This window comes from Sturnus vulgaris, chromosome 4, assembly GCF_052056855.1.
Source record: "Sturnus vulgaris isolate bStuVul1 chromosome 4, bStuVul1.hap1, whole genome shotgun sequence".
Classification (NCBI taxonomy): domain Eukaryota; kingdom Metazoa; phylum Chordata; class Aves; order Passeriformes; family Sturnidae; genus Sturnus; species Sturnus vulgaris.
The window spans coordinates 29,220,440-29,292,528 of NC_142246.1; the positions used below are offsets into that span (position 1 = coordinate 29,220,440).

The window sequence follows — 72,089 nt, forward strand, 5'->3', positions numbered from 1 at the left end:
GGCTGCTCCTCCTGGCTTTTTGTCATCTGTGAACTTGCTGAGAAGGCATTATGCCAGCCACCACTGCATATGAGACTATGATAAAGTCAGTTCTAAGCAGTATGTACTATAATTCTGTTGTTTGCTCTTTACATACTCTGGCAGCTTTGCCTCTTAGGACTTGGACCAAATGTCGAAGTTAGAAATCTCAGAGTTTTATACATGTCCAAATTCCAACTACTCCCTTCAAATACTAGAATAAATTTTTATAAAATAGACATTTAAGAGACTTTCAGGTAAAACTCAGTTAAAACTCAGACAACAAAGTCAAGTATCACAGCCTTAATTACTCTGAACATTAAATATTGTAATGTGTTAAATTTACAAATAAAGGCTTTAGGATTTTAATATATCTTGTAGTCGTCTAACTTCCAGATACAGTTGGGCATTGCAAGACTTTTTGAGTGGATACAGAATTGTGTTGGAAGTGGATGCAGTACAGTACTCGAGGACAAACGTTTTATCTTCACTTGCAGTGGTCTGAGCTTTTCCTGTTCAGCTATTTCAACAGCAGCAGTTCTTGGAGCTATCTTCACTAAAATGGGCTTTGAAAACCTGCATTGCATATCTGGCTTTTGAGAATGCCTTGTTTTGGTCAGATACCTGTTGACATCATGTTTCTATGCAGTAATAAGCTATCAAGAGAGCCTATATTTCAATAATAAGGGAATACCTCAACATAAAGAACTGTGGTCTTTAGTCTTCAGAAAGGAAATAAATTAATCTGAATAACCTTAGCAACCCATTTAGTCCTTGCCTGAATTCGATTGTATTTGTGGTGGACCTATAAGGTTTCATTAGCTTTTTTACACGTTGATTTATATTAGAAGACTAATACATTTTATTTTAACATTTAACATTATTTGATTTGGTGGTTTCAGGTGCTTTACTGGCAATTTAAATAATATAAGTAAATTTGAATGTTTATTTTATCTTCTTATCACCACACTGTCACCTCTCTGAATTCAGAGTTTGCAGTACACTTGGCTCTAGATCTTTGGCACATGTCTTAGTACTATTGTAAGTTGACCTACTTCAAACTCATCCAGCACATGTTCTTCCCTTCCCAAATGAATTGTCAGCGACTTACCTGTCCTTGGGGGATTTTTCAGTCACTGTCTCTTGCACTGGAGTGTAAGGGTGACCAGCCAGCCTAAAAGCTGCACTCAGCATTCAGCCTGCACCCAGAGGCAGCCCCCAGCCTTGGCTGTGTTTGTGATCTACTTGAGAGCTCTTGTGTGCAGGCCAGGGTAGTGTCCACATAAAAGCATTAAGTTAAGCTGGTCAATAGTGATGGCATTCTTACCTTCATTGCAAAGGCTATCTCCACTTCATTGCTGAAGTTTAATTGTTGGTTTGTGTCATTAAACATCTTTCATGCTGTGAACCTGTTCCCTGGCTTACCTCTGTCTTCAAAGAACGTGGCTCCCTGCCTTACTTGCTGATTTTACAAAGAGCTTTCCTTCCCTGTCTTCCTCCTTTTACTTTCTGTTTCTCCTTTTTTATTTTTAATGATACTGTGTTGTTGTGCCCTCCAACTGATTAATTTTATTTCTCAGCCTTTTAGAATTCATTAACAGTTTACCACATTTGTTTCTTGTATAGTTACCAATAAAAGCAACTGGCAAACAGTTTTCCTTCTGTGCTTCAGATGGTAATCTTCTGTAAAGAAGGCTTCAGCTGTTTGCTAATGCCTTCAGTGTCCCTTTGAGGCACATTTTGATACTAAACAGCAACCTGAACCTAGTGAGGCCTTTCAGCAGTTCACTTACATTCATCTGTGTCCTATTTCAAATTGCAGTGGGGTTATTGCAGAGGGCCAAATTTGCAAAAAGGCTACAAGAAAACAGTTTAAGAAGTTAATAGAGAAGTCTTCTCATTCTTTTTTTTTTTTGCATTTCTTAAAAGAAAAGAAATAAAGGGGTGTGACATGCTCCCGTATATTTGTTGGTGACAGTCTCAGTTTTTTTAGTTACCAGTTGTGGATTCCTTCACAACTGCAACTACTGGATTCAAGTATAGCAGTAGGGAAGATATAAGAATCCCTTGATCTCAGTGACAAAGTGACTCTTGAGTAAATGAAGAACTCTATTACAAAAATCAGGAAAGCAATCCTTTGTTTCATTCACTGGTGTGAAATAACATTTCATAGCACTTGAGTGTTTATTTGAAGGTGTTTCTCATTGGCCTGATAATGCCACAAATACATAGAGAACAATGAAAGCAGTAGTAATTAATGCAAAATTTCAAGGACTAAAAGACACATCACAGAAGGCTGCTAAGTGAAGGCTTAATAAAGAAAATGTTAGTATGTTCTTGCTCTTCATTTATTTCTAGACCTGTCTAGTTGAACACAATATCATCATATACAATTTTACATTTTAAAGATTTACAATAACAATGCCCATTTTAAACTGATTTATTTGTGTGTTTTGTTTTCATTGCTGCATGTTTCTTTAGTTTGAGAAAACCCATTCAAAGTTTTCTTTAATGCCATAAATGTTACAGGCTATGTTCAAAATACGGAACACTTTTAAAAGTGCAGTTAAAATCAGGGCTTTAGTTTATTAAAAATTCATAAAGATTAAAAACCAGAAGGCTAGATTCTCAACAGAATATAATTTATAGTTGCTTTTATTTGAATTTGAGCTATATCAATTTATCAAATTGAGATTCTGGCCTTTCCAATATAACATTAAGATAAGCCTTGCTGTTAAGAATTATTTGTTCAAAGACAGCAGCTCCCTTCAGAGGATAGTAATAATACTGAAGTTTACCTAGTCACTTTTAATAACATGTTCACAGAACAGAATGAAAAGCCATTCCAGAAAAAGCAGAAAATCTAATGATGCTAAATTGAGGTATATTTATATAATACAGTTCTTTCTGTAGGTCTGTACTTGATGTAGTGTGAAATGCAATCAAAGTAAACTTACATTACTACCACTTTGCTCTACTAGAGTTCAATTCTGCACTGTCTCCAAGCAGGTAAAAGCAGCCATATTAATTATATTTTTAACTGCTGGCTTTAAATAAAATTTAGAAAAAACCAAACAAAAAAAAACAACTTGAAAAAGTTGCTGCCTAATGTGGCCGGGCACTTTTTAGTAAGTTTCAAGACATTCCAAATTTTAAACATTTTTTAGTTGTTTACTTCTGAACTGCTGATTATGAAAACTATGATTCCTATTCTTAAAAATATCAGAATTCTTAAATGAGAATAAACTTTCTGGTGAATGGTGAATCAGTCCTTTTCTTAAATTAGTATTGCCATGCTCTGTTCAGGTTGGCAAATACTAAGAGGGAATTTTTTTGTGAGGATAAAAACCAGCATTTGGTTATGGTTAGTTTATTTTGAAGAACAAAATTTAGAAGAAATATTCTCTCTAACAGTAGCTTTATGGGCATAGCTTTCATTTACTTACTAATTCAGAGTGATATTTTTGTAAGCAATTTCTGTAAGTGATTTGATATTCTCTATTCTCTCCACTGTGTATATACCTCACTCCCACTCAAATAAAACATTTTCAAGTAGGAAAATAGATAGAAGCATTGGGGATTTTATCACTTTTCAAATTTTACCTTTATATCTTATGTAGGTGGTCTGGAACAAGGGTAAACAAAGGGTAAACAAACTTGTTAACAAAACATAAAGAGGCAAGAGTAAACTGCCTCGTACATTTTGTTACAAAGGGGTATTTTATCACAAAAGATGTGTGAGCACTGTTATATTCCTTGAAGTTTTGGTCACAGAAACTTCTGAACTTTCAACAGTGGTTGAGAATTGAGTACAAATGGGATGCATTCAGATGCAGCAGCAGCAACTGCTTATTAACGGATTTTTTTTCAATATCGAAGCTTCATTTTTCCCCTAAGCCACGGTGTCTATTTGTTAGTTTTACTTTGCTGTAAAGGATTTTAGTAGGAGAATATGCAAAATAATGGTTTGAACCTCTTGTGAAGAAAAGAGTGAAGAGTACATATAATATGTCTGAAAGCTAATGAGCTCTATAAAAATAAGTTTTGTCTGCTTCACCAGTGCGGCTAACAGTAACACATCTTCAACCTTGTGTAAGAGAATACATTGGAATTTTGCATCTTAGGAAAAGAACTATTATCCTGTCCAATAAATAATTATGGGAATGTACAGAGCAAGGAATAATTATGTACAGCATTGGTAAAACAACCACCATATTGGCTTAATGAAATGTAACAGCAGATATTACCTTTCTCTAATGTTATGTCTTAAAATTAGTAATAACTTGTTCTGCTTAGATCTTTACTTACACAATTGCACAGTTCCCTTTCTTTGGATTATTTCTTTAGGCCACAGACCACTTCCATTCTTCATCTGGTGAAAAGATGTCATTCCAGACTGTAAAACTTTACATCATCTGGATCCTTGCTGCCATTAAGGTATTTCAGCCTGCCAGAAATACAGCCTCATCAGAGTCTTTGCCACTGTCTTCACTAGGCAAGCAGCCACCCCCACTTGGGGACCTACAGCTTAAGTCCTCCACACCAGACTCCTGATCACTGTTGGCTGAGAGGTCAGGATCAGAGCTTTTCAGGTTGTCCTGTGTCAAAATCAGGGCAGAATCTTCATCCCCTTGAGAAGGGCTCCGGGATGGGAATGATTTCAGATCATTGCTGTACTCCTGGGGAGTGTTAGCTAAGCTGTTGTTGGAAGTATACAGTCCAAACTGTTTGCTTCGGTCTTGTTGCTTACTCTTGACTTTATTATTACCTGATTGTGATTTCTGAAGATTTGCCAATCTCTGAAATAAAGGAAACAGGGACATATTTAGGGCCCAGAAATCTTCTTACACTCCTTGCTCTTTTTCTTTAAAAAAAACCTTTCAGAGCCCAACTCACCCTTTAAAACTATTTGCATTTATGGAGTATGAGAAATACACAATTTGTCACAACCCAATGCTGAATTAGAGCATTCTTCTGAGCTACTATTCCCTCTGAGTTACAGAAGGATTAAACTTACTTTCAGTAATACTTGTGCACCAACACAGGTAAAATTTGATCCTTAAAGCAAAAGAGTCCACTTTTGTGTCTTAAATGCAAAATATTCACAATAATTTATCTGAGAACAAAGATGATGGCTGAGCAGCCTCCTTCCAGAAAAGGATGTCATATGTAGGGGACTCTGCAGCATGTGGAGCTGGGTTTCATTTATCATCAGTTACCAAGTCTGGGGTATCAGGCTCAGCTGATTATTACCTCTTGTAAGGCTTCCAGCTCTTCTTCCAGCTGTTGAGTTTCTTCCTTCACTGCCATCAGATAATCAGTAACTGACTGTCGAGGATGCAGCCCCTTTTCAAAGCGGTTGTACATACCACTCCAGAACCTGGAATTGATGGAAAGGTCATGAATTTTCCCATTTGGTGAAGCAGCCTCATGAGACTTAAATGAACACACCTTTTTTTCCCCCCACCAAGACAACATATTGTCCTAAATGATCTATCCATGCTTATTCATCATTCGAGTGCATACACATAAGTTCATAGACTATTTAGCAAGGTTCAGGGTTTATTTGCATTTTCTCCATCCTGAAGGTGCAACTCACAGGCATCTGGACATAGGCATCTCAAACTAATTCTGATACACAATAGAAAGAAAGGTGAATGTAGTTTAGATCACAACTGAGAAAAGTTCACTGAATGCAAAATTTCACAGGCTTTTTTTTGGTATTATTTTCTTGTTCTACACTATGGACTTTAGAGCAATGGTACCTATAAAATAGACAATGGTAAAGACAGTTTTTCCATATTTGTAGTTCTCAATTGTTGTTCAACTTCCCATGAACTCAACTTTGAAATTCTGTAGTAGTCTGGTGCTCCTCCTGCCTTGCTGACAGTAAGGCCACAGGCAGGCCCTGAGTGTGTAACCAGTTCACCAGACAGGTTAAGTAGCCGAGCCCTGCTGTCAGCTGCAGCTGTCTGGACAAGTAGCTGACAGATATTTTTGGAGCACGTGCATGCTGCTTAGTGGCTTATTATTCCTATCCCAATGCTATTTAAATCACATTCTGCCTTAAGTTTATCGTCTGATAGCTCATGCTTGGAAATCTTTACACACCCAAGTAATTCAATTAAAATCAACAGGATTACTTATCCATTGGAGGATCTGCTGTATCAGTACTTCATTTATAAATCCCACTATCCCAAAGAATACACTTAATGACTATTTTTAAATCGTTTTAAAGTGGATGTGTCCTTGTATAGTAGACATGAAAGAATTAAGTTTCATTTAGGATTTTTATTGATTTTTTAACAGGTGCTATTACTTGCAACTGGAAAACAAACTGATCAGTTTTACTTAAATGACAGTTTTAATGAATTTCTATTGAAGTTCTCCCAAAGATTTTTAAGACTAATGGCACAATTAATTACCTCAGAATGTCAATAGTAATATTTCTAATGTGATGGCATTTTGTTATATTTTGAAAAATATCAGTAAAAACTTAACTTCATTTTACCTGATATAACAACATAGGAAAAGTCTGGGGCTTTTTTTACAAAATACTTATTTTAGCAATGAAATAATATGATTTCTTGAAAAAATCCTTTTTACTTTTGACAACAATTGGTCCAAACTAGCATCACAAAATCTTGGAGTGGAAGAAGTTAAAGCAACTGTAAATTTAGAAACAACAGACAGGAACAGGACTGAAAGAGGCATTTCTCAGTGGAAGAAGTGAGTAACCATGAAATTAGGACACACAGCTATCAATATAGCTTTAATCTTAAGCTTCTTTTCTGACTAATACTCTTGTGGAATGGTGCAGAGGTGTTGGCCGACTATGAGCACACTAGGAACAAACATACTGCATCTCTCTATAAACGGCCTTATAGAACAAGAAATACTTATATACAATACAAAAGCATTCTGTTTTGTACTAACCCATGCTACAGTTCCCAGCAGCAAGTGATTCTACCTACTTGTACAAGAAGTTGCATGGAGATATCTGTGGGTGCAGGGTCCCTTGGGTTTGGCTGTGGTCTGACCTGTATAAGGGATTCAGGTAATCGGCACGATTTTTCCACAAGTGAGCCCACAATGAATATGTTCGTTCTTTGATTCTGAAAAGCAATGCATTAAATAAAAATACATTTAAGCCTTTATTACAATTCAGAGATAGCTAAAACTTAGATGCAGCATTCTTGTCCTCCATACTTCCAGTTTACAATCAGCTTCCTTAACAGAATTAGACTTTAGTTACAAGCATAGAGAAAGAGAGACTCATATTCTCTTGTTGGTCACTAAAAGCAAAATCTGATCCATTTCCCATAAAGAAAAACAACTAGAGAGAGTAGGTGGAGAGACTGGTTCCTTTATGAGATGGAGAGGATCATTTCCATAAAGTTAGCTTTCGGATTGATCTCTGCACCACCGGGATCCCCACATTCAAAAACTCTCCTGTCCCACTGAGCTGCAATTTCTTACACAGTTAGGTCTTGGAATGTGGTGATCTGTGAAGGTTTTGATTTTAAAGGGACTGTGGCTGCTCTGCATTTGAGCAGTGAAAGGGACCAAATGGCAGCAGCCAGCAGTAATCAGCACCTTCCTCTCATTGCTACTGCTGACATGATCAGGCTGCTTGAGAAAAGCAATGGATATCATCATGTATCGAGGGCCCAGGGCCCTGGGAAGCAGATAAAACATGAGCACTGCTAGAAGTGAAGATGCTGTCTTTGTTTGGGCCTCAGGGCAGGTAGATTAATTTATAATTGCTTTGGGGTTGGACAGCAGAAGGACAGTCTGCTGACTGGGTCCTAGGGAGGGCTACCAGATAAAAAGGCCGTTCATAAGGAGGTACCTAAGAGAGCAGGACTAAAATTTCCTGACATGAGATCCAAAGACAGGTTAAAACACAGAGGAGCAGTAACTCTTAAACTGAGAACTAAACTAGAGTTACTATCATTTTATACTGGAGTTATAGAGCCAGCTTGGCTTGTATTTTGTCAGGGCTGCAGTAAAGGCAGGCCCACAAGGCTGACGGCATAATGCTCTTGTCAGTTTTCACTAATCCCTGTCACACACCATGGATTATACTCCCAGTAGAGCTACATTGCAGAGGATCAACTTTTTTTTGTATTAATCTGTGTTGCCAGAAGACAACAGGTACCCTGTGCCTTATGAAACACATACATGCAAACTGGAGAATGTCTGACTGCTCAATACACCACTACTACTAAATATGCTACTAAAGAAAACATTTTTCATACTTCAGCTCTCTTCTCTCCTTCTGGCTGTTACACAGGAAATTCCCAAACTGACAAGAATAGACGTGATGCTGTATGTGGATGAGGAATCTTTCATTGAATTCAAAGGCACAAGGAAACTGTTCCATTAACTGCCAAACACATTCAATGAACTGGTCAATAACAGGCGATATCTCCTTTGGATCTCCATCTAAATTGCCATACCTGAAACAAGACAAGATACATCCAATTATATCCTGTAAGAAAACTGAATTAACTCTAAGGAAAACAAACCCCTCACTTTTAGTGTGCAAGTTACGTCATAAGCATTCACTTCTAAAACCTCAACTGCTACTATATTCTTACTTACAAAAATGATGCAAGAATAATGAGGTAGAAGGGAGGCAGAATTACAAATGAAAAAGCCTCTTTTATTGGTTGTCTTGTTACATTACAGCTACAAAAAGCTGGCTGCTGCATAGCCATGTTTTAATACTATTGGTATAAATTGTACCCCAGTAACATATGTTATCAGAATGGCTGCAATGACTTAATGACAAAAGTGTGTCTTAAGACATTCTCTTAATAGTAGATTATTCCCCAAACCAGAAAACTGAGCAGGAGAGCTACATTATAACCTCAGCAGAAAATAGGTTAAAGCTGCCCTCTCTTGGTGAAATTTCTAGGAAGGGGGATATGTTTACATGCTACTATGATTGTCAAGTGAATATGAAAGTTTCTGTGTATAAAAATGCCTCTTGGAACCACTTGCAATGAAGAAAAGGAGCCTGAAAATAAAAAACACGTAGAAGTAAAACGTATTTTGTAAGTCTACAAAATAGGAAGAGGCATTTTCAATCAATTATTCTGCTTGGGGGTGGGGGGAGTTGGGGGATGTATGTGCATTCATATGTACACATGCTGACAGAGTAGAATTTCATAATATCTAAAATTGAAACTTCTGTTACCATCAAAGAAAATACAGCAATATTGCACAGCAAACCAAAGCTATCAGTAGTTATTGCATTTCATAATACCTTTTACCACTGATAATCATAAAAAACTGACACTATCATATTAAATGTAGTAATTCCTAACGGAATTTCAAAGGTTCTGTGAAGATGCACAGATTTTCTGAGTTTTGTTGGTTTTTTTAAACTATAACTAATTTATATTCAAATAAAACAATATAAAGTAATTAACCCCCAATATAAAAATTGCATTTTTAATTTTTACAGAAAATAAAAATAAAGTAATGAAAGAAAGAAAATGTGAAAATGTATCCATGTTTAAATACATTGAGTCTTCAAACATTTTCATTACATTATAGCATTTATTGGATAGCATTGTATCAATGTTCAAAATAACTTGTCTAACTAATAAATGACTTTCCATTTTGCCTGACATTTCTGAGCAGATCTTGCTGGTTTTTTTAGAACAGAGTGTAACAGGAAGAGTATATTTTATGTAATAGATAACTCACAGACATGGCTAAGATTAAGTATCACTTTGGAAGATGCAGAAGTCTCTTTGATGAACAGGGACTTATGTAGGGGGCCTTGGCATTACTAGAAGATCTGTTGGAGTCCAAAGGGATTTTGCAAGCCAAATACACACTACTCACATGGACCTCTCAATGCTCACAGCAACTGCAAGATCAGCAGGCAGGATTCCCCTTAGTAGTCTTGGACTGCATCTATAGAAATATTTCAATCTAACTTTTCCAGGCAGCTAAATTGTATAGTTGGAGAAAAGGGTATGGCAGTTTCCTGGGGCATTGTGTTGCTATGTTTTGTAAGGCAGCAAAGAAGTAGAACTGGAATGACAACAGATACAGATTACATAAACATATGCATATATAGAGAGACGAAAACCTTTGCACTGCCTTACCTGTGGTTAAATTTGTGACCAAAGGAAACCCAGTCTTTTTCAATTAACACCTAAAATGAGAATATTGCATTCAATGTTGTGGAATGGAGCTGACATGTTGAAGCAGGCAGAAGGGCAGTGTAAACAAGCAGTGTTGAAATCCCTGTTAATTCTTAGAATAAGCACAAAGGTGTCAAGCAAGAACGATGTGAGCAAGGAATATTACAATCCTAAATAATTTTCAGAATTAACAGAAAAATAATGAGTGATGAGCACTGCTTGCCATCTCAGGGAAGCAGCACTTCACAGATGCAGAGAGGGTGCCAGTATTTCAGCACAACTTCAAATATCTTGTTTCATTGCTTTCTAAAATAGAACTTATAAATGTCTCAAACATCTTTTGAACATGTGACCAGTAACTTGATAACCACTTCTAGATGCTTTACTACTGCTGATTGACCTAGTTTTTTCCAGGTCATTTCCATCTAGATTTTCCAATATAGTTGCTCATTGCAATCGAACGTCTAGAAAAGACACACTTCTGACACTCAAAATTAAAATGTTCACTGCAAATGAATACAAATTCTTGCTTGCACAAAAGCTCTTTGGGCTGTGAGGAAGTTTCTTGATCAAGGTTAGGGGGAAAAAAGAAAATCAAACATAGGTGGCCAACTGACCCCCACCTTGAATAATGTTTCATAGAAAAATTGGGAGACTTTTACATGAACATATAGAAACCTTCCTTCCTACTTAAAAAACAAAACAAAACAAAACCAGGGTATATTTAACGACAGTTTATTTCCTAATAAAAGCAAAGGTTTTCATCTTAGGTGATGCCATAGGTCATTTGCTCTGTGAAAAAACCCGCTTACCATGAATCCCTTCATAGTTCTGTAATATGGATCCAATAGAAGGCTTGCTACAGAGCAAACCTGTGCTGTCCTATCCCAGCCATCAGAGCAGTGAACAAGCACACTCACACCTTCCTCAGCCACAGCCTAAGGATACAGAAAAAGTCAGAAAGTTCACAAGCAGGGAGGAAGACAATGGTAAGAGAGAAACAGTGAAACAAGAGCCATAGAGAGAGTTCCCATAATTTGGGAACTGGGAAAGCTCATTCATTTGTTACTCTACCACAGAGAGTAAATAAAGTTGAGTGTTATTCGTCTCATTTGAAAATCGGCATTATTCCTCTAATTTGAAAAGTTTTAATTCACCCCAGGCCATGCAATATGGTCGTTGAGAATTACCTGTTTATGGCCCACTACAGGAAGATGTGGGATTCCTTCCAGTTAAAATAAATCTGTCAGAGCAGACAACCACCTACAGCAGATTCAGATGCTCCAACACATCTCATGCCACTTACATGCCTCTAAAAGAATAGCCATACTTGCAATATAGTTCTTAATTTTTCATCTTGATGGTAATGTCATTAAGGGCAATGTCTGCTCCCAATGCCATCACTATCCTGGACATTACTGCAGCACACTGCATTGCACTGATGACATGCTGTAAAGGCTTGTGGGGAAGCCTGTGGTAGTGGGAAACTTCCACATCTAATAAGTAAATTTTTATCAGTATCTTTAATGTAATAACGGGGGAGAGAGGAATCCATTTTATACATAAACACATAAAGAAGAAATTGTACTGAGTTATCCAGAGTGTGGTGTTGTATTATTTATAGAACTTGAGGGCTGGCAGTTGTTTTTTTTTATCCTAAGGGTTTTGGCCTTTGTCATTTCTAAAGAGAATTAAATTTAGGAAGTAGAAAATAAAGTAGGTTAGGAAATATACTGTTAGAAAAAAAACAAACCAAAAACATTTAAGTTAAATTTGGGCTTAATAAGGAATGAAGAATAATAATAAATTATCTATGTTTATCTCAAGAGACAAGTAAATTCTACCAGAATAGAACCCTGTGGGCAGAGGACCAAGAACTGAGAACTGAGAATTGTACAAGTACAAATGGGTCAAAATGCATGTCTGAGAAGGCACTAGGATAGCAAGCATATCACAAAGGATAATAAGACTAGCCACTGGGGAAAAAGTGGCAACACAAATGTAAATAACCATATTTCTATGAGCTAATGAAAAGTAGTAGGGCTGGGAGTAATAATACGTGTATTCATAACAGCACAGTTGCTGTTCAGGTAAGAAAATACATTTGCCTACTGAGAAAAAGGAAGCAAAGCAAGAGAAACAAGCAGTTAGTGAAGGAGTTAGTGGGAGGGAAATCCATGAAATTTTATCTGTACAGTTGTGTGCAGTAGGTCACATGAATAAAATATTGTAATCTCAGAAATAAGAATTGAAGCAGAGCACAAGGCAGGGGGTAACAAAATTAAAGCTACTGCTGGCAGATGACAAATGTCTACATTACTTTGGGAGGGAGTAGGGGAAATAATTTCTTATTAAAACCAAAACTGGTTTTGGAAAGTTCTGAAGTATATAAAAGTAGAAGCTGCCAGACAGGTTGGCCATGGCTCAAGAGGTGAATTTGGTTGGTTGCCTGATAACTCAGGGGGGATAACACAGTAGCTGTATATTAAGTATAATATAATGTCATATATATTATATATAGTTATATGTATATATTACCACTACCACTTCCACAAAGAAAATGTCCAGAAACCAGTGAAGGAGGCAGCACAAACAGGGAAAGAAACAGTAACAATCACTGTTGGGGAGTAAAGTAAGGACATTCAAATCTCTGACATAACAAGACACAGGCTAGTGGAGGTTACAGTACAAAAGAACACAAGATTATTTTTACTATTTTAGAAAAACATCGACACAACAGCACCTAAGAATCATCTCTCCTCATACACAAAGCATTGCAAGATGGGCTTTTTTCAGGTATAACATCACTGAAGACATAACAGAAGTTACCCACAAGCAGAGAATTTGGTCTTCATTTTCTATATCTAGTTACTCCAAGTTTTGTTCTCATTTTACACACTTTACCTTTGCAATAAAAATGCCAGCATCCATAATGGCTTTGATGTGCTTCAGCCAGCCAGAATTTTCTAGGCCCCACAGAAAGTCACTCATTGAAGGCGATTTCAGATCACAAACTGCAAAATAAGATAGATTTTAAAGGTATAGTAATTAGAGTTCCTTAGGCTTCCTTGATTGTTCAGCCTTGGAGTTCTCTCTTCTTCAGATATTTGCTATGTAAAACATGCATCTTTTGAAAAAGGACATAACTGTCAAACTTAAGCTCTGAGACACACATATATTTAAGAAATGGGACTGGGTCAAATTTCACCAATGTGTTGCTTTAATTTAAAAAGAGAAGCTGTCCTAAAGCCCATTGCAAACAAATCAAAATCCATCCTTCTGTAAAGCATGAATTTTCCAAGATTGTGTTGACAGTGAAGTTTTCAAACCCCTAGGAGGAGTTAATTAAATTAATGATGAGGGCTTGGAAACAGAAGGCATTTGATTTCTGCTGTTGGACACCTAAATGGTGCCACTGCCTACTGCTCCCAGCATCACCACAGATGACAGTGCTTGAGTTCAAATGGTTCCCTCTGCAGTTTTCCATCCCTGCATTAAACCTTATTAAAGCTTCATTTGGAGTCAAAAAGTATTCTGATGGTGAGGACAAGACATAATCCATCAAGGAAAATATTATCCTGAAAATCTTCCAAATCCTATGCCACATTTGAAGAAAAAAAAATCACTCAGTTTTTACTCCTAGTTTCTATTCTGCTGTATCCAAGTATCTATTTTTTTAATAATAAAGAGTTTCTGGCATCAAAAGAAAGAAAGCAATCAGAATCTACATAAGGTGCCTCAATCTAGCAGAACAAAAACTCAATGAAATTTGGTGCAATCTATTTTCAACAGTCTGATGCTAAATTCACCCCATAAATAGGCTACATATTTATTTTGATCCATATAGAATTATACTGTCTTTTAAGGAAAAAATATATTGGCCAGTGAAATTAATTTTCAGAGTACAGTGAAAAACATCATGGCTTTTACTGAGTTAATGTATGATCTGTCAATTACTAATGTCTTAGTAATTAGTAAGTCTCTTGTGGTCTGGAAATCTTAAAAGACTCAGTTATTTATGGCCATTATGGCCCCTGGCATAGCTTTATTTTCCTTCAGTGTAATTTAAATTTAATTTTACGAGCCAAAGAGAGAGTTTATGCCATATCTGAACTATCTGACTGTCCTAACTCCATTTAGTTCAGAAGCAAAATGGCCTAATGTGTCCATACAAAGTCATGCAGTGTTTATGTGTAAGGCCTCTTCCAGATGGTTATTTTAAAAGTAATTTTTGGAGGATATTTATAAAGATGCAGAGATAGCAGCACTGAAAGCAAACAGCTTTTCACATGATTAATGTTCCTGTGCAGATGGAAGCATGACCAATTAGTGGCTGAATTCTGGCTGAAGCTGCTGTTTCTGTTTACAAAAGCCCAAGGTAAGGCTGAAACAGTGCTTTGCTCATTCCCACTCCCAAATTGGAGTCAATATTTACCGACCACTTCACTGAGCAAAGTTCACACTGTCCTAAATGCATACACTGTATATTTCACATGACTTTGGCAACTGATCTGGACCTTAATAATGAGTTCAATTATGAATTCAATTATGAAGCTTATCCTAAAGGGATAAGCTCCATCTGAGCAGAAAAAGTACCAAAATCTTTGAGAAATATGGCCTGCTTCATGCAGAGTGTATGCACAGGAAAATCAAGAGCCAACGGGCAGAGCTCTGAGAATTCCAGCAATGCACCCATGTCCAGGATGGGAGGAAGAAACAGGGCACATGTTGGAAACTGCCTCTTCACCAGCAAAGGCACCAGAGGGGTGTGCTGGGCTAGTCCCCCCATTTCTGGCAGGACAGCCATAAGCAGAGGAAGGAACAGTTGCTGTGGGCCAAAGCCACAGGTTTTCTTACTGGCTGATCTGTCACAGAAGTCCAAGGATCAGAGGGCTGCTCCTACATCAGCAAGTGCTGCTCCTGGAATGAGGGGAGGAGAAGCTCATATTTGCTGTTTAAATACAGACAGGGAGCATGTGGGGCCATCACCTCAGTGCACAACACACGGGAGTCAGGTCTCAGCTGGCCCCTGGATGTGCAGCACAGCCCACCCCATCCCAAATGCCAAACAGCAGCCTCAGGCAGACCTTGGATCTTTATCAAGAAAAGTCCCTGTGTAATGTCCTCCTAACATTAAGAGTTATTTCAAGAAGGTTTATGCACAGGATCAAAATTATCTCAAGGTTTTTCATCTAGGCCCATCTATAAATGGAGTAAAATTAAAATCCATACTATATGAAAGACAGTAGAGGAATTTTTTTTTCTCTAAAAGGAAATTCCATCATGTTGAAATGCATTTTATTTCCACAGTACAGGTAAAACATTTTTACGTATTCTGAAAAAAATCTTATTCTAAAAATTTTATCATTTTATAATGCTGGTATAATTAGCCAAAAATTAACATTATACCAGGGTAAATATATGTTAAAGTAAGATAAATTGGCTTGAATGAAAGTCAGTAAAATCACAAAGCTGAAACCAATTTTTTACCTACTCAAATAAGAAATTTATATTTTTGTAAGTATAAATTAATTTCCTCAGCTTTTTCTCCCAAAAAATCATTGAAATGAATACATTCTTAGCATAATGCATTTTCTAAAGGAAAACTGAATAATAATTTTTTTTCAAATTTTCTCAGCATTGGAAGTTATTTAAAATTGTATCTTGAAAATAATCTGCAGTCTGGCATGTAAAGATCCTTTGCTCTTCACTTTTGCTTAGCACGAGTAAATTGAATGAACCTGGCCTTGCATTTCAGCAATACATCTGGCCAATATCCATTTTCATGCTATACACTTCCAAGCAACAATACAGTTCACATTAAACTAAAATCAGTTTTAATCAGCCTCATTTGTCTTTTCAAAGATTTTTATGCACCTCATAAAATCTTATAACAGATCATGAGCAGCAGACTCATTCTATAAAGTTTATAGAGTAGTGTGATGTTTTACTTATTCACATAGATTCAGTGATATTGCTGTTTTTTATGTGCTCTTTTAATTATTTCTATTTTTATATTGATATCGATAATACATTAGTAATTAATAATTATTGGTATATTATCGAGGTATTAATTGATAAAAATGTAAAGCCATATTAAATGTGTCTTATCATCATCCCTGGCAGCATTTTTGGTTCTAGGTCTCTTTGTATGCTCAAGTCAGGTAAAAGGTCACCAGAAAAACAGATTAAGGGACACATACAAATGGAAAAAGATAAAAACTACATAGCAGCTTACATAAGGAAAGCCCTAGTACACTGAAAGTCATAGGATTTATTTTTTAAAAGTCCTTAACTTCTCTGATTTCTAATCTTATCAGGCAAGTTGCTACATGAGAGATTTCAACACAGCAAATATAAAACCCAGTAAAAAAGCAGATGTTTTAACATATGGCTTATTTGAAAATAAGCCATATAAGATGCTAAGAATTTGTGCCCTGGATCCAAGCAGCCTGAAGTGTTAAATACATCAGAAATTACCTTGTTACATGCAAGTTTGGACCATGGGCCAGTCTCATGAACTTTTGGCTCAAAAATTATACACAGCACTGCCCATGCAGCCAGACTGGTTGTTTGCTATTTTAACTTTGATAGTCTTGAGTTGAACAAACAAAGGGACCTGTTTACTCACCCAGCCTCTCTCCTAAGCTGAACATAAAATTTTTTTTCCCACCTGAGACCCCTAGACCAAGAAAATTTTCATGAAGAGAGGGGATGTTTCACCTGCATCACGCTTTAATGCTGGTTTCCATAAAATGCTCTCATTTGAAAATAGAGCATGGCTTCCCTGTCATGGAAAATTTAAGCCCTTAGATTTCAAATTTACATTTGCATGCACTCAATGGGAGACAGAGGAGGAGTAAAAAGGCATGGCCAGAGCATCAAGTCAAGAATAAGATAGATGGAGCTGATCCAGGAGGTGATGGAAGTTGTTGTTGATGTCAAGGTAGTAAATACAGAGACATGGTGGAGTGAACACTATTTCCTATTTGCTTGTTAAAAATCAACAAGCCATTGAGGGTCAAGGACGGCTAATTTATCATTGTTTTTTTTCCCAGATGACCTCTAAACAGTTATGTTCTGCAAATGTGAAAGAACAGCTTTGCTGGTTTATATACTACTAAGTATTTATAAGTCATTTGTTATTAATTTCCATAGGATATTGAAGGTGATGAGTTGTTACACTCATTGACTGTGAATTTCATTAATAGATCTGATATTATATGTTCTATACCTGGCATTAATAAGTTTCTATTAAAATTCACAGTCTAAAATGTATGACTACCTTATACAAAAATCAAACCACAGTTTGATCTGAGCTCAGTTCTGATCACAGTTTTTCTGAACTTTAAAAAAAAAAAATCAATCTGTATTTTCCACTAGCCTCAAAGTCAGCTATAAGGGATTTTTTTTCATTTTGCCACCAAAATGTAAATTTAAAACGAAGACACAGTAGCAGTAAGGTGCACTGAATTAAAATTAATTTTATCATTAAAGTAAAAGATATCTGGATTTCAGCCAGGAAACAAGGTGTTTTCACAGTTAAGAAATCACCAATCAGTATTTTCCATGATCCTCCATTGCACAAGTCCCATTATCCAGCAGGCAGCTGCATGCAGCTGCAACAGGTAAAGATACTGCTGCTGATTTCAGAGCACTTAACCTGATTTCTTTGACAGAAGGATCAATTCTTTCCTCTAGTTTCCAATGAAGAGGAATATTACCTTCAAGCATTTTCTGCAGACTATTTCTCATAACATGGATGTTCTCAATGCCTATGAATTGAAACTTGATGTTGGAGTAGTTGTCTTCATTTTCATATCCCTTCCCCGCTGCTCTGTTTGCCATCGCGTTGAGCTGGAAAATATAGGGAAAATTGGATGAAAACCAGTAAAACCAGTAGCAGAATCTTTTCAAAACAAAACTTGTGGTCTACAGCAATAAATCAGAGGGGTTTAAGCCAGGCATAAATAAATAGGAAGCATCTGTTCCAGTGTCAACACAGGGGCTATGAATGGGGGATCTGTTTACAGCCTATTGCAGGGTGCTGGGTTGCTGAGTCTCTGATAACCCTATTTCACACCCTTTGAGCGAAACTTCATTACTGAGGTTAAACACAAAACCCCACATCTTAGGCAGGATTCCTCTGCAAGAGTATAACAGTTTTAATTTTTAAGGGCTGTTTTGATTTTATGTTGGGTCAGCATTATGATTACCAGGAGGTGGCAGTGTCTCATCTGCGATGCCACTGGTTCATAGCATGTGCACACTAGTGTTGCCCACGTTTATTTTACTGTTCAAATCATCCAAAAGCTGATGCAGCTTACTTCTTTTAGGCTTGCAATAATGAAGAGGGAGCTGGAGAGTTTTTTCTTAATTTTATAGTAATTTGGCTCTTGTTATGTAAGACTACAAAATATTTGAATTCACAACATTACCACAAATACTTTCATCTGCAATACACTGCTATCAAAGGAGTTGCTGTACTTCAGCAAAAATACTTTCAGCTGGGAGTTGAATTTTTTTCTTCAAATCTGTTACTTGCTTCCTGGCCTAGGAAAGTTACTAAATACTTCTTTAGTTCCGTTTTCTCAAGCATAAAATTAAGGGTGGGGTTAAGGTTTATTTTCCCCCATTTTGGAACCCTTGCATGGGAAGGAAATCTATCTGCCAAGCTCCTTATCCCCAGTTTTAAATTTTGAGCAAAACTAGAGCTGATAAAAATTAATTAAGTACTCTTACTTTTTCTTTTATAAGTCTTTTAAGGTCTTTTAAATTATTCTTTTACTAAGTACCTATCTACATTTTTTCCTAAATTTCCTGTAGCAAAATTTCACTGTGCAATGGAAAGAAATCATCATTTTGCGTGAAGTCCGTGCTTTTATGTGAAATTCATGCTGTAGGGCTGAGGGACCTTCAAACTTCTGAAGAAATATGAAGGCTCTGAGAGTGACAAAGCAGCTCAAGTGGCAGGATCTCCATGCCTCCAAGCACAACTAACAGCTTTTGCACAGGAGAGATTTAAGAAATAAATAATAAAGGATGTAGACGTCATAAGGTACCAACTGGATAAAAAGTGACTCATCTTCATTTCAGTGAGAGCCAATGCTCATGAAAAAATAAAAAAAAGTCTCTCTTAGGCATTGCCTAGGGGACAAGAGGCTATGCAGATTACTCTGTCTCCAGTTTATTTCCCAATAGTGCAGCAGTACTATTGATTCACTGCTTCTGTGGTCACATCTGAAACTCACAATAATAGATTTTAGTTCTTAGCTAATGGCATCATGGGATATCCAAGAATGTCTTCTTTTCTGACCTCTTCCACCCCAAACAGACATACTCCCAATATTCAATTTTAATTTGGAGCCAATACACACAATTGGAGACTGATTGTCTGATGCCATCTTCCCTCCAATCAAGATGAACAAGCCTAGTTTTTTAATGTTATATATCAAAATAGGTTTCCAAGGACCAAACCTGATGTCTTAACTTTCAAAGGAAAGAGCTAAAAAGTTACATTTGTGGACAGCCATTAGGAATTGAAACATTGCATGAATTTCATGACAACAGAAGGAACCACATTCTGGATAGGAACCCGGGCAAAACACCAACATTTTTGATTTATACAAATCTTGGGCAAAATTTCTTTTAACTTGTAGTATGCAATTCAGGAAAAAAACTCCATTCTTGTCTATCAACCAGCAGTCTGCTGATGTTTTAACTATGGACAATAAAAAAAAGCTACAGCCTGTGAACGGCATGTCAGTTAAGGACAGAGTCCTCTGTGTGACTTGCTACAAAGATATAAATTATCTGCTGAATCCTAATCTTTCTCTTTTGAAGTTGACATCAGTGTTCTTATATAAACAAGATGAGGCAGCCTCTCTCTGCAGCAGCCTATAGCTTCAGGAAGAAAGATCTGTACACATGAGTCTCAGCCACCACAAACCCCTGAAACCCTAAATGAACAACATCTATCTTCTAACTAACACATAACATAAATGTGTTACTCAGCACATAAATACCATTAACTGTTCCTGCAGCAGAGCAATTTTATCACAAATACCCTTTCTTAAAGGACAATCTGAAATAGCACTCTTTGAAAGTAAATAAATATAAGGTTGAATTTGCAAGGCTTTCTGACGCTCATTTATTTTAAATACTGTCAGTTGCCAAACTTTGCAGCTGCCACAATATTTACTAACAAGTTTTCCACATCATCTACCAAAATTCCATCTGTTGCTCCTAAAGTAGTTGTTGCAAAGCCATCTAAATTGTGCATGTCCCTGATTGATCTCAATAAATAGAGGATACAGCTTGAAAAGCTAAAAGACCCCACTTGCAAGATTTCCTGGCATTTGCTTTAATCTGGAGGATAACCAAGTAAAGTCTTGCTATAAAGGTTATAGAACTAATGTGTTTTACTCATAAACAGTAAGTCTACATTAGCTTCTTCTGTGATCACATAGAGGAATGACAGTGGCTTAAATAAAGCTGCATTTGGTCATCCTGATATATCAAAATGAAGTGGAAACAAAGCTTTCTTCCACAAACAAATCTTTTGTTTTGAAAATTATGAAGTGCAATGAGGGAAGAGCCCTTGGGAATGTTGAATTGAAGGATCCATCAACATTCATGATCTTTGCAAGAAACTGGTTCTTATGAGAAATGAGCCAAAAAGTTTTTTAGCTGCCTATGTGAATGGGAAGCCTTCAACCAGACTTGATATCTTATCTTTGCATTTGTTAAAGGTTCCCTGAGGAATGCCAGGAACTGCTTCCACCAATACCTAGCCATTGCTATATGGTGTACATTTATAAATGCATTTTCAAGTACAAAATTGTAACAAGGCTGCATTTGGCATCTGGGATCACAGGAGCTCTGTAGATCTGTCCATTTTTGCTGCACAGAGAGAAGTAGGAATCTGGTATACAAATTCCTTTACATCAAAACCTTTTTTTTATGGAATAGCTAAATGAAAACAGTCTTCATCTCCTGACTGGCTTCTGAAGAAGCCAGCATTGCTGGAAGCATAGCATTCATGGCTAAGTGAGACTAATTCAGTTTCTTCACACCTTCCACAAAGTATGGGCTTTTTCACTGCACACAGGTGTCTCAAAGTAATTTACCAGAAAAAATTAAAGGGCGGCTCCCTCCTGTTACTGCCTGGTAAAACATTATTAATAGCCAAGCCAGTAAGCCATTAGACATAATTCCTATTTTAGGCAGTCAAAGATTGCCTTAAATAGGGAAGGGTACCAACACCATCAGTGAGGAAACAAGCTATAACAATTACTACACATAGAAAACTGTTAAAGCATTATTTAGGCAGCCAGGCCTGTGCTTCAAGTCTAATGCTCTTTCTGAACAAGATCCTTTACTAGTGCTCATCACAATTCGCTTTCTTCAGGACCACAAGTAAGCTGATCCTATATCTACAAGGGATTTTCTGGAGATTTGCCTCTTTAGTTTCTTTTCTTCAGAGGCTTTGGTGACTTCAAGAGGAAAGGTGCTGATAGTATAAGAAAGAAGATATCCCTACTCTCACCTCCAGATACTGAAGTCTGTCTAGTCTTTTTCACCTTGAGCTCTTTGCTAGCATGACAAGTTGGATACAACAGTTTTTTAGCTTCCAACCTCTTCTGGATCATTATTGAGTTTCTCTATTTCTCCATAGCAATTTTTTTTCTAAAGCTTTTATCGTGGCCAGAGGTTTTTAATCAGTTATAGATATGGCATCTGATGTCACTACTTATCATATTTCAGATTTTTTCTCAAAACCACCAAAGTGCTGGAGGTATTTAAAGCTCTCTTCCATTCCTGTGATCTCAGTAACTTATCTTTCCTTAGCCTTGTGCAGAGGTCATTTTTCTCACTTCCAGGAGAAGCCATGCATGGAAAATTACGGTATAAGCGGCAGAGGTTTGCAACATTACAACCAACTGTAAATACATCTTATGATGGGAATTATTTTTTGCCAGTCTCATCAGAAATATGCTTACTTGATAGCTGCTTTGTGTGTGTAAACAGTTACAATTACATATTATTTATTTTTCTGTGTCTTGACATTTTACTAAGAACAAGAAAACTGAAAGGTTCAGTGTAAAGGAGAAAATTCTCCCAGAGAGAAAAATATGGTCAAGTTCCTAGTTAAGATTCCCCTGATAAATCCTCATGCACCTGTGGAGTTACATAGGTGCAACTTAGATCAGAAATGACTTGGTCAGTCACTTGGGTTGTGTGTCTTCCCTAATGTATTCAGCCCACACTCAGTCTTGCTGTGTGTAAGAAATTTAATGTACTTACTTTGGGCCGAGTGTCAACAACATATATGAAATCACTTCCTGGATTGGCTTTTCTAATGGCCTGGAGCATCTGTTCATCCTCAAGGCACCGAGCACTAAAGCCAGATAAAGGCTGGCTGCTTCTACATATGGAGGCCTGCAGAAAAGCAGACGAACAAACAAAAAACCTAATATCATTATAAAGTAGAAATTATTTAACATCCAGAAGCATTTACAAAACCAGATCATTAGATGTTTGTATAGAAGTACAATTACCTGAGAGAGTTAGAATGGTAAAATTAATCACATGTTAATAAATGAATTATTTTTAATTACATGTTAATAAATACGTTATTTTTTAAAAAGCAGGGAAGCATTAAAACAATACAACCCCATTGGACAAGTCTAGTCTTGAATCCAAATTTTAGAGCTATTTTAAGTATTGTATTTCCCTAATGTAGAATAACTCCTGAAAGGTAATATCTTGAGGATGAGTACAGCCTTGAAATCATGAGAACATTGATTTAACATAAAGAATATGTCCTTTTGCACTCACACCAGGTACAAGACTGATTACACCCAACCTACACCAGTGCCTGCTTTACTAAGCAGCCTGGCAGCATGAGTCCAGGAAACAAAAATGTAGAACATGCAATCAGATCACCAATGATCTTATATTTTTAGCACTACCTTTGGAAAAAGACCTCACTGCATAAGAAGTGGGTCAGGCAGCCTGACTCCTCTCAGGGTTATATGAAGCAGGGCTATTGAAGGAGGCAGAAGAATTTCTCCAGAGACCCATCATGATCACCTTCTTTCCAGGTGAAACCAGGAAAAAATAAACAAAATGTAAAATAGGTGGGCAGGGAGATATTTATTTTTGCTAGAGGACTGCTAGATTTATAGAAGGCAAGTGGATAATATATGCACTCTCTAAGCACTGAACAAAAGCATGAAGAGAATCTGCCTACTGAAGGTCACAACCTGTGCAGCCTGTCCTACAGATTATTTATTACTGTGAGAAGGGACATGCTTTTTTCAGTCACAACTTTGAACTATCATTAGTTAATCAGTAAAGTATGGGTCTTCAAGAGAGAAACTCATAATTGTGTGAGACCTTGTTCATACTTTATTAATGGGTTTGCAAACAGGTTCTTGTTATTTAGAGTTTAGTCCTCTGATCAGCACATATTCCAGTGATTTATTACATGCTATTGCATAAGCTGAACAGACAGTTCCAGACTTTGATCTTATCATATTCACACAGACTGTGTAAGACACAGAGGTGTCACATCACCACTGAATTTGTCAGGACAGAGGAGCTATGCGAAAGTTCTGTCTTATGAAAGACTGGATGAGTGGTACCTGTCTCCTCTGCAAGCAGCAGGCTCTTCCCAAACTGCTGTTAAATCTTACCCTTTTCCTGCCCGTTACTCTATTTACTGACAACTCATGGCAACCTCCAAACTCACTGGAGGTATTTCCTCCACGAGTAACACAACACTTCAGATCTGGTATTTTGAACATTAATCTGAACTTCGCACAGCAGGGAAAACAATCAGGCTGAAACATGAAACTCATCCAAGCTGAATTATTATATATTGTAATCTACCTGATCCTGAAACCTTTTCTTTTGCTGAGATTTGGAAATGTCTGAGTGTTTTGAATCCTAGGTATCTATATTTGGACATAGTTGATCACGCAAAGCGATTAACTCTGAAAAATTTGACTCTAAAAAAGTGTTAACATGTAATTTATGCAGAGATTGTATTTGCTATTTAAATGTTCCTATTCTCCACTTCATTGCAAAATTCATAGATCTTTATGGAAGCAATGCTCTGATGAAATGCAGGGTAAAGGATTAAAAATAATGTATGATTCCTTCCTTCTGAAGCTTAAATCTATGGTAAGGGCTGCTGTAAAGGCAAGATTTCCATAGAGATTGTACCTTGTGGTTCATGCTTGTGGCATTCTGCAGAAATATGTCCCATCCTGTGTGGCAAATGCTACAGATGCCCTGTAACCCCAGACTAGCTCTGTCTCCTAGAAGGTCCTGACCATCTCCCAACGCTAGGGAAGACTCTTAATTCCACTCTGGACTGAAGCAGGAGTCACACAGGTCCTTTGGGAATACAAAGGGGACACATTCTCCTAACTGGTAATGACAGCTGAGCTAACCCAGCCCCTAAGGAGCTGGATCACAAATGTAAAAAGACCCAGTTTGGGGATCCTTCAGTCCAAGGGTCTCCTTGCTCGCCTCAGCTGCCAGAAACAGAAATGCAAATAGTCTAGGCACAGGGTTTTGTTCCAAATGGTTACAGAAAAGTGAAGGAGTTCCTTGCTCAGCCCTGAGAATGTTTGCTATGGAGGGGAAGGTGGAACTATTCACTCTTGCAGACAAGGAGAAGCTCTTCAGCAAAACCATAACATACTGCTCAGCCAAATTTTAGTAGCTCTTTGTATCCGTCCTTTCTATGTCCCTTCACAGATCTTTTCTATCAAATCTGCTCCTGATTCTCTAACTGATGCAAGTATAGTTTTACACCTCCTCAACTTGCTCTCAAGCTACCAGATCCAAAATTGCTCTGTTCTCCTCCCAGTCAGCTACTAACTGCCTGCTACTGGCCTTCACTCCTCTGCCACCCGTGTCTCAGGGCCTCTTGTACTACTCCACTTCTTTGTGATACAGAGATCACTTTTTTTTTGTGTTAGCTGGATGATGAAACTGGGTTTAAATGTCTGCATTAAATCTCTATTAATGAACTAACCACACTAACCAGCCTACACTAATAATTTTTTTAATTAAATAAACACTGATTTTGTCTTGAAAAACCTTACTAGAAGAATTATGAGATCAAAGCCAAAATAAGCAAGGACTTTGAGGTTACTATTCACACTTACATTGTTACCCTTGCAGTAGTAGGAGAGAGCTGGAAAACGCCTTCGGCTGCGAAATTTAGAACTCCCAACTATGATGTGTGCAGTTGCAGACTTTGGTACATAGACTTCTGTAGGATAGGAGTCACAGACCTGTGAAAGGAAACTCTGTTTGTTTGGTCTACAAAGTACAAGTAGCATTAGCCATTTCCACAGTAAAAACAAAACACCAAAGAACTCAAACCTCTGGGAATAGTCTGTTATTATTGTATACATATCACTGACATTGCTCAAAACATTATTTTGAAGCTGCAAAGTATTAATCCTAACTTGCAGATGGCAAAACTGAAGCAAAGGGGTTGAAGGGCTGTATTTCCAAGTGTTAATTTATGTCTTGTTGAGAACAGACAGGTTTAACACATTAATCCCAGAAAAGATTTATTATTACATATAGCAAGATTGTATTTAAAACTGCAGTATCCTCTGGAGCAGAATTTGGGAGTAAGGGTGGGAGTGAGAGAAGTTCTCAAACATTCTGCTGGAAGGAGACAATAATTGGAGGGGACAATAGAGCCAAATGTTTCAGAAAATTTGAAAATAAATAAAAAGGACAAAAATAGGGACATGGAGACAAGAAATTAAGCCACATGAAATGAGGTTACCAGGCAATCAGCCCTGACAATGCCTACCACTTCTGAGAGGAACCCAATGAGCTTGCAAAAAGTGAGGCTACAGATGGAATCCTGTTTTTACCCCCTTGTCCTGATATTGTCTGTAGAATTCTGACTGGGGTCGAAAGGATATTCAGTAATTCCCTTTGACTTTCTGAGATGACTAAAGCACTAAGGATGCCCAGGAAGAAACTATTTTCTGAGTCAAGAGATATGTACTGAAGGAGAAAGGAAAGCAAGGGCTTGTGGTTACAGTTGCTGCTGTGGTGAGCTGCATTTTATTCATTATGACATTTTTCCTACACTTTATCTTAAAAGAGGTCATACTTTTTTTTCCACTCCTTTTAACAAAAATAAAACAAACCCTGACAGCACATTCAGTCTTCTCTGAGAATGTCACAGTGCTTCCTTAACATGGATATGTTCCAGCAACAGAACCAATGAAGTGCATGGACAAACTTTCTTCAAAATATCTTGGTTATTATTTCTCACAATTAATTAACATTCTAAGTTCTTCAATCATACAAGACAGAATGAGGCAGGACAGCAGGCAGCTAGGAAATTTTATGACCTATGACTGTGAAAAAAACTGACAGTCAATCACAGATCCTTCAAAAGGAGTGTGGGAACAGCCAGTGTGGAAAAAATATTGCCAGGCTCACTATCTGGAGCAACTTTTTTTTTCTTAAAATGAGTATGTAGTAATTATACATAGCCCTACATGTTAGGGAAACTCTTATTCACACACATGACCTTAGGTATGACTTAAACTACTTCCCAGGCAGCTGAACTCTAACATTTAAAAAACAGTGGACATATTTTCTGCTCTTCATTTCCACGTCTGTTAAATGAAGACGTATCCTTTCTCTCTTTCTGTGCGCCATTTTATGTGAAGTAGTAGAGGAGCTGCACCTTATTACGTGTGTGTACAGTGCTGAGCACAGAGATGCTGCCACTAAGCACTATGGTAGTCCTCAGTCAGGCTGCTGATTTATTGTACAGACAGCCTCTGTAGCAGAAAAATCACAACAACTCACTCCATAGTCTCTGTTTACATCACTAATCTGCCAATAGTTGTTTGGAACACCCATCCGATTATATTCTTCATTGAGGTCCACAAGCTTCCAGCCTTGTTCTCGTTCTTCTTTATCTAATTTTGGGTTGAAGGAGAAGCAGTACAGTTCTTCATATTTCACTGGGAAAAAATAAGAAAAGAAACAGAAAGAGTAAGTGACTTCAGATTTCTTGTCCTGAAATCACACTTCAAAACCAGAGCTTGGCATTGACCTTGATGCAGCTTCCTTTCAAAGAGTACACTTTGCTTTACAAAAGCACAAATCCTGGTTTATATCTACTGTCAAGAAAACTTTGGAAGTACATGCTGTTTTATTATTTGTATATTTTGCAATGTATGTACCTTAATAGAAGTGCTACTTAAAATATACTGTTCTGCTAGTCTTCAGTGGATTTATAAAAACCTTCCCAATCACAAAGGCAAAATGTCAGCAATATGCTTTCATCCAAAGAAAGCTATAGTCAGTGCCAGAGTAAGCACTTGTTCTTCAAAAGAATTTTCTATCTAGAGGCAGTTTAGAAGTCCCTTTATTAATGTAACATCTATCCTGTGGCAAAGAAAAAAGATATGAACAGTGGACTGTGCAGTACATTCTTCCAAAAATTAAAAAATCTCAGTAGTCTTTGTCCCTAATTAGGAAGGTTTCCAATAGACCCAATGAAACAATAGTTTTGTGGACTGCAAAATTCTGTCCTTGAATTATTAGCAAATGCATTCGAGATACACATGATGTAATAGCATTAAAAAAGCATATGCTAATCAATCATTTTATCATGACCAGGAAGTTGTTTAAGTAGCTATGCCACCTGTCCCCCTCGACCATGTACCACGTATGAAAGTTCAGTGGTGCTGGAGTTTTAAACTTTTTTTAAGAGTACATCTGCATTCAATGAGTGCTTTAATCTTGGTGACAGTGGCAGCCAGACATCACTGCCATTGAATCCCAGCTGTTACTGACATGAGTGCCTATCCAGCATACAACTTGAAATCAATGTTCTTCTTGATACTTTAGATATTGCTATGTTACAAGGGTGTATTTAATTCTGTTGCTCAAAATTCCTTAAAGCTTTCCAATCAATAGATCTTTAACTTTAGGACTGAAGTAAATCACAAGCTGAGTCCTCTCTGATTTCATAGTTGTCCACTGATATACTTTCTCTACAATCAGCAAATTTAAATACTACACTCCTTTTCTAATAACATTCTGCTAACAAGCAGAATCTTACTACGCTGCTGTATTCTGCACTGAACAGAACTTACAGCTATAAAAATAATAAATACAACCCCCCAATAACAATAACAAGACTCCTATCTATTTCTATAGAAAGTCTTTTATTTTAATTATGTCTTCTAAAAGTCTATTGTATGTTAAGATTTTAAATGTCATTAAATTGATTGTATATATACACACAGAAAAGTAGGAACAGAAAGAAAGAAAACTTCATGTTAAGTCTGAAAAGAATGTACTGAAAATCAACGAAGTCTTAAGTTGGGAGAAAAAAAGAGAATTTCCACATTTTGCAGCAGTTTAAACTCCTTCTGTATTCTCTAATTTCAAACTTTTGGCATGGCATAGATTAGGAAGACAGTCTGGTTCATTTCTCATCTGTTAACCTAAAGTTTTAGCACAACCTGTAAATCCAAGCTAAGCTTTCGGTAGCAATCTGAGCTCCTGTTTTCACTGCTGGGTTGTCATAAGAATCTGGATTTTCTTTCCAATGGACCTGCTATTCACAGGCACAAGAAATACCTTTAAAGATCTACCTATGTATCTGGGTTATGACTGAAGTCTGCCTCAAGATTATAAGTGTTATCACATGATGATATCTGTATGTAGTAGCAAAAATGTTGAAGTATTAGTAGTCAGTGCCTTAAAGGTCAGTTACCACATCTTTGCCAGTACTTATAGGACCTTTCCCAATCTTTCAGTAATTTTGCCACAAACATCTGGAATCCTGCTATTAAACATGCAGTATCTTATGGTTAGCTTGTTTTACAAAATGGGTTAATTAGGCAAAAAGACCAAATTCAGCTGACATCTTGACCTGATTAAAATTTTAGCAAAAATAAAATTAAGCATAACCTTCACCTTTACTGTAACTAGGACATCAGATAGCATAGAATATGTTAAGCCAGTATACAACATGAGCTTCTCTCAGGAATGAATGGAAAGTAGAGCCTGAATAGGTCAAATCATTTGTTTATGGAGTAAAGCATACCTTCTAATGCTGAGTAACCGTATTATCTAAAGAAAGTACAGCTTCATGCCCTGACAAAATGACACTGAAGAGCACTGTCAGGTACAAATGACTCAGCTTGAATCAGAGCCTTATAATTTTGAGTAGGTAGGCAAGATTTCTTTCCTGCCTCAAATCAAGATCAGATAGTTTGCTGGAGAAGGAAAACTACTGTGCAGCTAAATTATGCAAAGAGCTATTTATACAGTGCTGTTACTGCTCAGACCTTCTTGTCCACTGCAGTCAGTCACTAAACTTGCCTTCGGGGTCCTCAGCTACTCTTCCCTCCATCATTCTGGTGCATAGCAGCACACAAACCTCCTCCTGCCTCCAAGAAAAAGGATTACAGAATCACATGCCTTCCAGCATACATGAACATGTACTTGCAGCTGAGGTGCATGGAATGAATCCAGATTTTCATCAGCAGAACCACTGATTGAATTTTTCTAATTGTTTTAAATTTCTCTGATTACTTTCATCCTTCATCACCTAGCTTACCACGTTACTGCTACTACAGTTATACAGTACTACTGCTACTACTAGAACTTTATAAAATTCAGTAGCTGTGCTGGTGGACTGTGCAATTTTTTTACCCCTATACACAGTAGATAAAACTGGTACTCTCCTAAAAAGAAAAAAATTAAAGCCAGTTGTTGTCAGCTTTGTAAAGACTACAGTAGACCATTTCTTTGCATACTGTTAAAATAATAATAAAAAACAAAACTTGGTGCTATATTTCAAAAGTCATAGCTTAAAATAAGCAATCCAGAAGCTTTGTCAGTTGGGTCTTAGGAGAGCACAGTGCAGAGAAACGCTATAATGTAAGCAATCAAATGATGGGCTTTGGCGCAACATTTGGTTTTTCATTGGAAAGGGAAAAGGTTTCAAAAGGATCTTGAACTGAATTCAGAAACACACAGGGAATATTCAAAATGTAGATAATAACAGGCCAATACACAGGCAGCCCAGTGAAATAAAACAACTATTTGTTGCAAAACCTTTCACTGATTTTAAGGAATTTCTGCACAGTACAAAAAGTCAAAACGGAAATCTTGACAGGACCACTAAATATATTGTAAAATTTTTGTTACAACAGGGACGTAAAAGTTACCTGGATTAAAAGTATTCTCCTAAATTTACATTTACACAAGTCATCCAGCAAATGAGTTGCACATAAAATAGCATTATAATATATTTTATGGTCCATGATGCCCTAGAGTATTATTTTAAATAGAAGTTCATGTCATACTTTATGGAGTAAATTACTTGTTATAATGAGCTTTCTTCATTGCTCCACAAATGATTACATCAATATTTCTCTCATAACACATCTCTATTGAACCTTTTTTTCTTAACCTGCAAAGGACAAAGATGCAGAGACACATTTCTTCTATAAATTCTCCCTCTTCAGGATGAAGACTGATTTTTGTGCTGTTTTCTTCCCATACCTGGTCGAGCCAGACGTATCAGAGATATGTAAACGTCATGGCAGTCTCGTTCCTGAGGGATCACCAGCTGGATGACCTGGAAGTTTTTGCAGCGGATCAGTAATGGGCAACCAGTGGCAGTGGTGGCTTGCTTCTCAATAGAGGAAATTTGGCTGTGGAGAACCTGAGGGGAATTGAAAAGAGTTATGCTAGTCAAATCTTTAAGTAATTATTTATAATGATGTGCCAGAGCAGGCACAGTAGTGTCCACTACTGTTTCAGAAAACCCTCATGTTCCTCCTCTTGTAGTTGGCCTCCTATCTCCAGCTTCAGCACCAAGCAGATTGATACATCACCTGCAGACAAAGAGGCATTTCTGAAGTGTTTCAGCTGTTGAAACATCAGCCTGCTCACATTATCCAAAGCTTTTTGTTTGTTTGCTTTAGTGTAAGCTAGTGGTTGCCAAAGCTCTTTTCATCTATTTGCACAGTGAAAAGATGAACCAGCATCAGTTACATAAGGCTAAAATATTGTGCCTCTTCATGGGTAGAAAGGTAATGCTGACATAATTTTGAGTACTGCATCAAATAAGATGAAACATGACAATGAAAATCTAGTCAGGAATAGTGGTATCAAAGGAAGTTGGAGTTAGTGCAAAAATGGACAAGTGATGCATAATTAAGCTACATAAAAGACACCCAAATGTATGGCACTGAGCAATAGCTGCACCTATATGTGTACATGTGTGCTGGTTTGGGCTGGGGTAGAGTTAATTTCTTTCACAGTGGCTGACATGGGGCTGTGTTTGGGATTTGCACTGAACACAGCTTTGATAATAAAGAGATGACTTTGTTATTGCTTACATAGAACCAAGGCCTATTGCAATGCTGGGAGGGAAACTGAGAGTGCATGGGGGGCTGGAGGAGACACAGCCAGGACAGGTGACCCCAGCTGACCAAAGGGAAATTCCAGACCATAGGACATCATATGACATCATGCTCAGTATGTAAAGCAGGGGACGTTTGGAGTGATGGCTTTGTCCTCCCAAGTCACCATTACATGTGACGGGGCCCTGCTCTCCTGGGGATGGCTGAACACCTGCCTGCCCATGGGAAGCAGTGAATTAATTCCTTGTTTTGCTTTGCCTGTGTATGTGGCTTTTGCCTTCACTGTCTTTATCTCAACCCATGAGTCTTCTACCTTTTACCCTTTAGCTTCTCTCCCTTATTCTGCTGGTTAGGGGAGTGAGCATGTGGCTGCATGGGGCTTTATCAATGGCTGGGGTTAAACCACAAGAAAATGCAATGTATATCGTCAATCAATCAAAACAGTTAATTCCAAATACTACTTTATTAAAAAAATAAAGTATTAAACCAACAGGATCACTGATTCAGCACTAGCAGTAAGGGAAAAGGCCAAGAGCTGACAGAGCCAAGGAAGTAGTTCATACTCAAGGCATTTCTCCTTAGGTCTTTTTGAATGATAGGAGCAACAGGTGCAGTTTTCAGCAGCTGTTCCTCAGTCAATCACAGCTGGTATTCATACAGTGAAGGCCCTTCTACTCCTCTTACTATACTGTAATATCTAGAATCCACTGAACATTTTTGAAAATTACTAGGCTGGAACTTCACATGGCCTCACAAAAGCATCCATATGAACTATTTTTAAAGTGTTTTGGAAGCAATTTTCAAATTACCATCAGTAAAGTGCCATGCATTTACAGATAACTGAAATAATAAAAAATTCATACCCAGGTTTCTTTGCGAGTTTCAGAACCATTCTCCACAAATATGACATGGGTAGCTGTTAAATATAAGGTTCCCACCACAGCTCTTCTTGAAGATAAACGATCAAGTAACCTAACGTTTTCCACCTATACAAAAAAGTGACAGAGGAAAAAAAAAAAGAAATAATTAGGCTATGACAGAAGGCTCAATAGTGAGAGCTCAATGTTCACATTTCACCTATTACAAAGTTCTTTTCAGCACAACATTAAATATCAAAGAAGTATAACTATATGAGAAAATGTGATTATATTATGTGATCTATTTCCAGATTTTCCTTAATGTTCCTTTTCCCCCTCTCTTGTGATAGCTCTGTATCCAAAAACCTCTTACTTAACACTTCCAAAGACAAATTTCTTACTTGAGCTCTTGTGATCTCATCTTACCAAAGCCCTGTGACAGCGAGGCAGGGCCTGTCTTTCAGCTAAACTCTAGCTCCATTCAAGCCATTCCAGCTAAATTAAAATAACAAGGAGTGTCTTTCCTTAATGGGTCTCAATCAGGCAAATTTTCTCACCTGCAAATCTCTGTTAAGATTTAAAACAACGTTAAAAGAGTTCAAAAGAAACATTTTCATGCTGGTCCCTACATTCCTGTTAGGGCTGACAGCAGAGGTCACACTGGAAGTTTTTGCCTTCAGTAACTTTTCAATAGGACTCAAGAACTCCACTTCCAGTGCGCTCCCACCTTGGGCACAAAATGGCCATTCTCCCTTTGCTGCACTCCTGACAACAGGAGAGTCCAAAACACGATATTAACTCTCAGATCACCAGCTTGTGACTCATACATCATTAGCATTTTGTATAAGGCATGTACTATAGGCACCTATTAGAGGTAGGAAACAGATGATCTTTAAGGTCCCTTTGAAAACAAACCATTCTATCCTTCTGTGATTTCTGACTGAGAAACCAGAATAATAAAACAATCAAGAAGTTGTATATTCAGTGGGATAAAACTTGCCCAAAACAGTAACCAATTTGCTACCATGGGTTTGATGGATCCCCTACTACAACAATTTTAAAACTAATATAAGTTGATTTTCCTGAAAAACATAATGCCAGCATCAGAGAATTACATGTTTGGAATGTGTATTACAACTACATTACACTATTTTAAAAATAGGAATAAACAAAACCTTAAAATTAAAATAAGCCAGTTTAGTAGCAAAACACTTAAAATCAAACAATTATTAAAGCAGAGTAATCTCCCTCAAGGCCAGCTATAATCTGTTTTAAACAAAAATAAAACTATTTATTTAAACAAAAAAATCCTGCTAGAAAGCATGGATAAAATCTTTTCCCAGGGCCATCTACTTCAGAGGTCATGTATTAGCTTGAGAAGGAATGGAAGAAATACAATATTAACCCAGCAAGCATTCAGCGGCAAGCAAAAGAGGAGGGATGATACAAAAGGAAAACGTAGGCAGTGCCCTTCTAAAAGGAAGCCACAAAACCAATAAAAATCAGCATTGTCTGGATGAAGAAAGGTCCCTACACTGCAGTCCAGCCAACAGGGACCCTGCTGTACAGGCACTGATCTTGCACAAGGCACTCATCACCCACCCCAGCCTACAAAGTGAGCAGGCATGGGCCATGAAACACAGGCAAAGCATCCACACAGCAGGCAGGGCTGAGGGATGCATTTCCAGACCTCCTGGGCCACATCCTGCCCCACTCATTAATCACAGCCCCATGACTGAGAAATGCTAACCAACAAAGCTCCTCTTTGGTTGTGGTTTGTTCTTCTTTTTTAAATAGAGCTACAAATAAATTAAAGGTTGGATGTGAATGAATAGGAACAGTTGCAGTAAGAGCTGTGTGGTGAGTCTGATTTCATCAAAGCAAATGCAGTGGCTGCAGCGGGGGAGATGAGAACTCACCTCTCCCTGCAGTTTGTCTCTCAAGGACAGACAGCTGCAGCAGCTGAGGGAAGAGTGTGAGAGGCAGGCATGCAGTCATGCTCCTTCAGGATCTCAGCCCAGCTCTGGGGCCTTCCTAAGATGAGGTCACACATTTTGAATAGCCATAACTGTGTTTACATTCCATTAATTTTATTAAATAACATTTTGTATATCCGTAGATTATTGGCAGGGATAACACCCTGTGAGATTGAAGTTCACATTTCAGCTATACATTGTCCAATAAAATCCCTTTCTCCTGCTCTATTTTTTTAAATCTGTCACCAGTAATGTGCCACACGTGCTGTTATGGATCCTTCCCTCCATCCTCCTGTTCCAAGAGTGAAGAGCCCATCTTTACATAGCTGTGACCTTTATGGAAGCAATTCCAGACAAGCTCTTCCACACTTCTGATTACTCTGTGTGAGGTCTACTTCCTGAGAAAAGCCCAAAAATGCAAACAGAATTTAAAAGTTGGATGTACAACAGGTTTTTGTGGTTTGTGTAGTGGAATAGTGGTGTTTACTGGTTTTCTTTTGATTTAAAGTTCTCAAACATTGATTGCTTTTTTGTCCTCTGCTGAGCACAGTGGGGTTTGAGTTAGTTTTGGGGATTTTTTTGCTTTGTTTTTTTTAGAATTAGTAATTGTTACTCTTAGTCATGCCCGTATACATAAGTTAAGATCTACTCCCTCATGTGCATTATCTTATATTTAATAATGACAAATTTAGTCCATCAGTATAAATGAGGCATTGTTCAGTCTTAGATTTCATTCTGTTGGTCAAAGGATTCAGAGAATGAGCCTTCTTTCTTCTTCTGCACTCTCACAGTCAGGAAAAGAAAGCCATGTCCAGTAGTGTCTTTAAACCTAGAGAGTTTGGGAATAGAGAGGATGGGAATATGTTCATTTCCACAAGAGGAGAACACACATTGCAATAGTGCTTTGGAAGAAGAGTAGTTTTTCTATCTAAAAATTATTACTTTTCTTTTTTTTTCCTATAAAACAGTGCTCCACTTTTTCACCAAAACAACCGTAGACTTTATTGGAGAATGTAGGAAATTTTGTATGTACTGACATATGTCAGGAAAAAAGCATAGAGACCATGCACATCTGCCTCACCCAAATTGAACAGCTGGTGTGAGGGACCAGATCAGAAAACACAAGTCTGTAAAACTGAGAGCTGGAAGACCACAAAGAGTTAAAAGGAGAGCAATAGCCAAGGCATCAGGTATCTAAGTAAAACTTCAATAATTTAAATAATTAATTTGAAGCTCTTGCCTATCTCTTTTTTTTCTTCTTCTTCTTTTTTCTCTTTTCTGATGACTGTGGTTGTCTAGGCCTAAAGAAAAGACCACCAGGGGATTTATTTCAAGAACTACAACCGCTTACATGGAGATAAAAAAAGTTGCCCAGAAAACTCTATTTCCAATGCAACACAGATGACAGAAGGAGGCAAAAATAAAAGTTAAAGGCAACACAGATTAAGAACAGATGGAAGGCACTTTTTACTCAGAGAATAAACATGACAAATTACTTACGAACAAGGTTGCCAGGAGGTCATTCAAGAAAAAAATGTCATATTAAGGAAAATCATGGGCCAAAGTTTTATTTAGGCACAACTCCCACCAGTTTCGATGGGACTCCCACCTAAGGAAGAACAGCAAGTATGACCCTGAAAGCATTTGGAAAAGTTTGCATGCCAAAATGTTATTCCTAAAAATATTCATGTACCCTAATTTGTTTTCATTTTTAGTTTAGATAACTTTTTAAATAAGCTTTGACTGCATGACCTATTTTTGAACAGGCAACCTTCATTCTCACTTTTTTAAGCTGTTTCAGTGCCTCCAAACAGGTCAGTGCAGAAGTTACTGCTACTATTTCAGGCTGTTCTCAGTTCCACGTGGGAAAGCTTTTTCAGATGAAGGCAGGATCAGTTCAGACTGTAGGCTCAGACTGCCCATTATCACTGAGCATCTTGAAGGAGCTGAAAAGTCTATTTGTCAGCCAAGAACAAAAGAGATCAGCTCCCATACCACTGAGTGTTGTCCATTCCTTTAGGAGGAACCCTGACCGAATGTCTCCTCTAATTCCTTATCCCAAGAAGAGAAAGGCTAGAAAACCCTCCCAGCCAGGAGAAAGATGCCAATTAAAGCTAAGCAGGGAATGTCCTCACTCAGGCCACATCCTTAGGAGCTTCTCTCTTATTCAGACAGTTGAAATTCATTGCTCTACAACAACCTGTGAAAGCAAGTTTCATGTAAAAGCTGATAAAGTACCTTGAAATTTGGCTGTACAAATGAGTTTCATTGATTCTTCAAGGATAAAGAAAGGCCACTTTCACAAAAAAAGTTGACCCAAAGCCAAGGCTGGTCCCTAAGGGCACACACTTTGCCCCACAAAGGTTTCCTCTTGTCCATCCCCTTGGACTCCTTCACTGACCAGGGATTTCTGCTTCCTTCCCTACTCTCCTTATGAGGTTACACACACGAGTAAAACAAGAGGAAACTGCATCCTGGGAATTCATGACAGGACTCTCACTGACCTCAGCACTGCAGGCACACAAAAGCTAAGGGAAGAGCTTGTGAAAGCCAAAAGCCTGAGCCTAATGAGAAAAAAGGAGCACAGCTGGTATGGTTTGAGGCCAAGTGGAATATTTGAGCTTTCTTCACCCTGGTTGACCCTCAGCTATCCATGTGTTTAGCGTAATTCCTGAGAGTGAAAAAAGACAACATGTAAAAGACCAAATACTATTACTACTTTTTCCAGCACAAAGATAATAGTGTCGTACTTGTTAAACAAGATGTACAATAAGTGATCTTTTTTACAAGATCTTGGAGCAAGAATAGAAGAAAACTGAATTGTCTTTTAATGTGGTTTCTATTCTATTTCGTAAGAATCATAAAAACTCTACTTGATGTGTGTTACTTTTTTATATTTCCCTCTCTGAAAAGATCTCCCAAGTGCAGTAAAATAATGCACAGTCTATGAATTTAGATGGTTGCATATGTCAAAAGACTCAAACAAAGCCAAAAGTAAATCATTAAATTTAAGTAAAGACACCTTAAAATATGCATTGTTCAAAGTTTCCTCAGGGCAAATTTGGCAGGATGGGGGAAAATATTCAAGAAAAATCGAAACAAGTTTAATTTTCTAAAGGGCAAATGTGAAATGGAAGAAAAGAGCTGAAAAAAGAATAAGGAATGATTCATAATAGCAAGACAGAGAACAAAGTACCTAATAATGTGGCTTTAAAAGAAGAAACTATTGTCTGCTAAGATCTATAAAAAGAGTGAGGTCAGCACCACATTATCAGGCACACCTGAGTAGCAGCTGCATAATGACAGCAGTTAACAAAAACATTATCAGAGCATAGAGCATTACAATATGGTGTCTACATCATAACACAAGGCTCATAAATAAAGTTTTCTCTTTCTGTCTGTATTAGATCTTCCTTATCTAGTAAAGGAGGAGAGAGGAACTAAGTGTATTCTATTAAAAATCCTATCTAAGACCTTCAATTTAGGGAAAATAGGGCTTCCTCAAGGCAGTAAATCTTAATACATTTGCCAAATTTGTTTAGATTTGGTTCTGAAAAGATATATAGGGAGAAATAATTCTGCGTGCAGCCAAGGGATACTGAAGTGTATCTTTAAACTCCTGTGTTCGATACAGGCTCTTCTGTTACATGTTTAAAACCATGCCCTGTTCAGCAGCCTATTTCAGAGCAGCAGTACCAAGCCATTTCGGCTCTGTGCACGAGAGATTTGCATTAAAAATTGATTTGTAGGACTCCTTTTTCTGGTGGTAGAGACCTGTCTTTCTCAATAGAGTACACCTGCACAGCAGGAAATGTCAGTGTCATTTTCTATTGCAAATAGATCACTCCTTTAGTTTACAGACAGCAATAGCTCAAATACCACCCACTTGGGCCCATTAACAGCAGGCCTAGACATTCCAGCCTTGACCACCCCAAAGCCTAACTTCTTAAATCCTTTATTCCAACTTCAGCCTCCTCCTATGAAAAAAAAAATTTAAAAAAAGAAAAAAAGTCAAAGAGGACAAAGAGGACCCGGCAGACATGCTGTCTTAATGATTTTCAGTACTATGCTTCAAGTGCAATAAGGTTTAGAGTTAGTGGTTTAGACATAAATACCAAGACAACTAATTAAAATACATGACTGCCCATGATTTTTAGAGCTTGTTTTGTGACTTTATCCAGTTACCTCTTCATTGAGTGTCACATTATTGAAAATATGAAAGTCTGTGTGATCTTCTGACCATTTTTGACTAAATATTTTGGGAATAATGGCTGTTATAAGATTTTGTTTAAATCAAAACTCACACTAATAAGAAAGTAGCTTGATGACTCTAATTCAAAACAAATATTTTATAACACAATTCCAAACAGATATTTTAAGTCCAATCTCACAATATTTGAATTTTTTTTGCAGCTCCTATTTTCATTTTATCCACCTCCAGTCTGATGTTACCACAGAACATTCTCTGGCATAGTATACTACAAAGCTCACTTGTATTAAATTTATCCTTTGGGCTCAAAGTTTCATAACACAAAGATGGAATAAATAGAAACCAAAGAAAACGAAATTGCATTCTAAATAAGGAAGATTTATTAATAAGAAAAAATCTGTAACTCACAAAATCAGAGTTAAATGTGATTACTACCAGGATTAGTGTAGATGTTTTAATGCATCATTTGACTAAAGCAGTGAAGTAAAATGACATATTTGAATCCATTAAACATTACTGGACTCAGAAAAGGCCAAACAATTTTTAACCACGATGTAAAGAGTTATGAAACCAGAAAACACCAGCTGAATTGTAAGACACACTGCTCTAAGTTGTATACTTAGAAGAAAGTACAGAAACCACCTTCACACAATACTTGGAAATCAGAAAATCAGCTTGGCACTTAAAAGACATTGCAGTTGTGTTTGCTGCAACCTGATGACCAAAACACCAATAAAAGGCAAAGGCCATGCCAGCCTCACCTCCTCTACCTTTTCTAAGTAGCAAACCAAACAAAAGTTTAGCCATACTCTAGTACTATAGTGAAGGGCCTGTAGCACTCCATTCCTCATTCCCAGTGGGGGAAACGACCAGTCCATATCCCCAGGTGTTTCCTGATATCACCTCAGGGCTGCTGCCACCTTTCTACATAACTGAAATAAACCAAACTTTTCCAGAAGGAATTGTAGCTTGAATACAGAGACCATAACTATAATATCACATCTTATCTCAGTAGAAGGCACACAGAGAGCAGTGGCAGAGTATGTCAATTTACCTTAAAATAAAGGTGGAGATCCAGCAACTCAGAACATGCAGTTGGAAGAGTAAAGACTGGGCATGCTGGGTTCAGTTTTGCTATTGATCTAGATAGACACCTGGACAAATATTTTGCCATTTACATTGTCATATATAATGTGGATATAAATTATATGGGTTTCCTGATGGACAACTTGTGAAAAAGGACATGTTACAAAACCTTATAGAAAAGCAAGAATTATGGAAAGTAGATTGAAAACAAAGCAAACACACAGCTCATTTAAATGCTGGAAATTTATTCTCTGAAGTGATACACCTGGTAGAGATATTTGTCATTAACGTGGGAGCAGATCTTAATTGTGCCTGAGAGAGGCATCATTGAATGGAAATACCTCACTGTAGCATCACAAAAATGAAAGCACTTGAGCAACTCAAATCATCCCAAGTATTCTGTTAACACTGAGCCAAAAGAATTTCTGGGTGAAGTGCACTGAAGACAGCTAGTACACCAGGGATAAACTGATGTGTTCTTTATTATAAGGCCATTAAGTAGGCCTGCTGCCAATATACAAACACAAATGATATGAAGAATTACAAATAAAATAAAGTAACTGATTAGCTACAGTGCATGAAGTTGTCCTATGAGCATATCTACAGAGCTCTGTATCTATCACCCTGTCCATGGCCACACATATCTCTATACATGCCCATAAGACATGCTTCTCATCTTCTCAGTACTGCAGATTTCTTTTTTTCTGAATGTTATGAGCTGTTTGTCGTATTTTGGGTTTGGAGAGCTATCCTAAACTATCTTGCTGTTCAATCCAAACTCATGTCAGTCACTGGTTTTACTAATTTTTAATTTTTAAATGAGCATGGGAGTCATATATAATTCTATTCAACAATGAGGGATGGTTTCCAATAGCTAAACTTAAATTACAGCCTTCATACACAGGATGGTACTTACCTTGTGAAAATACAGTGCCTATATATGTTCATACAGGCATACATCAGGTGTGCACACTGTTTTCTACCAAGACTACAATGATAGAACAACAGTCGTGAGTACACCAAATAGTTACAGGTGTTAGCAGGTGGATACACACAGCCTGTTGGGAAAGCACCAGAATGGCTTTTGCACTGGGAAATCCTACTCCAGAAGAGTCTTGGAAAACAACGTGTGGGTAAAAGAGACACAAAGGAGCTTCAACACAGACAAACATAGAGACCTCCAGGGAAAACAACGTAAAACATATCTACAGAACAATGGACTGGATATAGGAAAGAGGTCTTGGCATCATTGATGAAATTTCTCTGAAAATATCAGAATCTGGTGGGGTGTGATCAAGATTTACTGTGAAGGCATGGATAAGGTGAACATGCAATTTTTATTGAACAAATTCTTGAAGCTAGAAGGAAGTAATATTGAAGGAAGCTACTCAGGACTTTTCAATGGACAGAAGAAGGTGATTTTTGTAAAGCCATGATATCTTCTGGAACTTGCTTCCATGCAGGCGGCAGAGCCAGAGAGTGTAATCCAGTCTATAAGGAGCTCTGGCTAATTCACACAAAGAGGTCCACAAATGGACACTAATGGAATGAGGAAGAGCTGGACCCTAATAAAATTGTAGATGCTGAGAAGCTGCAGAATATGGCCAGGTCTAAATGATCTCTCTCCTCTGTCACTCTGGCACAGAGTAGTTATCTTAATGAACAACTGGTATGGAATTACCTTCTGCTTTTTTAATGTCCGTTATGTTTTATCAGATTAATTTTAATATTTATGAACCATAAATCACTACAGCCATGTTTCACTTAAAATTAAAACAATTGCTGAGACCTAGTGGGCGTCATGTAATATAAACCTCCCTCTGAAGGAAAAGCTTTTACGTAGGCCAAGAATTTTGTTTTCAGATATTATTATGTTTATTAACTTGCTAAGTGTGGGATTTATCTTGATTTTCCATTTGGCAGGGTTTGTGAATCAAGGAAAGTGTCATTATTCTGAGATTAATACCTTTGCAGAGCAAGGCAGTCACTTCTCAAATTTCTCTCAGTGCAAGATTGTATGGAGTCAGGAAATGTGACACCAGAAGCTAATATGATACTGTGAGTTTTCCCTTACCTATTTTTACCTTACAGGCCTTGGAAATCATTTAATGTTCAGTTCCAAATTATCAAAACAGTAAAAACAGGAAAAAAATACCCCTACAAGTTCTGGTGACTGATTTTAAGCTGAGGCGTTTAAAAAAATATCAAAGGCAGCAATTTTGTTAGGTAGCTGTAGGTACAGTGATTTTTCAGTGTATTTAGGAGTAACTGGAGAGATTAAGTATTTCAGTAGTGACTCATGTTGATTTTCTACATTTATGTTGGAAATTTTAAAGGGTTTTTGTATCCCCGGTACCTTTAAATCTTGCCTTCTAAATTGCTCTCTTATATCAGATACCTTTTAGCATAGCCATAATGTAAGAGACTGGCAGGATCCAGGACTGCAGAATCACTTCACATCGAGTTAAGGTATTCAGTGACCCGAGGCATTGGTACAGTGCCTTCCTACAGTACCAGATACAGAAATGGGTTTTACATATGCAGAGTAATATTTGCAGGACCTGGTTGTAGAAAAGAAAACAGATAAGCTTCCATTGCCTGCAACAGAGACTTGGCTAAGTCTTCCATTCACAGCAAATACGACCATTTATCTTTTTGGATATTTTTCTACCGTTATTAATTTGTTTTCAACATTTTTCTCATTCACATTTCCAGTATTCTTCAGTGAATGGTCAGGAGCATCGATACAGACAGCTTCCACTGATTGTATCCTACCTGCAGGAGGATACAGTCATACTATTCTGAAATTCTTCCTTCCCAAAAAGGCAGATACCAGATCATGAAATGACATGAGAAGAAAGGCAATTATTATAAATGACTATCTTCTTAATAGATTTACAGCTGAACATCTAAAGGCCAAAAAAGATAGACAAATAACAAGGCCTTAATCTCAAATTCATGCTGTCATAATATGACAAATGAAAATAAATGCAAATGAATTCTTAATTTTAGGGGTTTGGTTATTAAATAAATAAACAAACAAATAAATAAATAAATAAATATATCCCACTCCATTTCGAATTAACATATGGCTCTGGTTCACTTTTTTGCTATTACCTTTAATTTAACCCTTTTACGTGTTAAAACGGTATCTTTTTTCAAGAGTAAAGTGGCAATTTTGTTAGCAAATACAGGCCTAGTGCTCAGAAAGCTGTAGAAAAGGACAGATTACGTCGGCTAAAGATCGCACATATGCGTAGAGAGACCACATCAATTCATCACCGAGCCTGAGATCTCGGTGCGAGCACAAGCCGTGTGAAGAGCAGGTGACGCCGCTCCCGTTTGGGATCCCTACAGCTCCGGACGGTGCCTGCGTTAAGAGCAGAGCCCGAACAGGAGCCCGACCAGCGCAGAGCAGCGCGCCCGCCTCTCGGCGTTCCGGCCAGGTATCACGGCCCGGACACCACGGACACCAGCCCGCAGCACGGGCGGGAAGGCCGTGGGGGCCGGCAGGGCTGCGGTGCGAGGCTGCTCCGGGCAGGGGCAGGGGCGGGGGCCGTGGGGATGCTGCCGCGGCCGGCGGGACCCACCTTGGGCATCCGGATGTGTTCCATGGCGGCAGCGCCCGGCCGAGCTCCTCCGGCACCGCCCGCCGGGGCCAGCCTGCGCACCTGGCCTCTCCCCGCCTTCCTCCGGCCCTGCTCCCAAGAACAATCGATTTATTTTTAATAATCTGTTTTCATTTTATGTTTTCCTCGCGTTTTCCGGCGCAGATGGGAAGGAAGAAGGGAGGATTTATTGCCGGCAGATGATGTGCCCGCGCTGCGATGCCGGCAGGTCAGCGGCTGGCTCCACCTCCCCGGCAGCTGCCATGCGGCCCCGGCGGCGGGGATGCTCCGTGCCCAGCCCGACCCGGCCCGGCTCGGCTCGGCCCGGCCCGGCCCGGCCCCGCCGCCCCCGGCACCGCCGCCGAGCCCGCAGCCTCCGCCCCGCGGGCACCGGGGACAACCCGCCCGCTCTGCTGTCCTGTCGAGCATCACATCGCTCTGCCCTTTCTTCCAGGAGAGATAAGCTCGGAAGCATAAAGCGAGCTCTGTCTGAGATCGCCTCCCCCCATTTTGTTCGTTCCCTGGCCCAGCATGTACAGTAGCTCAAAGACAAAAGCTGCATTTACTGAAACTGAAGCACTGAATTTTGTTTATCTCAAGCTCTGTGTGTCTGTAATTCACGACTTTGCTGCATCCTCAGATTTGCACAAGGGAGTATTTTCTGTGACGCACAGTTTTCAGCCTTATGCCAGAAATTCCTTTTCCCATCCTTTGCCTTACCTATCGTCAGAGATGTGTTTCCTCTTGGAGTAAAAAAAAATGACACTGAGATTGTTTTCCCAGTTTACCAGTGTGAAGATAAAGAATAGGTATCTCTAACCATCTTCGAATTGCTATCATATTCAAAGCAAAAAAAGAAAATTCTCAGTGTTTATACCAATGTGTAAATGACTAGAGGTCCTAATATAATATTTCAGACACAACATAAATATAAAATGCCCAGGTGTTCTGTACTGATCACGGTATTCCAGCAATTCCTCACAAGTAGGAACTAGCCTCATGGAGGCATAGAAATAAATGTGGGAACCTGCCAAACAAACCCCACGAAGTCTGCAGCAAGAGGACTCTGCTCCAGAGCAGCAGAAGCTCTCCACATTATCCTCTTCTTGCCTGCAGAGAAGACAGCAAGCTTAATTTGTTTCATGAAAGATAAAAAAAATAGTTGAAAATAACACAGAGTTACCAAAAACAGAAATGCATTTTACCCCAAAGGAAAGGGAACAATAGGTACGGCGGCATTGATTCCAAAGTTTCTCCAATCCTGGCACTTTTTTGAATGAATGGTTAAATGAGGGGTTTTTTTCTCCATTTCTTATCCACAAAATCCAGGGCATCAAGAGGGTTTTTGTTTTATATCAACTCTTAAGTTAGAGGAGACAGAAGCTGTACTATCATGAGTGGAAAATAAGTCACCCCTGGATTTGACCATTCTTACCACTCCCATTTTTGGCCCATTTCTGCTCACCTCTCTCTCATAGTTTAGCTGCTGTTTGGATAGTATCCGTACATGTGCATAAAGTGTGGACTTCACCAGACTCCTGATCAGTGGTATATTTTTATTCTCTATTTTAGGCCAGAGCATCAGAATCAATTAAGAATTAACCAACCATGGAATATGTTTCCTTTGTAGTTATGACTGATGTAATTCACTGCATGTATTATCTTTTGGCATTACCACCAATGAGTAAAGTTGGAAGAAAGTCCATTTATCCTTTCAGTTCCCAGAGATGCTTTTACTCTGGTACATTTTGTGATTTATCACAGCCAAGTTCAAGTCCTACAGCTGATGTCAGGAAAACTTTCAGATGTAAGTGCCAATGTACTTTAAGTCTCCCTCACATTCATCAGTAGCTGCAAAACTAAAGCATTGCTGTTCATGTGGCAATCAGTTGCTCAACATCCTGACAGAGATTTTGGCCTGTCTTGGGCTGATAAAATAATTGATGGGTGAATGAAGCTGTAATCAGAACTTGGGTTTAGATAAAAGGTACATCTAATGTAATTGTCATGGAAAGCTTCAGTAAGCACAGCCTTCTAAAAATTCTCTTATATTGTTCATTTGCATTTCAGGCTCATGAAGACTGCTGCCTCAACAGTCGGGAAATTAAATCCTCTGTAAAGGTATAATCAAAAATATTTCTGCAGATTACTGCTCTGACATCGACTAAGATGTAGGGGCAGGAAAATTAAATTGCCATGCCTACATAGGGTTTGACCTACCTACTGAAACTGCCAATAAAGTTCTTAATTTATTTCCCATGAAGAAGACTGGTCACTGAGGACTAGAATCACACCAGTGTAATTATCTTCTACATCCATAAGTAACAGAGTCAGCTTTCAGCCTCATCCATTAAAACCTGAAAGTAGATTTCACTTTTAATATGTAAACATTTCTGTTATATTCAGTGGAGTCACCCAAATACTCTGACATTTTGCACACTACCTACTTGGCCTGGATTTGAACCATCATGTTAGATGGGGAAGATTTTGTGGATTTATTCGTGTTTACCGATTATATCTTGCTTTTTAAAGTAATTTCCTGTGAGCTGCATTTTAATATAATACAAAATCAAAGAATACACTTAGGTACTTCTAATACTTATTTTAAAATTTAGTCTACAGATGTAGGGAAGATAATAACTGAAAATTGGTGGTATAACAGCTTTGTTGCTGGAACAGCTATAGCCAAGGTGATGGAATCCTCCAACTGAAGAGTCTGGTATATGGGATGAAGATGTGGAGATTGGGCTCAGCCCATTACTGTGGGATAAAGTTTGAGTGCAGCCCTGGATTGGTGGATGAGAAATGGAGCTAAGAAAACACAGTTTCTTCACCAAAGAAATGCATTTGCACCCACTGATGGCAGAAAGTGGGTTTTGGGCATCAAGTCTTTCTCATGCAATTCATCATGCAGGTCTTTGTACATTATTTGTTGAAAATTACACACAAACCAGATAGGACTATAACAAAGCCAACTGACTTTCTTGTCAGTTTTCTTCAAATTAAAATATCCAGTAAGATGCGTGGCAATATAGACTTTTTGTAGTAGAAAAAGGGAAACAGTACCATTTTTTACCATAAAATACAGTATATGAATAAATTTTCAAACATACCTACACCAGTAATACACAAGAGCGTCATGTAACTTGTAACTACTTTATAGTTTCAAAATTCTTTTCTTCCACAATTTCATAGTAATTCCTTCACAATATAAAAACCAGCCCTATAATTTCTTGGAATCTTTAAGTTTGTAAAAGACCTCTAGAATAACTGAGTCCAGCCGTTAACCTGAACATGTTACCATTAAACATAATACACAACCTAAACCTTCTCTAGCCCAGCTTGAGATCATTTCCTCTCATCCTGTCACTGCCTGGGAGAAGAGACCAACCCTCACCTGGCTACAGCTTCCTTCCAGGTAGTTGTACAGTGATAAGATCTCCCCTGAGCCTCCTTTTCTCCAGGATAAAAAAACCCAGCTCCCTCAGCTGCTCTGCTCCTCATAAGATTTGTTCTTGCTATTTCCTTCCATCAAGGTTTTTCATGCTACTTGTCAAATGATAAAGATTAATTCAATTGGAACATGTTTACACCAGAGATAATAAGTACCACAGATTCAGAAACAATGTGTCTGTTTATATTTGTTTCATAACATTTGAACTTTTCTAGGGAACATGCAACCTTCTCCTGGCAAATGAACTTGGACACAGAGACTTCACCCCCAGTTAACACAGCAGGAACTGCATGTGACAAGGTAAAGGATGCGAGGAGCAGCTGCCCCTTTATTGTTTAACTTGACTGTTACTAGGTTTGACCTTTTAACTCTTCCTTCAAGAATTGCTCAAAGTCTTTGATTAGGCCCTGCTATAAAACATTGTTACATTGTTATAAAAGCAAAACTTTTGGCAGGAAAAAATACCAGCCAGCCTCTGGAAACTAGAATGGTTTTGATGCTATTCTGCACATAAACAAACTGATATTTATATCATACAACCCATACCATATAATATTTTAATACATGATATATGATGCATTACACATGATATCTGGCCAGGTTTGTGATAACTAGAAAGAAATGTATAGTAGAGAAATAAAATACACAAAAGTCTAAAATTACTCAGGATATATGTCCAGTTAGTTACATGTGGATTTCACAAATTGAAGAAACAGGTATGGTTATGGCAAAGTGATAACTCTTGATGAAATAAGAGCATTTCAACAAGATTGGAATACTCAATCTTATTGCTCTGAAGTGTTGCATTTTTCATAACAAAGCATGTCGACACAACCAGCTGGAGATACAGTGGGAGAAGATCAGTCATGATGTCCTGGAGCTGGTATTTGTCACACCACACACAACAGTGAAAGAAAACCTTAGCACTTACAGGTAGGGGTCGGTCAGTCATTACAATACGGATTGTAGGGGCAAGAAGGAGAGAAGTGCTTCTCAGTATAGCTAGTGGAGAAACAGACTCTTCCATAAGATGATTTAAAGCTCCTAAACTCTTGCTTAGAGATTTGCCTCCAAACTGTGGCATCTGTCATATACTGACTACCTTTACGTTAGCTTGTCCTGAATCTTAGACACGAAATACTCCCTTAAATGATTTTAAAGAATAAAAATAACTTTTTAAACAAGATATATATTGTTAAAAATACATTTATCTTAGACCATTTCCATTGAAACATTCAGTCAGAGACTCATCAACAACTCAGAAGAAAATAAAGGTATGAAGTTGAAAGCAGACTGCAGTTGTGTGTAGTCTGAAGCAGTATTGCTCAATGAAAAATAACATCATGATATCAAGGCAGCTTCCAACACTTTCAGAAAGAAAATTTTCTTAGCTTATGAGACCATATTAATGGTTTGCCTATAGCATTTTTCCCAACATGAAGAAAAAGGTATGAATGTGTTACATTTGGGTTTAGGGAAAAAAGACTAGAGAAGAAAGAAAAAGTGGATAACAAAAGAAATGTATTACCCGGCCTTCATATGAGAATTAGCTAAAGTTATGTTTAAGATACTGAAGAGTTTACCTTGAAGCTCTCCACTGATCTATGATGATCAGAATTCAGTGAAGCAATTGCCACTTTTATATTCATGATTATGCATGGATGTGTGATAGTTGTAAATTAATTTTGATTACTCTCCAAACTTTACAGAAACTACAATGCTGTATGAAGTGAAATTTTAAAAAAGCACAGTTGTTTTCCAAAAATATATAATAAAACCCTCACTGGAATGCTGTTTCATACTTCAAATTCACACCACATGATAGTATATTTTTGAGATAATTTGTTTCTCTCTGCCTCTAAAAAGAAACCTTAAGATTAGTCTTGCTTGCTTTTTTTTTTTTTTTTTTCATACAGTGCTGAAGCCAGACACAGTTCTTCAAATGTCTCTGCAGAATAGCTGAAACTGATGTGATTCCTACCACCTGACTGACAAGCAGCCATCACAATAAGTGGCCAGAATCAGTTTTGGCTGCCTTGTGCTTCTTGAAATCCTTCTGAATTTCAGGTGATTGCCTTGGCCCCTTACCTATCATAGGATTATGGAAATAAACTGTCACTGTGTAAGCTGTCAGTGAAGTATCACTAAACCTCTGTGGTAAAGGGGTTCAGAACACACAGTAATCTTTAAGCTACCGACAAGCAATTTAGTTTTCAAGAAAAAGCTGATTAAGCAAGGGTCACAGGAACTTCAATGTTCAGAGTGAAAGCGTGTTATGAATAAATTCATGAGTGTTTTTACAAAACTTGCCCATTGTTATTGTTGAATTCACTTTGTTTCACCTGGTCGGTATCTTTCAGGTTCCATTACTGCTGCTCAGGTTTAGGGAAAAAGTTTTATTTGGGATGGGTTCTGAAGAAAGTTCAAACTGCTTCTGGCACTCCAGGGCTCTGAAGTTCAGGAAATTTCCTTTCTCTAACTCCTGAAATTTTCTCACCCTGTGTAGTATTAAATTTTATTCTTTATCTCTGTCGATTATTTTCATGAGAAGACAGTGTTTGATATGATCTGTTCCCAGACTGGAATGTCCAGAGTATTGCTAAAAAATAGTTCTGCTCATTGGTCACAGGGTTCATGAATTATTATGGTTGAATGGTCTTCATCTGAGTGGAAAGGATGCAATGTCTCAGAAAAAATATCTGTGAGATGAGATGTACCATTAACTTCAGATAGTTCTGGACTTGGTTGTACACAACTGCCCACTTTGAGTCAACAGCTATAAAAGACAATTAGTTAACAGTTAGCTAACTTAATGGCTACAGTCAGCTTATAAAGCACATGTCTACATTGTGCTTTTGCTGCGTGCCACATGAGCCACTGAACTGGGTTGTTACTTGCCAGCTTGCATCTCTAATGCTGCTAATCTACATCAGTTCTAGTATCAAGGGAACCATTCACATCCTAATGTCTCAAGCTATTCCGTGTCTTGGTGCCCACACAGGGCAGGCCTCCCGTGTCTGTGCTCACTAGCCACCTTCCTCATGCACTTTGTACATCACTGGGTTAGGTAACACCACTGCTTCAGACTCTTGTCCTTTCTAGTCCTACAGAAGAGCCTGGGCTTTGGTTGGAATCCCCTGTAGTATCCTCAGAGGCAGAAAATATTTTGTGTCTATAAAGCCAGGAATAGGACCTTCTGTGTCCCATAAGCATCTCCTTTCTTGCTGAGAATGAAAGTAAAGATTACAGTACAGCAAAGATTAGGGCCAAATCTTGAAGTGGCTGCACTCTGGCGTGCAGAACTTAGGGTTTTTAGCACACTGTTTGGTGGTTCTCATAAGGATTGAGGGAATCTCGGGGCGTTCTTGAGAACATAATGCTCTCAGAAAATTTTGAGATTATTTCAGAGAGAGAGAGAACTACACTTGGCAATCAATTCATGTTTCTACGTTGTCAAGGAGTGCTCAACTACAAAAATTACCTCCTAGCTGTTCCAAGTAAGTCTGAGGTGGATCTAGCTTCACTGTCTCTGACTACATCTGGTGGGCAAAAGAAGAGAGAGGAAGAAAGAGAAAACAAAATTCCAGATTTAAAAGGTAGAAGTACTTGTGGACTGGCATTCAAGGAACAGATTCCCTGCCTTCTAGTTTTGCAGAAGTTGCACTTCAGAAGTGTTTGTCTGTAGTATTTATAAGATATTGGAACAATTTCTCTAAATTTCCAGATGTCTAAGCCTAGTTTCTGTACTTAATTATCTTAGAAAAAAATTATATTAATTGAATTATTTGAAGTCTTAATCTAACTGCTGAGTTTTGCAAGAGGGAAAGTTCAGCATTTGTAGAATCATTCAAGAAAATACTGGGATTCAAGATAGCTTTATTTCTTTTAGTTGTTTTGGTTTTTGGTGTTATATTTTCTTGTTAGGTTTTCTACTGTTTGTTGAACAAGCCCTTTACTGGAATATTTCCTAAATGAAAGGAGTCAATTCATTTGTTTCATATTCCAGTGAATTTTTAAATATTTGTCTTTAAATCTGCATTTGTTGAAAAGTATATTTATTTTATTTGTTTGGCTTTTGTTTATCTTCTCATTATAGTGCAGAAATGGGCAAAAGAAATATGTTCTACATGACAGAAACACAAAGACAGTAAGAAATATTTCCAGTACATGGAACTTATAAGAGACATGAACCTCAAAAAATTTACTTCTAAAAAAACAAAACTCCTCCAGGTGTCCTATGGTTAAACATTTATTTGAAGTGAATCTTTAAAAATACCAAAGGTCTGTCTTCACAAGTGAACATTTTTAGCATGACTAAAAAATTTGTAAACTTAAGAAATATAAGGGGGTCCTCCACTGATTTGCCCGAGACTTAATTGAGTTGATTAGACAGTGCAGAAATGCACTTTTGTTGGGGAAGATGTGATATTTTTACTACTTTGTCACTTATTAACACCCAAGTACATTTTTACCTTGAAGGATAATATACCACTGTGATTTTTTTTGTTCAATGTGATCAACAAAACATAATTTTTGGTAACTGACCGGGAAGATAAATGGAGGATATGAAAAGCAGATGCCTAAATGAAACGACATAGTCTTAATTTTTATTGCCTGAATCTCTTTCCATATTTGATATTCATAAATATATGACATTGATATGGTTTGCAGTCAAATAAACAATCAGTCAAACAAAGCCCTTGAGGGCTTATTTAAACAGAAATATGTGATGTGGATTAAGTAGAGTAGAAATCCAAGGTCTGTGTAATTTAGAACCTTGTGTAATTTTCCTGTTGGTAAATCACACATGCTCTCCCTCACAGCAGTGACCTTAGTTAGATTTTGATATGGAAATAACTGTAGGCATAAATCATAATAAACTCCATGCTACAACATTTCAAGGAAATAAAATTTCACAATCCACACTAACTCCATCATAAACTCATTTTTCCAGCATTCATTACATTAACAACTCATCAATTGATTATATTTGCCATATGATCCAATACATTACTATTAATATGAGAAAGTAAATTGCAATATGAATTACAGACTAGAAGGCTGGGTTTTTCTCATACTTACAAGAAATCCTTTTGTGGGTGCTTCTCTTTGTTACACTCTTTGTTGATACATATTGAAGGGATTAGGAGTTCTGGCTGTCATCTAGACAGTTTAATGGGTACTCAGAAGTTGTGCAGTCAGATTCTTCATTTCATAAATGATTTTTGTATTTTTAAGCAGAAAAAAACCTGCAGGATTAGCTGTTTTTTCAGCCAGTAACCCTCTGCCCTTAAGTGACAGCTCCCTCTTCACCAGGTGAATAGAGGAGCCAATTTGCAACATCTAATAGGCAGCAAATGCATAAGCACTGGAAATCTTCAGGAAAAGATATGCTGAAGTAGCATTGCCAGCAATAAAATGTCCACATAGATATATGTAAATCACACTGCCAGGGCCAAGCTTTGCTCCAAAATTACTGTACAAAAGTCAACCTACCAAACTGCATTCTTCTATATGTTAGAGCAAAACCAAGCAAGGAGACAAACAGCTTTTCTACTCCAGGATGTGACATAGCAGACAGTGCTTCTCATTATTTCATCCATAGTTCTCTTCTCAAAACCACACTAAGGTTTTGCATCGCCTTGGTAATTGTAAATCTTGGAGCAGATATTTTAAATACCCTAAAGAAAACGGCAGTATGCCCTCCCACTATGAAACTCCCATCGAGTTGACCTGGTCCCATATTCCATTCCAGAAGATGATTTCACAACAATGAATTAAATCAAGACTTCTATACATAGGTTTTTCAACAGATTTCAATGTTAGGTATTTGTTGGAGCCTGGTATCTATTATGATATTTTCCCTGAGAATTTAAAGCTATCATATTACTCAAAGGATGGAGAATGCAGTAGTCAGACATTACGAGTTAGTTCCAAAAGAAATACAAAACTATATTTTATTTAATCATTTTCTACATGAGTATTTTGAGGTTTTTACTTTTGGTTTTCTTGTTGGTTTTTTTTTTTTTTGGTTTTTTGTTGTTGTTGTTGTTGTTGTTGTTTTTAATTTGCATTTAACAAGGCTGTTTAAATCAAAGGAATTGTAGTGTGCTTGTTCTTACTGGCAGTAACAAAAAAAACACCATCAAAAAACAAAAAAACCCAAACGCCCAAAAGACCACATAAGTAGCACGTAAGAATAGAAAACATGTTTCTGTTATTGTTGGTGGATGACACATTGTATAAAACAGATGCAAATCTTCATTTTTCTGAACAATCCCCATCCTCCTTCACCCTGAACTACTTTCCCTTTTAATGGAGGATTTTGTTTCTTGATTAGGAATCTAATTCTGCAATACACTGAAATTACCTAAACTCAAGGCAGTTTAACTGGGAGGATTAAAGTCATTAGAGAATCACAGAATCATAGAATATGCTGAGTTGGAAAGGACCCGAAAGTATCATCAAATCCAATTCCTGACCCTGTGCAGGACACAGGGTCAAAAATCTTCCCAGAGGCTGTGCAACACCTCACAAAATTGAAACCTAAATAAAAGGCACTTCTCTTTGAACAGGTTTCCAGTTAGTACATCTACTCAATGAATGAGAATTTCTGGGTTGGCACCTTCAGTATTGCAATACATACAGTCTTTGTCATCTTTTTACTTTTTACTGTCAGGTTTAACATAAATTCCTCTTACATCAAGTGCTCCGTGTCTGAACCTCACTTTGGTCTTTGCATGACTTGAGTTGGAACAGCAGTGAGTTGTCATTGTATCCTTGTGATGAAGAGGTAAAGGGGTCAGCAAAAATCTTTTGATTCTGTTTTCACTCCAGTGCTCTCTCCTTTTTTAAAAGGAGAGGAAAAACAACTAACTTGCAGCAAATCCATCTATGACACAGTTCACATGAACCCACTTTAGGCCCACTTTTTGAACTTCAGGGGCTGATTTGGAAAACTCCACAGGTACTCAATGCAGGCTGGAGGGAACCATTCAGTGCATCTACACTATACTGCTGCTCTGACTGCTGCTCTAAAAGAGAGGAAAACGAGCTAAGTTAGAAGCCCATAGTTCTATAACATGTAGTGTAAAATCTCTGTGACACTGCTGAATCACAGTCCTGTCAAAGCATTCTGATAACAAGCTGGGCAACATTCAGCATCAAAATCAGTAGGAAGCTGCTCATGCAAGCTGAAGTGACAATGATAATCTGAGGCACTTTTGGATGACCTTCACCACTTTCTGATTTCTCTGAGAGGATCTGGCTCCCACATTGCATTGCCAGATCTACCCCTACTCCCATATGTGATCATCAGTCCCTGTGGACAAGAAGACTGACACAGCTTGTAGAGGCTAACTATTAATGTGCAGTAACACTCTGGCTTCTTTACTGGGCATGGGAAAGTCCACACTGAATAGACGGATGTGTTGGAAATGTGCCTAGGATTACAGTAAGCCTGAATTTTTTGTTAGGTTTTTTTTAAATTCTATTCCATTTTTCAGCATTCTTGAATTTATGGCAAATTTCTATGTACTATGATGGCTTATTTTTCCCACAAAACTGGAGAGTTTATAAAAAGTATAATAGTCAGGAACTGTACCATGTCTGACTTCTAATGGCAGTCAATTTTCTTTACTAACATCTCAAGACAGTGAATATGGCAAAGGGATTAAGGGCAGAGGATGGAGTGAAGAGAAAGGGAGAAAGTTTCCAGAAGTTTTTGGCTGCTGCAAAGAGAGAGCTTCACCTAAACAACACACTGCAATAACCCAGTTACTTTAGTAAACCAAGAAATATGCATTTTCTTTCTTTCTTTCTACTGAGGCTAGTTTTCCTTTCACTTGTGTGGTGACAGAGCTAAAACTTAATGGTTTCGCTATGAAATCCTGTTTCTTTTTCACTTTCTTCTACTTGGGCTTTCTGTAATGTTCTCTTGCTAATTGCCTGAAGTTCTGTCATATTTCAGTATTAGAAGTTTCAGCAGTTTGACTCTTCTTTGATTGTTTTAGCATGGACTCAAAATTCCTCCTTTTAAACAATCTTATCTGAATTATTCCCTTGTCTTAAGGTTCTCCTACTTGAATAAAAGACTTAATCACCTTCCATTTTTCATACTTCCATGAGCCAGCTGTTTAAAACATATGAAAAATTTTCTACATATCTGAAATTGCATGTAAAAAGATTAAATCACCTTTTTGAAGTTGTAGTTCAGGCACAAGAAAAAGCCAACACAATCCTGGTTTGAATGCCATACAGAAATACAGGAAGTATTAGCGTCCTGTAGCTTGCATAGAGGACCTGCTAAGCTCCCATATGAGAATGTACAGTTTTTTTCATCCATATTCAAGAAATAGGAACTTACTTTGAATGGAGGTAAGAAAAAGCAATTAGCTTGATCAGGGATATGAAGAACCTACTACACAAGAGAAGACTGAAAGCTTTTTGCTTATTGAGCTTGGCAAAATGAAATCAGAGAGAGAATATGGTAACTTTCTGAAAACATATTTGAGAAGGAAAGGGAGAGGAAAGGTTATTCCAACTAGAGGATAGTACTGACACTCTAAAAAATAATAAAAATATAAATTGTCTATGGATTCACCTGAACATGAAACATGTATATCTCCTAACATCAGAGCAGTGAGGCTCTGAAATTCCCTTCTAGAGAGATAACTCAGAGCTTTTGTACTTCAATGACCAAAAACCCGCTTATATGACCCTGGTTATGATGAGCCATTCTGTTTTAGCAAGTAGCCTGAAGCTCCTATCTTGAACATAGATTCTCAGTTTTGTGAAATTTGCATAATTCAGGACATTTTAGGAAAAGACAAAGTCATAAGTTACAGGGAGAGAGCTGCTTGTTTTCTGACCTTTACATTCACAGACATTTACAATGTGAACCATAACAGCTGCAAGACTACAAACTGCACCATAGCCGTTGCCATTAGCTTTAGCTCTAGAAATCTGCTATTTTTAAGCAAAATGGATACCACAAAACTTGGGCCTGAAAGGTCTTCAATACCAGGATAAATAGGTCATACTCTATATTACCTCCAACAGTAAGCAGTGATGAACAAATTACCCTGCAAAAAACTGCTTCTAGACCACTATAGTTTGTGTCCAATAGGCACTTTTAGGGTGTTAATTTCTATGTCTTACAAAGCTTTTAGAGCCAACCTGGTAATCCTCATAGTTACAGTGTTGTTATGAGTTGAGTTCAGCTCTGTGTTGGATATCTTGCTTCTTTGGGTCCTACTAACACAACCTCATTTTTTTTCCTGTGTTCTTTCAATTGGGAAATAAATCAAACCCATGAGCGCTCATTTTTATAAAAAGCATACATAAAAAATAAAACCACAAATTGTCTCTAAATCATTGTGCTTAGGCCTAATGTTTCCTGGGCAATGTAACAAACATAGACAGTGTTTTCCAAAACTACTTTAGTAATTAAAATACATTCACCCTTTCAGAAAGACAAAGGACTGAAGGGGATCTTCTGGATATTATGAAGCTGTTGTGAACTACTTCCTTATATGATTTTCTTCATAAATCAGCCAGCTCCATTTTGAGACCAGTTACTTTATTTCCCCTTTCCACATATACCACTACTACAAAAATTTAGATATTGACTCATATATCAGCCAAATATATTCATGGGCTTCTTGTGCCAACATTTTCTTATGCCAACATATTCTTTTGCCAACCTAAACAATTCTTCTCTTTTCCCAAAACTTAGCCTTTTAAATATATGCTGCAATCACATCTCTTACTGGTCTTATATTTGCTGTGATAAAAATCTTCTTTTTGAAGGCATGCACTGCAGATTTCAGTATAATATATATACATCTCAAAGCAGGATTTGATGAGGGCAATTGTCTTGTGACAGCTGGCAATTCTTTGACAAGATACTTCTTTGCAGTTTCCAGGTATTTAGTAAGCTTGCTAACTTAATAATGTCTTGTGCATCAACATTTTAACAAATGTAAAGATCAGCCAAAGAATAAGAAATTATAATGCAAACTTAGATATATACAAATGTATTACACAAATACTTATTCACATTTAAAGTCATGATGCACTGCTTTCTACATGGCAGATTGTTTACTCCTGCATAAGTGGCTACAGGAAGGACTCAGCTACATATGTGGGTGGCTAGAGGGGATAAAGTATAATTATTGATATAATGAGAAAAATAGTCTTCTATCACTTGTTGCTTAAGTTAAGCTCAGCACGTTTCAGGTAACAAAAGAAGAAAATAGTATTGCATGACTCATACTTTTTATTCAAGAAAATGAATAGCAGTGTACAGAAAAGTGGTGGATACAAATTCATCATATGAATAATCCCCTGGTGGGTTCAAAGAATTTTGCAGGATACATTTTCAATCATGTCATCTCTTACTGATGAAGACTAGTTGCAAGAGTGGAACAATACAATCATTTTGTTGGTACGTTCTATTGTATTGTTCTGAAGAAAAAGTGAATTAAAAGGCCAAATGAAAAATCCAGTGGCAGCTGTAGGAAGTTATCTAGGTGATATTTTTCTTTGAAGAAAAACCTTGAAGAGCAAATGTTCTAAATTACGAAGAAAAATTGTACGCAGTATCCAAAATTTTGCATTCTTCCTTACCACTTAAAAATTTAGATTCATCTCATCAAAAATCTGCAAACATGTAATTTCAATCAGCTTCAGAGTACATATATGCATAATGTATACTTAGTTATAAAGTATACACATCAAAACACTGATGAGCAAAGACATATGCAATGTACCTAGTCATAGAATCTGTGGCATCTCTATAGTAAATTACAAGTCCCAGTTGTAAACATTATTTTCCTCAGGGAATATTTCAGCAATTAATGACTGCAGTTGTTATGCAGAGATGGAGCAGAGTGTGCTGACATTATGGTTTCCCCAGTGGTATAACTAGGACTGAATGATTCCGAGAACTTCCTTCCCACCATACTAGGCAGAGCTGAACTTAAAAATGTGTCAGTATATATTTATACTCCTTCTTTTCCAAGGGCAGAAGGGCTGTTTAAGTCTTTCACATCTGGCTGCTCTCTCCCACCCTTTTCCTGTGGGAAGTTCTTCTCTTACATCTTCAGCCACAGAGAAGGGGAAGAATAGCTGTTTGTGGGACTACACAGCAACACAAAGGTCAGTGAAATCTTCCTGGGAAAGCTGATTTAAAGTATCACTTTATTCTCAAAAGCGATTTTTAAAAAATGTTGGTCAGTTTTCTGAGTGGCAGAGACATGCTGAACCAGAGAAACTGATTTAGGAGAGCTGGAGGTTGTGATAAGCAGGAGCTCAAGGATACAGCGTAAAACTGATGAACTGAAATTAAAACATATGGTGAACATCAAAATAATAGACTTTTAATTAATTAAAGACCAGTGCCATTGATTCAGAGTTGCCTTTGGCATTAAAATTTACTATCTGACTGAAACATGTAGAGCAGCTCGTGTTTCTCATGATGTGTTTACAGCGCACAACTGGCATGGAGTGTTAAAGTGCCTCCAGACTTTTGGAGAACCAAGTTTACAAGTCAGGAAAAATACAGTAACTGAGACACAAAGCTCGATATAAACAGTTACCAGAATCCAGAATCAAAAACTTGTTAAAAGATAACCTTAGTATCCTTTACACAGAAACATACAAACCCTTACACAGACATTTCTTCTCAAGTGCAGACTTCTTTTCAGGAATCCCAGAAGCTCAATGAGAGCTTTCGTATCTGGTTATTCAAGCTTTCTTTATAAATCACAGGTAAGGTACTTCCTTCTCTCTAAACTGAAAGTTTGGACTCTTCATGACAGCTGAGTGCCTGAGGACATTAAGTCATACAGTGTATGGGTTCTGTTGATGTTGGGAAAGAAGAAAAGTTTATGGTTCAGAAGCTATCCTGAGCTTGCAGAATTGATGACAGTAACAGTACCCAACAGCACCACTTTTACAGGACCATATTTAGTTCCAGTTTAAGCCTTGGCATTTCAATTCTGCTGCAACACATTGTAGTTCTCTTTCTGCTGCTCCCCATACCAGACAAGTTTTCATCAGCAGAAATTTTGTGCAGAACTCCACTGAGAAATGCATGTGATGCATAAATGCATAAGTAGTGCATACAATTTCTGAATTTAGCTAGCAGCTTATATTGATCAGATTGAAAAACTTGCAGCTATTTCAGGTCTTAGAAAAAGTCAAAAACCAAAATCACTACCCTAACTTAATTTAAGAGATTACCTCCTCGATTTCTCTCAGAAAAAATTAAGGTGTCAATTCGATGCACAGGTCATGTGGAAAAGTAGAAGAGATGAAAAGAAGCCAACCCTCACAATCCCATAAGGCACATTTCTTTCTCTAAATGGGCTGAAACTCATGCTGCCAGTTCAGCTTCAGCAGGTCACCTAATACTATCTTACTGAGGCCACTCATGTGACTCATTATGGCAAATCAAACCCGAAGTACTTAAGCAAATTCTGATCCCACAAGAGACTATGTGAGGCTGCAAACACAGACTGTTAAGCAGTGGTGAGGATGTAAGCAACCTGCTGAAAACTGAGACAAAAAGTATGTTTGCTGATGAGGCTGGGCAAGGCATGCCTTCCTTCTACTTTCAAAAGTTTCATTGACGTGGCCTCGGTTGCTCAATGCCTGAGACTTGCCATAGGTTGCTGGAGGTAGTTATTAGTTACCTCAGTGTTGTTCACTGGAAAACAGATGATTGCAGCTCTCCTGCCACTCCCCCTTACACTCCCCTTGGTACACCCCCTTGAAGTCTCAAATAGCAAGCCTGCTTTAGGCAACTGAGGATCAAGTCCTGCTAGAACTTTTTTCTTACTGGGGAAAAGCAATAATTTGTTTTTGACTCTACACAGACAAGTTCTCTAAAGAAAATAAATACCCAGCTGTTAAAAATTGTTATCCAGTGTTCACGCAAATATTCTTTTAAATCGTCATACTTCTTTTTTCTCTGCAAATGGGTAATTAATTACTTACAGAGATACACTACTTTTCCATTATTTATTTAAATGCCCTTTTCTTATTGTTCAGTCTAATAAAATACAGAGGTTTATATTTATTAACACAGATTAAAAATACTTATTGGCTTTTTCTTCATTTGCAAACTTTTTTCCCCTCTGTGTTTGTATTTTAAAAATTTGAAGGACAATCTATCCTGCATAATAAAAGTCCTTCATTATCTAATGGCTAAATGTAGTCCAGGCAGCCAAAACATGAACCTTCTGCTCTGCTACATAATTCTGTCATGGTCATATCAGCATTAAGCTGTTTGCAAGGAAGAATGCCTTCATTTTTACAGCACTTACATTGCTCAAAGAACCACTATGAATAACTTTGCCATAAGATAGGTGATGAAGAGGGAGAAGGCTAGAGCTTAGCCTACTCCCCCCAGGTCACCAGCCAGCTCACAACTACATGCTTAAACTTCAAGAGATTAACTTTATCATATGTTCATCAAGCACATTAGTACTATCTCTTCAACATTTCCTCCTGTCAGTAGGACACACAGGACACTAAATACTCAAAACAGAAATAATAACATAAAAAAACACAGTGAAAAACAGGAAAGTAAAAGGAACGCATTAACAGATTATAATACTAGAATTTTCAAAACGAGAACACAGTCTTAGGTTTCAATTGCTTCACTCAGGTAGAAGACGAAGACTGAGGGAAAGAAAGAGGATGAACAATTTTTTCATTTTGTTTTGTACACGTGATAATTTCCTTGTATTTATCAGCTGAAGAATGTGGTGGAGAATGGTCATTTAATATTCATGCAATAAAAGCACATACAGTACATCAAGAATATACTGGGTAACTGGAAATTTCACAAAAATGATTTTGTATCATAGATTTGGTGAAACTATTTATTCTGTGGTGCTCAATTATTTTTGCATCTGACTTCTCACATGTAATGTAATATATAGAGCATTTAGTGAAACATTTGTATTTACAAATCCAGTTACTTGAAAATTACTCTTCAGTGGTATTCAGAGGATTTTATGCGTCACATATATAATTTCCTGATATGGATTGGAATATTTAGTCAGAACTGTTGTTCTGCACGCATGGCAAGTGATTTCTGATTGCCAACATTTTGGTTAAATAGGCTTCCCCTTAGTCACATGATTTCTCTGAATAACTGATATGTATTCTGGAAAAAATCTTTACTGTATTGCTTACCTTAGTGATGTAACTATTTCTTAGTAGGCTGAGGACACTGTACCTGAAATGTTCAGAAAAAGAAAGATGGAAATTCTAATGAGAATTTAAATGTAAATGGAGTCCAACCACAACATGACTGTTTAACACAATGGCTCATGCAAACATAAAATAATTTAATTTATAGCCATAAATTCACTTATGAAGTGCTAAGTCACTAAATACTCACCCCCCAAATACGTTTCTGCTCTTATCTTGTCAGATTCGACCTCTGTATGATCTTATTCTGTGACAAGAAAAAGACTCATGGAATTGAGAACTCAATCAGAGTTATAGATGTTGGAATTCTTTCAGATTTACACTTCTGAAAGAGTTTCCCCGTTGAAGGAGAAAGGCAAAACCTAGCCAGGTTAAAGATGGAATTTAAGCTACTTTTGAAAGGAAGTTCCCGAAAGTAGGGATGCATGTGTGTGTGTGTATATGCATATATAATCTACATATTTACATATATATGTACACACACACCATATATGGTGACAGAATATTATAAAAAAAGAGACAAGCAGATCTATAGCCAAAATTTGCAAACGTATGCCCAAGGATTTTATGCATTCATAGAATCAAATGGAGTATTCTGTGCTGGAAGTGATCCACTGGGATCATCACAGTCCAATCCTTGGCTCTGCACAAGACAGCCCCAAGAGTCTCACACCATGTGAGACTGAGAGCATAGTCCAAATGCATCTTGAACTCACACAGGCTTGGTACTGTGACCACTTCCCTGGGGAGCCTGTTCCAGTGCCCAACCACCCGCTGGGTGAAATTTTTTTTCCAAGTATCTAACCTAAACCTCCCTTGACACAACTTCAGGCCATTCCATCAGGTCCTGTTGGGTCACCAGAAAGAATAGGTCAGTACCTGCCCCTCCACTATCCGTCATAAGGATGTTGAAGATTGCTGTGACATCTCCCCTCAGTCTCCTCCAGGCTGAACAGCATATGCGACCTTAGCCTCTCCTCATAAGTCTCTCTTGACCCTTCACCACCTTTGTAGGCCTCCTTTGGACACTCTCTGATAGCTTTATAATCTTATATTCTGGTGCCCAAAATTGCACTATGTGAGGCTGCAGCAGGACAGAGCAGAGTGGGATAACCGCCTCCTTGAACCAGCTGGACGATTCAGATCGTAGTGGTAAAAGGAAAGGACCTATTTTTTTTTTAGGGTAAAGCAGAGGGAGGCACTAAAACTCTTCAACCCGTGGGCAGATAGAGCTGCCAGGTATCTCCATACCTGTTCCAGGTATCTCAAATATGACAACGGTTGTAGAAAAAGGCAGTGCTTGACAACACTAGAATGAAAAGAAGGTGCATTGTACTTGAACCCATCCTGTGGCACTTTCTGCTGCTCTCAAACAAAGGTTACCTATGATGTCTTCCAAAACAAACATAGGAAGTGTTATCTGCTAGGACAGACAGAGCGGCTCTTCTATCTTCGTTCCAAACACTGCCTGGAGCTTCGTCAAGAAGTCCCGCTACACGCTTCTTGAAAGGTGCCTCGGAAAATCGATCCAGCAAGCGGCAAAGGGCATTTGGGAAGGGGCCGGCCCGGGAGCAGCCTATCCTCCCGCCTCCCGGGCAAAGCCAGGGCAGGCGCCCACCCGTGTGAAGCTGCGGGGAAAATTGTTTCTGAGGGCGGATCATTCACGAAACCCCCGCCAGGGCTATTCGCGTGCAGAACATCAAAGCGCTCGGGGCAAAGCAAGGTTAGAGAAGCCCGTGGTTGCTGGGAATGAGTAGGGGGAGAGGGTCGCGGGCGGGACTGCAGTGGTCGCTCCCGCGGGGGTGCAGTGGCTCTGTGAGGGCGGGGGCAGCGGGGGTGTCTGCACAGGCTCCGAGGCCGCGGTGGGGGAGGCCGGCATGGGGGCTCCTTGAGGGGAGGAGCGCCCCGGCTCTGGCTGCCCAGAGAGCCCCGGCGCTGCCAGCGCAGCGCAGCCGCCTCAGGGAGCCGTGCCCGGCCGCGTAAGTGGCTCCTCTGCCGCCTTGCCTTCCTCAGGACCGGGGAGGCGAGGGCTTGGGGGAAGCGCCGCTGTCGAGGCCTCTCGGCTGGCTTGGGGGTGGTGGGGTAGGGGTCCGAAGTCTCAGGTCCAGCGAGGCTTGTGCGGCCGGAGGGCGCTGATCCCCGCCTCGCTGCGAGGAGTTATTCCTGGCGTCGGGCGGCTTGCGCGGGGAGGGAAGCGAAGGAGCTTTCTGCTGCCTTTTAAAGCCCGCCGTCGGGAACGGCGCTGGCGTTCCCCGGCCGGCCCTGGAACGGCGCTCCAGCGCTGGGCTGCTGCAGCCGGGGAGCGCGGGGTGGGCACCGGCACCAGGGGAAAGGCTCCTGGGGGCTCCGGGCGGCACGTGTGGGACCTTGCTTGCTGGTCCTGGGCGAGCGTTTGCTGCTACTGTAAAGGTTTGGAGGCGTCGATGGGTGAAACGCCCCTCCTTGGGTTTCTGACAAGCTCGCTCAAGGCACTGACTTCACCTGGAAGTGCTGTCCCTGCAGGTGTTACCCGTGCAGGGTTTTACTGACCCAAAGCACACAGTACCAGTGCAATCCCAGTTCTTCAGTGCGTTTGGCGAAGTTGGGGAAATCACACTTCAGTGGAGAGCCTGAAGTAGGTGCAGGTCCCTAACTGTGGTAAAACAAGTTGAGGAAATGTAGGATTGTTCCTTTCTGCCAACTTTGCATGTTTAAATCTAGAAATGTGTTTGAAGTCATATGACCCTACATATAATGCTACTGACATGCTGGAGGAAACTAGTCCGGTAAAATAAGTTTAACATTTAAGGTATCAGAAGCAGCAGAACATAATCCTTCAATTTTAAAATACTAGGTATCAGTTAAGATTTGTGATACCATTTGGATGGTAGAGCATTATCAATCTGATGCAGGGTCTAGGTGAACTCCATTAATTTGGCTGAATTACATTAGTTTTGGGGAAGTGGGGGAGTCTCATACCGGTTCTGCCAGCACATGTAGTTTCTGCTGATTTTTATGCTGGTACTTAACACATCATTCCAGCAATTTACCTGGGAAAGGAATAGAAGTTTCCTGAAGTTTGGCCTAAGGTGTGAAAGGACTTTCTTCAAGCCTACCCTCTGCTTCAAGTATACTAATACCCAACATTATTTTAGAAGCTTTCAAACTTTTTTCTTTATATCTTCCTATTAAAATAAAAACAAATCTGCTGTGAGGCATTTGGATGTTTTGGAGATGGAGGAGGTAAGACAAGAGATCATGGCATACAGAACTTGTATATATTGAAACAAGATGATGGTAGTTTGTTTATGCTAGAAAGACAAAACACATTCTATAAAAGTTCATGTAGACACTGTACAGACTCAGTACACAGTGGGTCTTGGATTTGAATTTGGATTAGACACTGGAAAATGTTTTGAGTTCTGGTTTGTGTTACCTAATGGCATTAAAACATCAACAGTAAAAACAGGCATTGTGCCTATACAAGAACTAAGTTTGTTTTCATTGACATCTATGATGTACTACATGCTCAGACAGAAAAAGACATGGTGCCTGCCTGCCCTGCTCCTGTAAACAGACCTCCATGGTTGCAATTGATTTCATTTTATTCTGCCTCTGTCCACACAATTCTTCTAAACCCCAGTCCACTGGGTCCTGATGCAAATTGGCACAGAAATAAAACAGTCTCACAGAGACATAAATAGACATATTGGTATCTTATGAAAAGTGTGGTGATGTTTTGTGTGAATGGCATGCATTTTTACTTTTTTGCTACATGTTGTGATGAAGATTATTCATGCATGGAGTAATCTTCTGTCTAAGTGATGGTACTAAAATGCAACTTTGATTCTTCAGGTGTGGGTGAAACTGGCACTTTGTGAAGTTTAAATGCAATGAAGTTTTGATCCTGAAGTTCAGTATGTTGGCTACAGTGTGCATGCATAAATGGGCTGACCAAGGTTCCTGACCTCAGTAAAAGCGAACTTGATGAATGACAAGTTAGCAGTTTCTAGCCTTATACAGACAGATTAAATCAAAATGAGTTTTGATTTCCTTAATAATCACAGAATGACAGAATATCCTGAGTTGGGAGGAACCCACAAAGGTCATTGAATTCCAATACCTGGCCCTGCACAGGACAGCCCCGAAAAATCACACCATGTGCCTGAGAGCATTGTGTTAATAAATTAATATATCTAGCATATTTTAGTTAGGGACCTATTAATGCCGTATAGCCAAAAGTGTAGAAAGCTAGCAGTGCCATTTCAATGCATTTGTGACTTTAAAGCAGAACTTCATGCATTCATATTAGCTTTTTCCATACTAAGATAGTAAATATAATTTTATATGTTGCTGAAATTATTAAAAAGTGTGCAGTATAGTAAAAAGTATGCAATATAGTAAAAAGTATTTGGAGTCATGTTTCTATGTCTGTAAATTTTCATGTGTCTGAAAGTGTCCACCTTCACAATACCTTTGCCATTTAGCTCATTGCCCTTGATCCTTCAGTATCCTGATACAATTCTGATCCTCAGGCTTCTCAATTCTTCATGCCTTTGTTCATTCTCCACTTGGGGAGAACTTCATCCCACTGGCTTAGTAGCTGAGAGATTTAGTGTTGGTAAGTCAACTGACAGGGCTCTTGGAATCAAACAGATGAGCTTTCAGAAAAAGACAAATGTGTCCTCCTTTCTGGTGGGAAAAGCATTTGTATAAGTGACCTGCCACTACAACTCCAGTGAGAGTTATAAAGGTTACTGGTAAAACTGGCTTCTGGGACTCCTAAGCTTAGTCATTGCTGAAAATCATCCAAGATCACAGTACTATCTTGCCTAATCTCAAAATTCTTATTTATCCAAGTGGACGTACTCTAAGGGAAAGATCATTTAGAAATGCACTGAATGTTGTCCTTGTCTTCACGAGTTCCTGCATCAGATTGCATATGTGTGGAATGGGAGATTTCTGAATGGACGTACAATACTGATGGGAAATATGACTGACTACAGGATGATTCCAGGACATCTTGTTCTACACACAACTGGAGAAGAAATTACCTCAAATAAAGCATTCTGGTTGCAAGATGATTATTGCAGGTCTCTTAATGCCAGGATATGATCTACAGCAGTTACATACATGAATATCCCTCTTTCTCATTCAATCAGCCCCCCAGCATCTCTTATGAAGAATTAAGCAACAGACTGGAGTAGAATATTTTATGGTTCAACTTAATAACAGAGGTCCTCACAAATAAATATATCCCCATTCACATATTGTAAAGTTAATAGAATCTCTAAGACAGATGGAGCCTCTCAAAGTTTTGCCCAGAAAGCAATGAAGTTTTGAATGGTATGGAATAGTAACACCAGAGCTCTGATGACAGCTATCTACTCTACTTTGGGTTATGGCTTCTAGAGACATTATCTAAAACTAATTTACATAAAAATCCAGGCCATAGGATCACTTCTACAACACTTACTTTGGAAGAGTATAGTCTCTCATTAGTTTCTGAATGGCTGCATGTGTCTGACAAGTAGTAGTAAAGCAGCCACACAGGGAAAAAATGGAGGAGACAATCCTATATAAACTATTGTGTTATCATCACTCTTGTTCACCGGCTCTGGTTTGTCCCTTTCACTTTTGCAGTTACCTTTTCCTACCACATCCAGTAGTTAATGTAGGCGACCCAAAAGACCTCCATGCAGTTGGCAGAGAAGCTCTCAGTTCCCTGTGACAACTCATCAGAAATGCACCAGGGTGCACACAGTGTCTGCTGTTTCTTATAAGTAATCAAAACAGGCAGAGTCAGAGTTGGTGATTCAGTGTTATGCTGTAGTTCCCTCTATTGCTAATAGCAGGGTAGTTTTGCCTCTTTGTGATGGTAGCATCAATTTTCACAGTTTTCTTGCATCGTTGTTCTCACTAAATGACTGTATTTCTGAAAATGACATTTTCAGATGTGCTCCTAGAAAGGGATGATTGCATTAATCCAATTAACTGGTTGCTAGAATTTTTATGAATTTATCTGTTGTAGAAAGGTAACAAAATGCAGAAAGGTGTCAGCTGGCAAAATGCAAATAAATAAATTTCTGCGGTGACCCTAACTAGGGAACATTTATCAGTTGGGATTGGACTAAAGGAAAAGACAAACTGTGCCAAATGACTTTGCCAGGTTTTTCTTCCATCATCTGTATTTAATATACAAATTTACTACACCTGTGGTTTTTGCTTTCCAGAATATTTTTCTTTGAGAAACATACTGAATAAATTTATTTTTGCTTTAAAGAACATTATGCTTCAGGTGACTTTTTTAGAGGGAGGCAGTTGGATTTATTGCAATCTAATCTTCATTTCCTTTACTGCAGTAACAGTGAATGATGTGGATAAGCTGTTCTATAGCTTTGTGAATTCATGTAGCTGATCTCTGCTCCTTGCCCACTTTGTTTGAGGTTAGTTATGATTTGCCTGGAGTTGTATTGCACGCTGCTTGACAACGTGGGAAAGCAATTGTGTGTATTTTATTTTGTTTGTGCAGTGCCATGCACATTGTGGTTATGAAAGAAATAATAATTGAAACAGAATTTGGAAGAGATTATTATTGTCCTTTTTTCAGTTTCTGTAGACAGAGAAACATCTCCATATTATTTAAAGAAATTGAAACATTTGGATATTGTGCAGATACCTGATTACTCCTGTAAGAGCCTAAATTAATTCCCCTGAATACACTCTACATGAATGATTTGATCTGATATTGATTTTATTTTGCCCTCAAATGTTTTTGGACTATCATGCAGTTGAGAGAAAATGATGGGATGTGACTTGCCAGGAAATACTTCCAGCACTGTGAATTAGATGAAAGCCTTGTGGATATATAGAATTAGCATGCATGTGTGATTCTTTTCAAAGGTGCAATGCTTCAGTGTGCTCTTTGGGAGCCAATAGTTTAGATGAGTAGGCAGTCTTTTTGATCCTTGTAATGACAGTCTAACTTTAAAGCAGTGGTAAGTCTATGAGTACAATCAGTTTCAGAATTTCGTTGCTCTGTTCTTGCTTGTCCTTGTTTTAGTTGCTTGTCCGTGCAAGGATTTGAAGAGAGGGAGAACTTTTTAGGGTAGTACTGAAGAAGTATCATGAAACATCAGGTTTGTTATGTGCAATAATAATATGTACATAGTAATTTACATGTTCTGTGGTTGTTGTTTTTCCGCAGCAATATGTTTTTAGAAAATCTTGATGCCTTATCTGTATACACTGTTTACCAACCTGTGCCCACCCTCTTTCTTTACAAAGACTCAAGGAGGGGTCCTGGGCACTTTTTGATTAAGAGGGGCTGTTCTACAGGCACAACAAGGTCTCATCCTGAGAGAAGAGGGAAGTCCTGAGCTGGAGCCTTCCTTCAGGCCTGTTTGTAGAAGGTGCCTTCTATATCTATGAGTTTGACTTTAAAAAAAAAAAAAATTTTCAGTAAGTCATGAGTATGCACTAGGAAATTGCTATGCTGGCAAACTTGTAAGAGAAAAATTGCACTTACCTCAAACTAGAGCAGTAAAAAGATTCAGTGTTAAAAATTCAAATATATGAGTTAACCAAGAAGTACATGGTCCTTGGTTAGAAATACTATGAAATTTGCAATTTTACTATTCACTGTCAGATGGAGAAGTCCAGAGAAATAGAAATGAGTGCTTCTTAAAGCATCATCTATGGGGAGACTTCCTACTGTATGTAATAGACCTGCTTTGTGGTTTTTATTGTTTTAAGGTAGCCTGCGTACCTGTCCTTGCCATCCTTGTGCAAGTATCTTACCGTTTCTGTTAGTTTTGTTCAATGTCCCAAACCCAAACTGGCCAGAACATTTACTATTAAAAAGACTAAAATATCTCCCAAGGAAGCCTCAAAGGTGAGTTGCTGTTCCTCATATTCTCAGAGTGCTGTTTTTGCTGTTTCTCAGCTTATTTTTTTCAGTGCAGTAAAGACTGCTATGCTTCATGTTTACATCAGTTTGTACAGAATAATTTCATGGTTTTCTGCCCAGGAAAATACATGGTTGGTGCAACACAACAACTAGGAAAATTCTGAGAGAGACCATTGTGTTTGGAAGAGCTCTTGGAGTGTGTGGAGGTGGAGCAGTGGCAAACTTGTGTTATGCCAGTTACATGAGAAAAAAAGAATACTATGAGGCTCCCTGTGGTAGTTTGTAGCTGGAGATGCTGCATAGAGAAGCAATGGTGATTCACATGGTGCTTGCTCCTGAGAGTTTGAAGAGGTTTGTTTAAGACCTGTGGTAGATCCAGATCACCAGCTCCAGGTTTTCAGTTACATTCTGCATTAATCCTTGTGCTGCATAGAACGTATGTTATGAACCATATCAGGTCTCTGGAAAATTGCAGGAAGATTTAATGTATTATAAGTAGAACATTCAATGCTGGCTTGCTTACAGAACACTAGGAAGAAGATCTTACTTTGTGGTCTTTGGTTTTATTCTTGCTGACCTGACAATAAAATAAATAGGTTAGAACAATCCCACAATGGTCACCAAAACTATTTAACTGCATACTTTGGACACCAGAAGTATTTAAATACATACTTCTGCAGGAATGACATGTTCATAAATATGTTTTATACAGGAAGTGTTGTGACTTCACAATTGATATGTTGTCTGTTTCTTTCTTTATTAAGTATATTTTATTACCTAAAAACAATATAAAACTAAAAATTACTTGCCTAACTAGCAACAATAATTATTTTATTTTACTGAAGTGCATGACAATCACACAGAACTTGAGTTCATGGATGCTCTAGGCCAAGATCATCATGCAGACTAATCAGTGATCTTCCACTGCCCTCCCCAAACACATGTACTCTCAAAAATCTTACATTCAGATTTTACAGCTTATTTTGTTGCAGGTTTTCCAATTACAATATGATATTAATATGTGAATTTCCTACCAGTCTTGCATTTTGTTGTTTTCTCCACATTTGCTTAGTTTTTCCTGCTCTCTTTTGTGTGCTCAACCTCTGAAACTCTATAATCTTTTTCTGGGAATTAGTTATGTCAACCAGCTATTGCTGAGACACCTTTAGATTTTTGAGACAATTACTATAAGTTTTCAGGATTTAAAAAGTATATGTTCGTGAATCATTTGGAGAAATCCCATTTGTCGCATGAAAATGCAACTTTCATCATCATGGTAGAGCCTAATAGTGAAAAATACCATATGGTAGCAATTTATCATTTGCTATGAGGTGTTCTGGTAGAATGAGTGTCTTAGAGCAAGAAGGGATTCATTGTGTGGATTTTGCATGGTAGACAGAGAAAAAACTGAGAGGGAAAAATCAGCCCTGTAATGTACTTTGTCTAAGTGAAGGAAATCTGTTCTACTTGTCTCAATAGTTATTCCTCAGTGGAACCTAAGTTCCACTATTCTGAATGTCCAGTCCAAAATGTTTTGCAGTCTCCCATGCAATGTCCAGCTCCTAGAAATAATTTATTAGACTGTATTAATTTATTTTTTAATTTATGCATGTGTCTTATTCTGAAGCAAGTAGTTTCAAAATCAGACTTAATAACCCCATTTTGTATTTCTAATTGTCCCAGTTACAAACATTTATAAACCTTCATTCAATTTTACAGTACTCTGCAAAGTCTTCTATGGTGTTTAATTGCCTATATACTCCACTTCATTAGTTGTCTAAGCAAATAATTTTAGAGTTGTATTAAATAAGAGGGATTTTTTCCTATTTGGCAGCTTTTCTGTCCTGTATGGTAACAGATGGGTTGCACTTAGTTCAATGAACCAGATGCAAAATGAGCAGAATTTGCAGTTAAATAGTGTTAATGTTGCATTTTTATTCACACACAATAAATTAAGTCAGCTTCCTGGTTATGTAAAGTTAATGTTTACACTCTTTCATTGAAATTAATTTAAATGTATCCACTATGCTCTGTGAAACAGGTAATTTTTCAGACCTGGATGAGCTCATAGGTATAATTTGTACCTTTCTTACTGAAGCTGTGTCAGCATATGGAACTCTTATGTTGTGATCCAGGCTGCTATCTCTTCTTCCTACTCCTGTAACCATCCCTCAGTGCCTGCACAGCTGCTTGTGGTTCTGTGCAATGAACTGGATTAGGAAACATTAATCTTTTTTCTTGGGATACTTTTGATTGAAGATCACTTCCCTATTCCAGCTGGAATGGCCACACACGTGGCTGTGCAGCCACAATTAAGCAATGGACACAGAGAAGAGAATCGACTGAGTAGTGTGAGCTGCTTCAGTTGCATCACCATTGAAAGAAACTAACATGCTCCACATAGCTGTAAAACATACCGTAATTTCTCTTATGCCCTCTAATTTTTGTCTTCACTTCCTTTTAGACTATCTTTGTCACTGAAGAAAGTATTAGTTGAAAAAATTTGACCATTACTGTTGTATCCCTCAAACTTTTGAAGTAAGCTTTGACGTTTAAAATCATTCTTTTCCTGCAACAAAGGAAGACCTTTAGAGTTCAGTTCTGTAGTTTTGTTCCTTTGGACTAAAACTAACGAAACTAGTGACTTTTCAAACAAGAAGATATAACTTACCAAGTGCATTTTTAGTGGTACACTCCTAAACTGGCTTGGTGAATGACTTGTATGTGAAATGGTTCTGAATGAAGGATTTTGGATACTTTTTACTTTTAATCTGTTACATTTTTACTATAACTGTAGGTCCTCTATTGCATATTTGGTGTCATCCTGATCTCTGCTTGGCATTGTAAATAGAGAATATTTTCATCGGAACCAGTAAAATTACCAAAGTGGCAAATACTTTCTTCTTCCCTCCCCATCCCAAACACTATCTCAACTCTCATTTGCATTTATTAGTAAATAATAGTCTACTAATAAATATAAGCTATCAGAATTTATATTTAAAAACTTTTTCTTCAAAATTATTTTCTTGTGCTTTTTCATGAAAACAGGCAATAGTACAGCATATTTGTCCAAACAGCTATGTGATGACTGGTATAAATTACTCCTGTAGAGGATGGTGAGTGTGTTAAGCATCTTTCTTAA

At 38.0% G+C, this 72,089-nt stretch overlaps 1 protein-coding gene and 1 long non-coding RNA gene across 5 annotated transcripts; one reads left to right on the forward strand and one right to left on the reverse strand.

Moving 5' to 3' along the window:
- Window positions 1-2,183: 2,183 nt before the first annotated feature.
- On the reverse strand, window positions 2,184-43,724 carry MTMR7 (myotubularin related protein 7). The gene is made up of 14 exons (XM_014873453.2): window positions 43,362-43,724; window positions 32,506-32,628; window positions 30,777-30,939; window positions 27,054-27,211; window positions 25,370-25,498; window positions 22,491-22,625; window positions 17,909-18,041; window positions 13,089-13,198; window positions 10,997-11,122; window positions 10,146-10,195; window positions 8,280-8,480; window positions 6,993-7,133; window positions 5,272-5,398; window positions 2,184-4,817 (listed from the first exon to the last, which is right to left on the reverse strand). The coding sequence occupies exons 1-14, from the start codon at window positions 43,383-43,385 to the stop codon at window positions 4,461-4,463; spliced, it is 1,977 nt and encodes a 658-aa protein (XP_014728939.1). The 5' UTR covers window positions 43,386-43,724; the 3' UTR covers window positions 2,184-4,460.
- On the forward strand, window positions 43,011-49,138 carry LOC148223927 (uncharacterized). 4 transcript variants are annotated; one of them, XR_015803097.1, is made up of 5 exons: window positions 43,077-43,217; window positions 43,545-43,608; window positions 45,450-45,500; window positions 47,049-47,133; window positions 48,750-48,888. It is a non-coding gene; the product is annotated as an uncharacterized LOC148223927 (long non-coding RNA). The 4 variants fall into 4 exon arrangements; XR_015803096.1 differs by lacking the exon at window positions 43,545-43,608 and having other exon boundaries at window positions 43,011-43,217; window positions 48,750-49,138; XR_015803098.1 differs by lacking the exons at window positions 43,077-43,217; window positions 43,545-43,608 and adding an exon at window positions 44,098-44,188.
- The last annotated feature ends 22,951 nt before the right edge of the window (window positions 49,139-72,089 follow it).

Coding starts and splice junctions, on each gene's coding strand:
- MTMR7 (XM_014873453.2), bottom strand. CDS start 43,385: ATGGAACACATCCGGATGCCCAAG. Junction 32,629..43,361: donor AACACATCCGGATGCCCAAG/GTGGGTCCCGCC, acceptor TTTTTTGTATAG/GTGGAAAACGTTAGGTTACT. Junction 11,123..13,088: donor CTGGCATTTTTATTGCAAAG/GTAAAGTGTGTA, acceptor CTGTATCCTTAG/GCTGTGGCTGAGGAAGGTGT.